General features: G+C 38.3%; 4 protein-coding genes across 14 annotated transcripts in view; 2 read left to right on the plus strand and 2 right to left on the minus strand.

Moving 5' to 3' along the window:
* Nucleotides 1–3,054, minus strand: part of epb41b (erythrocyte membrane protein band 4.1b) — a 20,064-nt gene extending 17,010 nt beyond the window's left edge. For 6 of the 11 annotated variants that reach the window (XM_060861657.1, XM_060861663.1, XM_060861662.1 and 3 more), the window contains exons 1-5: nt 2,915–3,053; nt 1,387–1,459; nt 1,199–1,303; nt 976–1,018; nt 808–883 (exon numbers count right to left, since the gene is read on the minus strand). In XM_060861657.1, the coding sequence (XP_060717640.1) occupies nt 808–883; nt 976–1,018; nt 1,199–1,303; nt 1,387–1,449 (287 nt within the window). In that variant the 5' untranslated portion in view covers nt 1,450–1,459; nt 2,915–3,053. Of the gene's footprint in view, nt 1–807; nt 884–975; nt 1,019–1,198; nt 1,304–1,386; nt 1,460–2,914 lie in introns of all 11 variants that reach the window. The other 5 variants (XM_060861656.1, XM_060861658.1, XM_060861661.1 and 2 more) reach the window with 2 other exon arrangements.
* Nucleotides 3,055–11,238: 8,184 nt separating this feature from the next.
* On the minus strand, nt 11,239–16,188 carry trim35-28 (tripartite motif containing 35-28). The gene is made up of 6 exons (XM_060861852.1): nt 15,375–16,188; nt 13,858–13,953; nt 13,506–13,736; nt 13,321–13,343; nt 13,122–13,243; nt 11,239–11,990 (listed from the first exon to the last, which is right to left on the minus strand). The coding sequence occupies exons 1-6, from the start codon at nt 15,795–15,797 to the stop codon at nt 11,464–11,466; spliced, it is 1,422 nt and encodes a 473-aa protein (XP_060717835.1). The 5' UTR covers nt 15,798–16,188; the 3' UTR covers nt 11,239–11,463.
* Nucleotides 16,189–18,840: 2,652 nt separating this feature from the next.
* Nucleotides 18,841–55,054, plus strand: megf8 (multiple EGF-like-domains 8). The gene is made up of 44 exons (XM_060862061.1): nt 18,841–19,226; nt 21,956–22,130; nt 23,001–23,164; nt 24,602–24,817; nt 25,221–25,401; nt 25,805–25,893; nt 25,998–26,211; nt 26,914–27,094; nt 27,389–27,534; nt 28,825–28,935; nt 29,375–29,526; nt 31,680–31,781; nt 31,899–32,046; nt 32,300–32,463; nt 32,644–32,847; nt 33,070–33,273; nt 33,449–33,691; nt 34,243–34,361; nt 35,131–35,262; nt 35,972–36,085; nt 36,586–36,669; nt 37,624–37,869; nt 40,004–40,188; nt 40,297–40,510; nt 40,645–40,885; nt 41,029–41,161; nt 41,264–41,517; nt 41,761–41,871; nt 42,208–42,326; nt 43,295–43,532; nt 43,628–43,799; nt 43,895–44,058; nt 44,143–44,278; nt 44,477–44,708; nt 44,882–45,008; nt 45,490–45,700; nt 46,571–46,785; nt 48,584–48,779; nt 49,028–49,196; nt 49,312–49,504; nt 49,682–49,852; nt 49,938–50,068; nt 51,362–51,494; nt 51,678–55,054. Exons 1-44 carry the CDS (start codon nt 19,203–19,205, stop codon nt 53,136–53,138), a joined length of 8,619 nt encoding a protein of 2,872 aa, XP_060718044.1. The 5' UTR covers nt 18,841–19,202; the 3' UTR covers nt 53,139–55,054.
* A 3,161-nt stretch (nt 55,055–58,215) lies between these two features.
* LOC132840383 (zinc finger protein 883) lies at nt 58,216–61,830 on the plus strand. Its single transcript, XM_060861971.1, has 3 exons — nt 58,216–58,603; nt 58,729–59,185; nt 59,849–61,830. Exons 2-3 carry the CDS (start codon nt 58,738–58,740, stop codon nt 61,252–61,254), a joined length of 1,854 nt encoding a protein of 617 aa, XP_060717954.1. The 5' UTR covers nt 58,216–58,603; nt 58,729–58,737; the 3' UTR covers nt 61,255–61,830.
* Nucleotides 61,831–72,089: the final 10,259 nt, after the last annotated feature.

Here is a 72,089-nt window from a genome sequence, read left to right on the forward strand (position 1 = left end):
GTACTCCAGCTAACATGGACACCACAACTTTGTGCAAAATCTTTTTATTAATTTTACATCCAATTCATTACCGAGGCGTCAGTGGAAAAGCTATTGGTGTTGAGTGTAGTTTGTGTGTGGGGTGATTATTATAACCGTACATGCTACAAGTATCAGAATATCTGACAATTTTGACTCTTTTTCTTACAAAAACTGCAAAAACTAAAAGAGCCAAAAGCTTTTGGTTATTGAGGGCAAGGTTAAGGTTAGGAGCAGGTGTGTGTGTAGCATTAGATATAGTAATACACTATATGGTCAAAAGTATGACCATCACACCCCATAGTTGGAGGCAGACAATTCTATAACATGTCTTTGTATACTGTAGCAGTAAAATTGTAATGGGGCCTAACGGGCCTAAACCTGTTTTATGACAGTGTCTCTGTATAGAATGTGAGGGCCGTAAAGAAATTGTTTGCCAAGGTCAGAGTGGAAGAACTCAGGTTGACTGCACAAAGCCCTGACCTTAACCACACCGAACACCATTGGGATGAAGTGGAACACTGACTGATCCCCAGGCCTCTTCATGCAACTGTACATGGATGAACCCAAATCCTTTAACCATGCTGAAATCTAGTGGAAAGACTATCCAGAAGAGTGGAGAACTTTATACCAGCCAAGGTGGATTCATGTGGAATGGGAAGTTTAAAAAGCAAACATAAATATGAGGCTCAGGTTTCCTCAAAATGTTGGCCATGCTATATACCTCTGTCAGTAGAAGGAGACAGAGAGCGAGAGAAATAAAGTGAGCGAGAGAGAGATAGATTTTACCTTGTAATGTCCTCAGCCAGTAAAGAGGGGTCAGGTGGGTAAAACTTGACACTGAATGTAAATGTAGCATCATGACCTAAAACGACAATCAGCAGTGAACCTCAGCATAAATGCAAACAAACACATAGATCTAATACTCTTTAAACATAACAGAACAAATGCACTCACTTTTGATCTGCTTGTGAACCGGTTTGGAAAATTTCAACCACACCTGAATAAAGATCATAAAAAATCTGACATTTACTATAGTAAGTGATAAATATGCCTCTAATTGAGCTACTATAGAACCATATTTAAAGCAAATAACTAATTAAATATGAGGCTACGTTGCGTAATTAATACATGATACACACATATTTATATTCATTCTATCTAGAATAAATTCTTTCACCTTATTGTTAGATGAATCCCATGCTGCCAGGCCAAAATAGTCCCTCTCTAGAAGATTGAGATACTCACAGACTTTATTAAACAGAACCTGGCCCACTGCTTTTTTCTAGAAACACAGATACATAAAAATTCTTAACAGCCCATGAAACTGCAGATTGTTGACAGAACGATAAGGAGGTAAATACTGACCTCTAAGTCTCGCTCAATGACAGCGCCGTCCAAAAGAATAACTCGGCAAGGAAACGTTGTCATCTTTACTCTCCTTCAACACATATTTTTATAAACATAACTGAATTAATTGCCAGATTGCCCAATGTTAGCAATAATAAACATGCTTTTTACATGCTATTGAATACATAAGACATTTTACAGCTTTAAGACTTATACATGTATTATATTTAAAAATAATTTCTGGTAAGTCTCTGATTCTGGTGAACTCTACACTATTTATACATTTATGTGTTTATTGTAGAATTATTGACACCCTTCGTAAAACAGAGAAAACAGACTGTAGACTAAACATAACACACAATAACTCAAACTTCCAATCAGTCAGTATGGACTGTTAATCCATGTACAAAAATTTTTGCTTTGAAACTACGTCTTTAAATATGATTGTTTTTCCCTCCAAAATGTGGCAAAACAATTTACAACTTTAAGCAATATATATTAATCAATTCAATATATTATTATTATTATTATTATTATTATTATTATTATGTACATTCATGTTGATCAAGAAACTACAGAGATGGACCTTTACCTCATCCATCTAGTTTCTAGAACAAAACTTCAAAGAACAATCAGCATATCTTTTTTCCCCCAGGATTGTTGAATAAAACCGTAAGAGGACTTAATGTGTTATATTTGGTGAGTGCATTTGTATTGGTATCTACGCATGTGTGAGGGATGGAAAGTTGCCCTGCCCACACTGCACTGTTCTGTTAAAAGATAGGGGCATGGGTGTTTTTTGGAGATAAACAAACCACCCCCCCTAACAAGCCCACACACACGTACATGCAAGAATAAATGCACACATATTCACAAAAAAATTGTGGAATACTGTATAGAAATGCTATAAACAATCCTTTCCATTAATCAAAGTATAAGCAAAGGTGTCTTAAAAAAATAAAATTTGCTCAAGAAATTTTTTTCTTTTCTAATTAATTTTGGCAGATTAATACTTTATAGACATGAATATTTGCTGCTACAAAAAACAAACTGTCTCATTTATCCTGCTATTTTTCTTATAATTAAGCATGTTTTCAAATCTAATTGAATTAACGTAAACTTTTTTTAAATGTCTTCTGGCAAGTTTTAGATGCTGAAGTAAATGAATGTATTCGTTCTTTGCATGTTCAAATGTTTACTAAAATATTTAAATGAGTTTCAAATATTTTACCATTAGTAAAAATTTTAACATCAGATCTATCTCGTGTATCCTTAGTCAAATCCTTCACCTGTAACACTTTAATCACCTATTTAGATTTTTTAAAAGGTAATAATCTTTACATTATCTGCAGAACATCATAGTTTACAATACTTTACAGTGCTACAAAATGAGTTATAATTATTTATATTTACTTCATATTTACTGTATCAGTCATATTATTGGCTGTACTTAGTTCTCTTTACTTACACTTCTTTTATGTTGTTTTTTACCACACAGTTCAGACTATTTTTCTAATCAAAATCACTGAAACTAATAAAAGCTTACCTGATCAAGTGAAATGTTTGTTACAGTAGCTCTCACTTCTTTTGCTCAGTCCAGAAGCAGTGAGGCAGGAAACAACTCAAGCGAAGCTTTCATGACGTTAGAGCTGAGATAAGGGTGAAGAGGAGCTTCAAGAGAAAACTGGACTAGCTTTTAATATGCATACAGTAAATAAAGTGCATTTCTAAAGGCACATTTGGCCCCACTTTTTGTCATCAGGTATCATGTCACATCAGTCTAACAAACATGAAGATAACAATGTCCAAAATGTCAGGACAATTAGTCAATGTTGACACTAAATCTGTCCAATAAATGTGAGGTAAAACTCACATGTACAATTTAAAGTATGGATTAAATACATTTAATTTAAGTGGCTTGTATAACAGGTCAATAACTGAAAGATACTCAATGATAACTCATTAAGTAATTATGGGTTCCATTATTGTATAAAAATATGTCTGTGCTCAATGGACCCAATGGACCCATGAAGCTACACAGTACCCGATACCTTCTTCCGTTAACTGAGACTCACTTACACACAAACTCTAGCATATGTACATGTACACTGGTTTATTTTATAGTTTCTATTATTTATATTTATTATATACTTTATTATTTTATTTGACACTAGATTTAATAAATAGGGGTTTCCTTTATGTGTTAACTTGAATTTAATCTACAGTGCATTAATAAATCTATCTATCTATCTATCTATCTATCTATCTATCTATCTATCTATCTATCTATCTATCTATCTAAGAAAAGTTGCAGCTCATTTGATCATCTGATCTCATCTACAAAAAAGCAGTGGTTTAGCTACAGTAACAGCAGCCTAATTGACAGATATTACTGTATACAACCAAAGACTTGTGTTAAAAAATGTCTATAATACAATCACCAATCAATTTCTTTGCATAGAACTTTTTAATAACTCAAGGATGGATACAATGAATAAAAAGGAAAAAAACACCTTTCTGGAAGAGATTATCAGTTGAGAAAATTTTAAACCTGAGACAACCGGTTTTAATGACTGAAAAAACAACAACATTGTCCTGTTTGCATAAGGTTCAGGAACAGAATACTCTATGGCTTCATTAAATATACCTTCAATTAATGAGCAATTATTATTTAATTAATATTTCAAAAAATAAATCTGCTCTGTGTAATCTATTTGGTAACACTATACAATCACAGTGTATGAATAATCATGTGCCAATACCAGATCTGATTCCTAAATATAAATTAATGTTGAGTTACAGCATGTACTAATCACAAACTAATGAAGAGCTCACATAATGTGATGTGAGTCATGAATGTATGTGTGATTAACGACCACCTCAAGTACATGTTAGTACAGTATTAATTAACATATGGGGTAATCTCGATCAAACATGCTCTGTAAGGAAGAATATGAATTAGACATGCATAATTTAAATGGTTCATCATTGCAGATCATCAGGCCCCGAGCCACCCAGACCATGTACGTCAGTTGGATTTGAAGAGAAATGCATGGAGAATGATGAAAAATGGGTTGAGCTGAAATTATTGGTGTTTGCTAATATTGTGTCTTTCTACATCCATTATGAAGGATCGGACATTTCCTACCTTTTCTTATATAGCTTGTTTGACTGAGTTCACCCCTATGTTTTAATTACTACATTAACTAACACACATGTACTAACATACTTAAGGTCATTATCATCATTATTTAAACATGATACATAGATCTCTTCATTAGTTTGTTATTATGAATTAAATGTGCATAATGTTTCTATATCCAGCTTGCACACAAACATCATTTTGTGGCACTGGATTACTTTCACAGTATATAGTGATCCTTACTACTGAACACAATAATAACAAACACTAGTAATTTCATCTCAACCCAATTTTCTCTATCCCTTTTTCTTTAAATCCCACTGTAATTCTAGTACATTCTCTGGGTTTCTTGGCCCTGGCACTCGCATTTGCCTAGAAAGGTAAACAATATGAAATATTGCACATTTAATGCATATTTTTTCTCATAGTGCATGTTTGACTCTTTTCCCCCAATGTGTAAGTGATTATAATTCACTAACAATCATGTACTAACATGTACTTTATTTGTTATTCAGACATTAATTTATAAGACTCACATCATAACGTTAGCGCTTCACTAGTGTGTGATTAGTACGTGCCTGTATTCATTATTGGATCATATTTACATAAGTATTGATACAGATATTAGTGCATGATTGTTCATATACTGTTAGTGTAAAGTGTTACCGATTTTTCTGCCTCTAAAGGGGTCACTGGCTGTTAAATTTAATCCCTGAGCTAAACAATATGAAACTAATCATGGAAATAAAGTGTGATATGTATAGATATAGCTATTTATGATTTCCAAACACTTCATTTAAATGAACCTTTTAGCAAACAGGCAGGTTACCAGTTTACAAGGTACATAACTAATATATACTAAATTCTAAAATCCCATTGTTAAATAAGGTAATTGTATGCATTTGAACAAAGCTTGCAAAATGAAATGTGCCACCATAGAATGCATAAGGAGACATTAAAAACTGATCATCAATTCAAAAAGAGGAAATATCTTATTGCACATATTTAGATATACAACATAGTTGCATGTACTATAACTTAAAATAGAAATAACTTGGCAGATAATTGGCATCCATGAAGAACAACCTACCATTTCATCTAAGAAAAATCATTGCCATGATAACATTTTTGGTGTCAACACACATAGTTTATGTAAAACTGAGATAATACAGGTCTTAAATTAACTTTTAAAAGATGTTAGTCATGCTACACAGCTGCTAATCACATCCAAGCAGTTCATTGCGTGAACCTGGGATGAAAGGACCGTCCAAAAGATGAAGAAGGTGTCATGAAGAGCCAAGCTGTTAAGTGACTTGTTCTGGTTCTTAACTTAAAGCTGATAACTTAGAGCTGATAATATTGATTGAGTAGCTTAATTTCACAAAAAAAAAAAAAAAAAATCAAACACTCATATAAACTGATCTTAAGTGACATTTATTCTAAGATAATAAATAACTCTTAAAAAAAACCATTTTGCAACAAAACCACATTACCAGTGTGACCAAATCCATTCAATAATGCAATACAATTATACTTAAATTACACTTGAAACCTTAAGTAACCTTAATAAAGTTAACCAACCCTATAAACTGGTATAAAAATGCAGAAATAGTGTACAGAACAGAAATAAAGTACTGAACGGTGTTTCCCAGGCTTCTGGGAATTTTTCAGGGTTTGTGTTACTGTCAGCTTGATGGTGGAGGTTGATGTAATCATAGTAGAGTGGGAAGCTGGTCTTAGTACTGGTCTAGTACAAGTAATTGAACAAATAATTCTGTTATAATAACAATTAAAAAAAAACAGAAATGGAAATATAAAAAGGAAAAGATAATTATTATTATTTTGTAAAAATAACAACACATTATATAATAATAATAATAATAATAATAATAATAATAATAATAATAATCGTCATCATCATCATCATCATCATCATCATCATTTTTAACCACTATTTATTCTAGACCTGCTCTTAAAGCTATTTTATAGTCATGTTAATCATGTTAAGTGGACTTAACACCAGACTCTGACAGCACACTGAGTGGCTGATTAAAATAAAGTAGTGTACTATTATTATTTGTATTATTATTATTATTTAATTGAAAACTACAAACTACTGTATTCATGCTATATTTTTCAGTGTATGTTCATGATCTAAAAGGCACAGGCGATATCTCTGTAGCCTAGAGAATCTTTGTAAAAGTTTTAACTGAAATGAAAAATCTCATTGGATTAACTTTATCTGATCGTATACAAAGGAAATGTACAGAAGTCCTAAGAGGCCATGCATTATTATATTTTTTACTTTCTTGTTTTCTCGTGACTTTTCTCGTTATCTTGACATAACAAGAGTTGTTTATTTTTCTCGTAAAAGCACATGCGATCCTTCAATAAGACAGGAGCTTGAATGGCTTCTCATCACTGTAATGAGTCTGTCTGTCTTTTGCCCTGTTTCTGTCTGCTGTCTGCCTTGCTGTCAATCAGTGTTGTATAAAGTACTAGAAAGCAATACTTGAGTAAAAGTACAAGTATCGTACTAGAAAAAGACTTTGGTAGAAGTGAAAGTTACCTTTTAGAATATTACTCAAGTAAAAGTCTTAAAGTATCTGATATATACTGTACTTAAGTATCAAAAGTAATTTTCTGATATTTAATGTACTTAAGTATTTGAAGTAAAAGTAAAAAGTAATATTTCAGTGATTTTCGGTAGGCATAAGAGGCACTTCATCCGGTAGGAAGAATCTTTCATTCCAATGTACAGAAACATTTCTTGCAAAGGTTTCTTTGCCAGGTTTCATGCGGTTCTTACGTTCACATCGAAGTTTGTGTGTCTTTTTATTGTGCGTGTTCGCTTCGCTTGAGTTCAGTACGGTGTTTTCGTCAAACGCGCATGTGAGTGGGATGAAAATACCTCAAAGTTTCCCAGTAGGAGCAAGATCATTTGAGTAAACAATTTGTGTCAAGTTCGCTCTCAAAATGGAAGGGAAAAAAGGTGATGATCATGTGTGCCCATGTGTATGATGTGGCTCTTTGTGGTAAAACAGTAAAAAAATGTGGCTCTGTTGTGGCTCAGGTTCAGTTGTGCTTCCGCCTCCTTTTGGCAACATTACGCTGAAATAGAGCGTGCGGAGCTGCGTAATGCAATCTAGGAGCAGTGATTCGCCAAACCTCCCTTATTGCAGTCGCAATTTTATTATTTACTTATTTTTTGTTTTTTTTATTTATTTTATTTTGTAGTAACGAGTAACGAAGATGCTTAGTGGAAATATAGCGGAGTAAAAGTATACATTTTATCTAGAAAATGTAGTGGAGTAAAAGTGAAAGTTGACATAAATTTAAATAGCGAAGTAAAGTACAGATACGTGAAATTTCTACTTAAGTATAGTAACGAAGTATTTATACTTCGTTACATTACAACACTGCTGTCAATTGTTTGCTCCACCCACTCATTGGTTACCATGGACACTAATTGCACTCTATCTCCCCCCAGGTGTATCGTGTTAGTCACTGATTGTCTCTGCTTGGTGATTGGTTCCTGCTTGCTATATCTACCCTGTTTGTTCACTTCCCTGGTGTTGGTCGTTGTTGTATGTGGGTGTCGATGTTCCTGTTTCCTGTGCACTCAGTGTTCTGCCCTGTTCTGCCTGCCCGTTTGTTTGCCTGTTTCTTGTTTCTGTCTATTAAAAGTCTAAACTGCACTTGGATCCTCACTAGCCTTTGTCTCGTCACGACAATCACATGCTTTGTTGTGTTTATGTGGGCGGTACTTCGTCTTTACCTGTTTGTTGTTTCCTGCCATTGCACCTTTTCCAAGTTAAACTAAATTTGATGTCCTATATGTGCCTGTTCTGTTGTCTTTGTATTTTATGAGTAATTGTTGCATGTTCACACAGCACGGTTGGATGCGGTTCCATGTTTCTATAGCTTGTCAGGTTAACCGTGCCATATGCGTCTTGTGTTATGTTTACATTTTGGTTATAGTGTAGTGTGTTCATTAAAGCTCTGGTTTCCCTACATTCCTGCATTTGGGTCTGATTCCTGTTCGTAGGTGATAGGGACTGCCGTGGGGATACGGAGTCCCGTCCTCCGCATGTTACCATGATGCTGCTATACTGCTGCCTCTAGAACACGTTCTTATGCAGAGATCAGGAGAAATTAAGTCGTTATCACAAACAAGAAAGAAAAAAATATATTAATGCATAGCCTCTTAGGACTTCCGTAGTATTATGCTTCTACAAATATAATATGACATGCAAAATGTGACCCTGATTAAAATGACATACCAATTGTTTGCTAGCACTTATTTTTTAGAAGGCATGATTCAGTGTTCTTGTGTGCATCAAATCATAATTATAATATAAATAAAATTTAAATTGAGTTTGTTTATAAAATTGAAATAAGTGCTTTCGTCTGTCTCCTGAAAAAGAGCAGAAATAAGTTGTGGAAAACTAAAAAATATGCTGATTATAGTGAATTTCTTCAGTAAAGAAAACTAAACAAACCTACAAGCAGTATACTCTGGTAATAAAATCCTAACTATTATGTGAGTAGATATAGAAAAATGTTTTGACAAATGTTATAATCTAAAGGTAAACAACATAAATTAATTTAGTCTTTCTCTGAGGTTTTGTGACACTATAGATTCTGCATGATTAGGATGATCCTGTTTCACTCCCATGTATATGTGCAATTGATTGTAATTTATAACCACAAAACCGGTTTGAGCTTTATTTACTTCTATAAGCAAAGCATACTTCAAAAGCTGAAAGTGTCCTATAAGCTCTACACATAAGCTGATTCATGAGCTGATGCAATGGCTGACTCAGGTGTGAAGAAGGTTTTGGTCAGAAGGTTTTGATAAATTTTCTACACAAGTAGCTCTGACTTGTGTTATAGCCAAAACTACAAACACAGGGTTAATTTAACATGCTCATTCAAAAGAATAATTGTTAACGTACTAACACCTCATGTTGATGATGTTTTATCCTAAAGTTCACTGATATCCTGAAGCTCAGGAAACTCAGGAAACAAGGCTGAAGACACCCCAGACAGGGTGCCAAACCATCACAGGGCACAATCACACAAACTCATTCACACACTACATTTACAACTTAGGCTAACATGCTAACCCCTTTAAGATGTGCTGTAATACAAGGATTTTACACTTTGTGGTGTCTTCATACCAATCGGTCATTGATATTTCTTCTTTTAACAGTATGCCCTGTGGTGTATTTCTGTCAGGATACAGAATAAGCAGATATAAGATATATATTAGATATAAAACATATATAAGAAACGGGTGTGTCTTATCCCTATCATTTTTTTTTTTTTTTAACATTTTGCACTGTAAAACTCTTCTCATTTTGTATTTGAGAAGACAAATTCCAAACAGGGGGCACGGTGGCTTAGTGGTTAGCACGTTCGCCTCACACCTCCAGGGTAGGGGGTTCGATTCCCGCCTCCACCTTGTGTGTTTGGAGTTTGCATGTTCTCCCCGTGCCTCGGGGGTTTCCTCCGGGTACTCCGGTTTCCTCCCCCGGTCCAAAGACATGCATGGTAGGTTGATTGGCATCTCTGGAAAAATTGTCCGTAGTGTGTGATCGCGTGAGTGAATGAGAGTGTGTGTGTGTGTGTGTGTGCCCTGCGATGGGTTGGCACTCCGTCCAGGGTGTATCCTGCCTTGATGCTCGATGACGCCTAAGATAGGCACAGGCTCCCCGTGACCCAATGTAGTTCGGATAAGCGGTAGAAAATGAACGAACGAACGATGATGAAATTCCAAACACTTGGCTAATTTATGCATTTTGAATGATGAGACAAGACCTGCTGTTTTGGACATGCTCTTACCCAGTTGTATAGCCATTACAACTTGATCACTCTGAACCTTACAGTTGCTCAATTGTCCTGCTTCCAAGAGGTGCCACTGAAATGCGATAACTCTGGTTTTAATGTTATGACTGGTTGTTATATATCTTTGTATATATAAACATATGTATGTATACCTTTGGTTTGGTTTGTGTTACTCAAAAGCATGACACATCAATTCACATAAAGCATCACTGGGCTCACTGGATCTTCGCATCCATTGAAGGTATTTATATTGTATTTATATCGTCTTTTCCATGCCCTGCATAACCTTGGTTTCATGAATTGAGTTTTCAACCCAAGTGTCTAATTAACAAGCTTGGAATGTGTGTATATTAAAATCTCTATTCTTTATTTAAGAGTACTTCCAGAAGAACAACACATTAAGTGCAGCAAAAAACCCAAACAAACAAACAAAAAGAATTGTGTAAACTGGTGCTAGAGGAAAAGCTAGAACACTTACAAACAAGAGAGATGAAGTCCATGGTTTAAGGGATAAGAACTGTTTTGGTGGAAGACCTACATAATGTTAGTCCTTTGTTTATTTTAAAGCTGATTATGCATGATGAATATATTTGTCATTACAAATATATATCCTCATTATTATTATTGTTGTTGTTGTTGCGGCTATTGGATCAGTTAACGTCTGCCACATTGGCTCTGCAGGCCAGACTTTGTACATCCTGTTGTAGATTTCTGTAGATTCTCCTCTGGACTGTAATCAAAACACATGAATCCAAACAAGCAAATAAATGAGAACTGATTTATTTAGCCAGCTCTGCTTTTGGCAGAATAATGAACAATGAGCAAAAACAGAAAATAAATACCGGCCCACCTGAATGATTTTCGACAAAATAAAACTCTTATTAGTGTAGCGCTGTAGTTTATAGATGCAGGCTTCTTGACATGATACATTTTCAATACAGTCAGCATTTACGAGCATTCAAGGATATGAGTCATTAAATCATAAAGGAATAGCATTAAAACTAAAAGTATAATTTGACTCAAAACATATAAAACATGACTAGTTGTATTGTCTATACATTTACATGTCACACTGTATTGTTACATCCCTCTGCATATCGCTGCTATTTTGTGAGTTTTTCAGGCTGGATAGTCAGGGGAGTTTTGTGGAGCCCAGGGCCAAAGAGAGGGAAGAGCTTTGCAGGGAATTCATCATTGTAGGTGATGAGGTGTGCTCCACTGTCAGCATCCCAGAAAGACACCTCTCCTTTATTCATGTTGAGTTTCACCCTGATTTTCTCAGGCCTCTTTTCCACATTTAGTTGGGTGCGAGGAGAAGTCAGACCGTTGTACACTCCTTTACTTAGGCCGATGCTCCATACACCTCCTGATGTAGTCACTGTGAACTTCCTCTTGCGAGCCACATTCTCCTTACATACTCCGAGGACCCACTTCGGGCTATCACCTACAAAGACCTCCCAACGATGGCGTCCTGTCGTAAAACCCTCCGAGCCCAGGACAAAGACGCAGGGGTCAAAACGTTCAGGGTTGTCTGGGACAGATTGCCTCTCTGTGTTCTCTTTTACACTTGCGTAGTCAGGGGACATGGATAGCCATGGAGAAATGGTGTTTGGATCCATGAGCACTGGAACTGTAGAGAAGACAGAGATTTAGATGTTAATTTAAGTCTGTAGCCAAATTCAAACATTTTGCACTTAAGTCAGTGCATTTGTTTCTTATTATATACGAGACATTTAAGGCAAATGAGAGGAAAGGTTCACAGTCAAAAGCAGGCTACCACATGCTGTATTCAGGATTCTGATTGGGGGTTAATGTCTATGAGATATTTCAGATTATCCTTCTATGATCTCTCCATCTCTCTTCTCAGGATGATTCACGTAAGTTCTAGACAGCTGACTTCTTTTCTGCAAAGATGTTAGCCACTAATCGCAGAATTGATAACAGTATAATTGGATAAAAAGTTATAGGAATGTCTATATGGCATGTATACATTAACTGGCATATGCTTGTGCCTACAAAATCATAAATACAATATCAATAAACAGTGAAGAACCTGCATCTTGAAACCCATTAACTATGTTCATATTTGTTTATACTGGAATTCACTATATGGCCAAAAGTCTATGGAGACTTGAACAATACACCAATATGTGATTGATAAACAAATCCAATTTATCCCCCTTTCATTTTTTAATAACCTTCACCCCGGGAAGGCTTTTCACACTAGATTTTGGAGAATAGCTCTATAGGGATTTGGTCATTCAACCATTCACAAGAGCATTAGTGAGGTCATGCACTGATGTTAGTGGTAGATGTCAGTATTCCAGTTCATCCCAACAGGTGCTCATTGGAGGCCACTTGGCAAATATCATGCTAGAACAGGTTTGAACCTCTTAAGAAAAGCTTAATGCTTCAGCATACAAATCCATTCTAAATAATTGTGAGCTTCCAGCTTTGTGGCACACGTATGACTTACATGATGGTGTGATGGTCAGTTGTCCACATACGTTAGGCCATATGGTGTATGTGTGTTGTGCTTAGCAACCTTGCAACCCTGGTGCTAATCTATTGGTTGGTGTTGGGCTTTTTTTTCCCACTCCTGTAAGGTTTCTTCAATCAATAATTTCTGGTGACATTATATTAATTAATAAAATACAGTGTAGAAGTATGGAGACTGAAATCTGGACTCAAAGTTCCAGAATGCAGTACAACTATACAATTCGTTCAGGGTCATGTTTTCTGAATAAAAAAGCACACTTACAAAATTTGACCTTTGAACGCATGCTGTCCCAGACTTTATAATCCAGTGCTCCGACATGTGAGGCCATGTTGATGAGAGCTCCAGAAGGAAACTTTTGGGATTCTTCTTCTGTCCACTGGGCCCTAGGACACATCAGCATAAATAAATGTTGCATGTTCAAATTATCATCTGAAACAAGATGGATAAGCACAAAACTTACCTAAGTTTAAGACTCTGGTAATTCTGGAAGAAAAAAAATTACTATTAACAAGTTTATTATTAACACGCTTTGCCTATTAACAGACATATTATTCCTAATACTTCCTAGTAATAAAAAGTCAGATCAGATGGCATGCACTCTTTTTAACTAATATAAATTTCCATTTTAAAAGACAAATTTCATACTTGTAAGATAACTAAATCATCTGCACCCATCTCCCTACTCAGTGACTGAACCAGCTCAGTGAGATGGTTGATATCAGAGCTGATGCTTTCAATCTTCTTCTTCATCATCTGTTTCTTCTGAGTCTCTTCTTTCTTTAGGGCTAAAATTCTGGAATCTTCTTCTTCTTTTAGAATCTGACGAAGCCTCTCAAACTCCTGTCTAATTTGCTTCTCCGCTTCCTCTGACTGGCTCTGTGAAGTGAGAAGTATTTAGATTAAAAAAAGTCTACCCATAAACCATGAGCAGCATTAGGTATAAAAGCGGGTAAGAGGGTGGCAAAGAGGGTAAAAGTTGGCAGCGAATATAAATTACCTGAATAAAACTGACTGTCTCATTATATCGTTTCTTCATCTTCTTAAATGACTCCAGTTTATCAGCAAGTATCTTGATTTTGAGGTTGAGCAGCTCCTAGAACAAAACAAATTGCCTACTATTTAGTCTTTTACTTTTATCATATCCATCATAATGTATCAATAGTAGTTTTTTGGAATATATTAGTCATAAATGAGAAGGTAGATCTCTGGGATTTTAGTCCCATGTGATTCTGACATTCCAGTCAAATTGTATGTACTGCATGTGCATAGTGTATTTTACCTTATATAGTGATACAGAGATCACTGTATTTTACAGTATATCCCATCTAAATTGACATGTTGGTAAATAATTACTCTTGTCCTGTTCTCTAAAGTATTGAGAAAGCATGCTCTTCTGTTGTCTGTTGAAACCAATTATTTAACAAGATAGACAAGGTTAAATAAACCCTGAAACATTTGTAGACTTCAGGTAAGTATAAGTATAGTCAACCTACTGTACATTATATGATCAGGCAGTTGACTATTGATCAACATATACATATATACACACACATATATATGTGTGTTTACTGTTTGTTTTACTTCTCTGCTAAATCCTAAATTTTTTGCACAATGAACTGTATAATATACAGTATGCACGATGGTCATTGCTATTTTGTGTATTCTTTCTGTACTGTTTTGTATTGTTTGTTTGCACTGTCTTTTACCTTGCATGTTTTGGACTAGATTGCACAAATGCACTTTATGTGGCTTGGACAGCTTTGTGTTATTCTATGTAGCACCAGGGTCCTGGAGAAACAGTTTCATTTCACTGTGTACTGCCTCAGCTATATATATGGTTGAAATGTCTTTTTTGTCCCGCGCTGCCTTCTTTGTCTTTTTTGTCCTGCACTGTTTGCACCAGGTTGCACAGATGCACTTTACGTATCTAGGACTAACTTTTTTTTTTTTTACCTTTATTTTTTCAGGCAAGTCATTAAGAACAGGTTCTTATTTACAATGGCGGCCTGACAGGCACTTACTAAGTCCTTATAGCTCTGTCTTTGTTCTATGTAGCACCAAGTCCTGGAGAAACGTTGTTTCATTTCACTGTGTACTGCAACAGCTATATATGGTTGAAATGACAATAAAAGCTTCTTGACTTGACTTGACCCTTGATACACAGCACACTCATCCCCTGATTTGTGTATATGCACAAACAGTTTATGGCTCCATTATTAAAGACAACATCAGTCTATATAAAAAATACAAACAGCTGCAACACACTGTAAGGAACACGATATCAACCCTCTTCAGCATACAGGAGCTCACAGGCGTCAGTGATTGGCTAGTGTCACTATCATATGCTATTACTGCTTGCACAGACAAAAACAAATCTCCAAGACTTAAAATCATGATTAGCTGTAACTTCAATCATATGAGATAATAATAATAATAATAATAATAATAATAATAATAATAATAAATAATAATAATAATACACTGGTCAGTGTAAATAAAAGGCAGATGACCAACCTGGCAATACTTGACTCCATAGTCTACAGGTTTGACATCATGATAAGAATGAAGTGTAACACACTCAGCACATATGGGCTCTTCATCCTGAACGCAGAACAGATGCAGATCGCGTTGGTGTAAGCCGCAGATCACTTGTGGAGCTTTGGTAATTTGCCATCTTCTCTCTTTCTGAAAAGATTCAGTCGAGTTCTTCAGGCCTCGGTTCGGAATCGGAGTCTCTCCGTCGCAGTTCTTACGACACACAGGACACGTCTTCGTGCTTTTGGGCTTCCAGCTGCGTTCCAGACACTCGCTACAAAAGCTGTGTCCGCATGAGAGCACTAAGGGGTCTTGGTAAAGCTCCCTACACACCGGACAGCTCAGATCAGACTCCAGAAGAGACGGTCGGTCTGTAATATCCTCCTCCATCGCAGACGCCATTTTGAAAAGATCCTCGTACTTTCACTTTCAGCTATAAGTTTAGACCTTTAAACGTAAACGTTTAGGGGTTTTACCCTCATATACACCTACTCACCCAGTACGTGAATCCCAAAAGCGAATTATTACTAAATTGTTCTCGGTAACTTTAGCTTTAAACGGTTCTTTCAAACCTTGCTGAACTTCCTTGTTTTCCAGAACGAGTCCTTTAGCTGTAGTGCTAACACCCAATCAGCATCCTCTACTCGAGCATGCGCAGATATGTTTATATAATATTCGTTTTTTACGACATTACAAAACGTTTTGTGACCAAATAATGACTTCGATAATGTATTAAAGTAGCACGTGAAATCATTCATTCATCTTCTACCGCTTATCCGAACTACCTCGGGTCACGGGGAGCGTGTGCCTATCTCAGGCGTCATCGGGCATCAAGGCAGGACACACCCTGGACAGAGTGCCAACCCATCACAGGGCGCGCACGCACACACACACACACTCTCACGCAATCACACACTACGGACAATTTTCCAGAAATGCCAATCAACCTACCACTTTGGACCGGGGGAGGAAACCGGAGTACCCGGAGGAAACCCCCGAGGCACGGGGAGAACATGCAAACTCCACACACACACACACACACACACACACACACACACACACACACACACACAAGGCGGAGGTGGGAATCGAACCCCAACCCTGGAGGTGTGAGGCGAACGTGCTAACCACTAAGCCACCGTGCCCCCACGTGAAATCATATTATTATAAATAAATTTTCCAATCTTACTAGGTTGCCTTAGAAGAAAATTCACAGCTCCCTTAAGCATCTTGATGTGGTTTGGGTCCTAATTTTTTTTCCCAAAACCTTTAGACTTTCAAATAGAATAAATATCTAATATTAATCTTGAATTTTTGTATTACATTAATCTTTATATTATTCTTTATAATAACCTTTTGTTCTGTGTTTATGTTCTGTAAAGCCGCTTTGAGACGACGTCAATTGTAAAAAGCGCAATACAAATAAATTCGAATTGAATTGAATTGTGTGCAGAAGATCATTTTCATTAGATTTCAGCCCAGTTTAAGATGCTGGGAAGAAGCTTCTGGCAAGATTTGCAGGTCCTGTAGCTGCAGAAAAAAGCCCTCCATCTCCAACCCACCATCACCACCACCATGCTTGATGTAAATAAAATATGTACTATGTAAGAAAATCTGGGAGATTAGCACATACAGCTACTCAAATACAGCCTAATATGTTTGCTTTAAAACTGTTAGCAAACTTTACTTCAAGACAAAATACACAAATATGACAAAGGCAGGACTACAACGATGACTTAATGACTAGCAATATAATTAGGGCATGTAGTAGCCTAGTGGTTAAGGGGTTGGGCTACTAAATGGAAGGTTGTGAGTTCAATCCCAGATCCACCAAGCTGCCACTGTTGGGCCCCTAAGCAAGGCCCTTAACCATCAATTACTCAGCTGTTGTATAAAAATGAGATAATGTAAGTTGCTTTGGATAAGGGTGTCTGTCAAATGCAGGAAATGTAATTAAAGTAGCGAAGTTTCTTTATGCTTTTTCGAAAAATGTGTAATTTCCCCTAGTCTTCAGGTGTTCAAGAGAGACCTTTCCAAGCTTGTGTACCATAAAAGCAAGCTTGAGTGCCAAATACAAATGTTCTTCTGAAACAAAAATAAATAAGCATTTCATGTATGTTGTACATGTTCGTTTGGTGTTAACACTAACAAGAATTAACATCTGATTTAAATTATAGTTTAGCCTTAAAACAAACTTCAAATGTTAAACATATTGTGTAAATCACGTGATAGAAACTTCAATTAATTCCAATTCCTAAATCTTTATTAGTACAAATGTGGAAAAGTTCAAGGGAGGAAAAATGTATTAAAATTTTCTATAATTATTCATTTAACATTGTCAGCGATTAAAGCCAGAACTTTCAATGACATTGAAGGTTCAAAGTGTGCACTTTATCCTATTCAGTTTACTCACTCTCATTCACTCATTTTCTACCGCTTATCCGAACTACCTCGGGTCACGGGGAGCCTGTGCCTATCTCAGGCGTCATTGGGCATCAAGGCAGGATACACCCTGGACGGAGTGCCAACCCATCACAGGGCACACACACACTCTCATTCACTCACGCAATCACACACTACGGACAATTTTCCAGAGATGCCAATCAACCTACCATGCATGTCTTTGGACTGGGGGAGGAAACCGGAGTACCCGGAGGAAACCCCCGAGGCACGGGGAGAACATACAAACTTGACACACACAAGGCGGAGGCGGGAATTGAACCCCCAACCCTGAAGGTGTGAGGCGAATGTGCTAACCACTAAGCCACCGTGCCCCCATTCAGTTTAATTGCTGCATATTTTATCTTTTAACTTGTAACAATCAGTTTTTGACTGTATTTGCTTGTAATGTTTTCTAACATGTTTTTTCCCCCAAAAGCTACTAGTGAACTACCAGAATTAAACAGATAAATGTATTAGTTGCATCACTCAGACCTTCATGAGCATCCTGTACATTCCCATGTTACCAAACACAGCCTTCATTTGTCCCACAAGCTTCATATCTGACTGCCTGTATTAAAGAGCATTTTTGTACAGATGCAAAACTGTCTGGTCGGATGAGCTGAATAAGTGCTGATTCGATTGCAACAAAAATACATTTGAATTGAATTGAATTGAATTTAACTATACATTTGTACTTCATAAAAAATTAGGTGGCATTTATTGTGGTTTCTTTTTAAAAATCTTTTTAAAATCTATTTATTGTGAAATCAGTTGTATACTGAATATATATGAATTTATTTGGAGCTAGGGGACTTTTTTCTGTGTATAATAATGAAAGATTTTGAAACTAACTGGACCTGCCAAATATCTCCAAATGCGTTTTAGTATCTTATTTAATTCATATATTTATTTTTTTAATTATATGGTAGAAGCAGTAAGCAGTGCAGGGACTTTTATCATGTAATGGAACCAGTGATGCTGTGGTTGGGGTCTCTGAAAACGCAAACAAGGCTAACGTTGCTAATGTCGGTTTCAAGCCTTGAACGGTTTATGAGGTCTTCGAGCTGCAAGTAGATGTGCTGAAAACCGTGATAATATTTTTGTGAATACGGCGACAACGATTATTATTATTATTAACACTCGATTTTCTCGCCGTGAATCATCAAAAGTTTAGAGATTGCTCGGCTGCTAAGCTAAGCTAAGCTAAACTTCAAGGTTTTTTTTTTTTTTGCTGTTCGCTTAGCTTCTCTGGAGCTACACACACAGCCACAACAACAACAGCACAGTTCCTGGAGTAATTCTGTGGATGTTTGGTACTAATATTTCTCCAAAATGTAACCATCAGCATATGTGTACTTATGAAAGATGGAGATAAAGCCCCGGGCTCTGGTAAGTTGACCGGAACAACAATGTTTCTGTTGTTACAGCAGATGTGGCTAGCTGGCTAAATAATAATAAAATAATAATAATAATATTGTTACAGAGTTAACGGATTGTGTTGTTTTGCTAATTCTTAGCGGCGATCTGGGTGTATTTAATAATAATAATAATAATAATAATAATAATAATAATAATAATAAAAACCCTTAGTTTATGTAGTTAGGTTAATGAATCTGACTGAAACAGGACGATGACGGTTTATTATTTGTCTTGTGTTAGCGAGGTAGCTATAGCAATAAACTGACCTCCTGTGCAACTGTTAACTCTATTTTTGTGCTCACTCGTAGAATTTGTCGGTTTAATTCAAGAGGTATTAAATTATCCCGTTTACTGACAACAAAGGCCCAAATATTGAATACATTTTTGAGTTAATGAGTTAAAATTTGGTTTATTGGAGAGATGGCGAACAACCTAAGATAAGCAACTGATACTGCATTTGTAAATGTATCATCTACACACACACACACACACACATACACACACACAACAGTGTAAATAAATGTAACATCTACACACACACAACAGTGTAAATAAATGTAACATCTACACACACACACACACACAACAGTGTAAATAAATGTAACATCTACACACACACAACAGTGTAAATAAATGTAACATCTACACACACACACACACACAACAGTGTAAATAAATGTAACATCTACACACACACAACAGTGTAAATAAATGTAACATCTACACACACACACACAACAGTGTAAATAAATGTAACATCTACACACACAACAGTGTAAATAAATGTAACATCTGCACACACACACAAAACAGTGTAAATAAATGTAACATCTGCACACACACACACAACAGTGTAAATAAATGTAACATCTGCACACACACACAAAACAGTGTACATAAATGCAACATCTGCACACACACACACAACAGTGTATATAAATGTAACATCTGCACACACACCAGTGTATATTAATGCAACATCTACACACACACACACAACAGTGTAAATAAATGTAACATCTGCACACACACACACACACTCAACAGTGTAAATAATTGTAACATCTACACACACACACACACACACACACATACACACAAAACAGTGTAAATAAATGTAACATCTACACACACACACAAAACAGTGTAAATAAATGTAACATCTACACACATACAACACTAAATAAATGTAACATCTGCACACACACACACACACACACACACACACACAAAACAGTGTATATAAATGCAACATCTGCACACACACACACAACAGTGTATATAAATGTAACATCTGTACACACACCAGTGTATATTAATGCAATATCTACACACACACAACAGTGTATATTAATGCAACATCTGCACGCACACACAACAGTGTATATTAATGTAACATCTGCGCGCGCACACACACAGTGTATATAAATGTAACATCTACACACACACACACACACACACACACAACAGTGTATATTTATGTAACATCTGCGCACACCCACACAACAGTGTATATAAATGTAACATCTGCACGCACACACACAACAGTGTAAATAAATATAACATCTGCACACACACAACAGTGTTTATAAATGCAACATCTGCACACACACAACAGTGTATATAAATGCAACATCTGCACACACACACACCAGTGTATATAAATGTAACATCTGCACACACACCAGTGTATATTAATCCAACATCTACACACACAACAGTGTATATTAATGCAACATCTGCACACACACACAGACACACACAACAATGTATATAAATGCAACATGCAATGAAAATTCACTATACAAATTATTTAACAGTTTGTGGATACAAATGTAAATCAAGATGAATCCAAAGAGAACAAGATGTAAACGTATGTTTTAAAAAACAGATAAAAGTATGGTACACCGATGGTACAAATTCAAAGCTTTACTCTTAAAGCTAAATAAAGGAACATCACAAGATACATACTATAAGAAAAGACGCTCTCTGCTTGATGTCATGGCAGTGAAAAAGTAAAGTCTGAACATGTGTAAACTATCACTTCATCAGCTTAATAAATCATAATCCATAGCTTCAGAATTTTAAAATGTGTTTTTTTTTTTGTTTGTTTGTTTTTTTGGCAGATTATGTAAACTTAAGACAATTCTAAACTCTGTGCTGCATTTCCAATTTTGTTCTGATTTGAAGATGTTATATCATCAGTTTTGTAGCCTGTAATTTACTCAGAGGAAGTGGCGAGGAATGAGGCAGTCAGAGGCTTGGCACTAATTTCTTCCATGATAAATGATTAAATGAAAGACTTCCAAAGTGCTTACGCAAGTGTTGTGTGAGAATGTCTGCCCTATTTCTGTGTAATTCTTTATGCAGAACAGTGAAATACTTCGGCATAATATTTTCAACAAAACTAAACTATGTGTATGATCTGGTTATGATGCATTACTTTCTGTGAATACATTCTCACTGCATGTTATGTTTGTTAAGTAAAAAATGTTAGGTTTGTAACTGGTATAACTGTTGCACTATTTCTGTCACTGTTTTACATATATTTAACAGTACAAAATGTGGTTATAGGGTTATTAATATACATACAGTTTTGATCCTGCATCTTATTGTAGAGCATATGATTTTTAATTGCTTGTTGTCTATCAAAGAAAGAAAGACCTCCATTTCCTACTGTTTACCTTTGTCACATGCAGGAGGAAAAGATGGGTTCCTGGCCTGGCCTTTTCCTGTTGCTGCTCTTTCTGGCACCTGGATGTTGGGCAGGAGATTGTAAAGGTCATAGGCAGATTCTGCGAGGGCCACCAGGCTACGTTACAGACGGCCCAGGAAATTACTCTGTGAACGGCAACTGCGAATGGCTCATCACAGGTGAGCGTCAAAACAAAATGAACCGAATCCACGGGGTTTTTTTCACCAGAGGTGCAACTGGAGCAATTGGCATAATTGTAAAACAATAGAAATGGCATAGTATGGATTGACTTATTTAACACTGATGACATGAAAGACATGCAGAAAACAATTGAGAAAGAAAAGTGTAAAAAGAATGAAGTAAAGGGAAGATTTTTTTTCCCCGCTAGACTGACTGGGATAACAAACGAAATCATTAAACATCAAATAGAATTCAAAGAAATAATGTGTTTTAAGGGGTGCATTGTTTTAAACTATAGAGACATAACTTTATACGCCCTCTTTGTTATGGTATTAACACCTATGAGTTATGTAATACTGCATTGTTTGTTTGGGTATGATGCAGGAATAAATTACATCACATATATCACCTCTCAACAGTTCTTACAGTGCTTTATTTATAGCTTCAGAGAGCCATTAGGGTGTTTTCTTGGACTGTTTAGAATCATCATTGGAAGCATGTTGATTTGTTATATACAGTTGAGTCCATGGAAAGTGGCACAATTTTTGTAGCTTTGACTTCAGCTTTAAATCAAGAGATTTAACAAAAACATTGCTTTAACCATTTAAAAAGTACAACCCATTTTACATAGTCATTAAACAGTTGTTAAACCCCTTGAATTAAGGCTGAATATCTACACTTCAGTTTCACGTTGATTACTTCATTTCATATGAATGTGGTGGTGTACGGAGGCAAAAAACGGTGTCTATATTCATATGCATTCGTGTACATATATCTAAAGTGCTCACCTTTGAGTTGTTAAAAGGTGTCTCATCATTTTTTTTCATATGGCCCAAAATAATTGAAACCAGTACAAATTCTCTTTTCAGCTCCTGGCAGCAATTATCGCATTGTGCTGAACTTCACATTCATGGAGACAGAGTGCACCTATGATTACCTGTTTGTGTATGATGGAGACTCCTATCAGAGTCCCCTCCTTGCAAGTCTAAGTGGCAAGACCCTACCACAACCAATCGAGGCAAAGTCTGGCAAGGTGAGTGTAAAATAACTGGTGTTTTTGGTATTGTAAGTTGAAGCTTTTGTTAAGATTTACAGCTGGCTTTTTGACCTCTGTCTCACTGTCTCCCTGCATGTCGTAAACAAAGTCATTAAAAAACTCTGCAGAGGTTTTGTAGATTACAGAATTGGGGCTGAATAAACAGATGAAGCTTTGGATTGGTGGTCAGTCTTATTGAAGACTGTGAACTCAGTCTTGAGTCTTATCGATAACAAAAATTCAGTCTTATGCCATTGGAGCAGTTTTGTTCTACATCGGATAGCAACTTAGAATGACTTTTTGCTGAAACTATAGTTCCTCTTAAAGGAAGATTCCATGATGAAATAAGCAGCAGATATGCAGTGCAGTTGTGCTGAGTTATTGGGGTGTGTTCAACAAGCAGCTTGGCTAGTTGGTGATTTATGAGTTGACCAGCATGCTGGCTGTGATGGAAGACTGTAGTTTTATTATGAAAGTTGGAGCTTTAAAGCTGTAGAATTTAGGAGTTTATTATAAAATAATTGTTGGATGCCATTGAGAATTAATTTAAAATCTTGACATGAAAATCATGCAGAATGTATTTTAAACACTGTATAAGAAAAGTAATGGACAACAAATCCAGACAGGGCTGGTCACTGCCTGTATATTGTGTCCCTAGGGTTAAGCACAAGGTGTTTTGTCTGGATTTGCTATATAGATATTGTGCATTGGTCCTTCATACCCTACTCTGGAAACCTCGGTAGTTTTATTAGCATGGGTTTCTTATTTTGTACACCTTCCCAGTTGCTAAATGTTTCAGATATGTGTTTTTTTTATTGTATTTATTTATTTTTGTTTTATTGTATTTTTTTTTTTTTAATCTCAAAATTCAAATGTTAAATAGTTATTTTGGTGCTTTTTATGGTGCTTTTTTATGACTCAAAAGCAGCAGCATGAAGCACGAGTAAATGGCTCATCTCCTAGTCTTCAATACATGATTTATTGAAAAATATGAACATAAGATGGTATGTTAAAATACAGAGAGTAGATTTTTTCTGAAATTCATCATCTTTCATGTAACGAAAAGCTATATTTTAAACATAGCTTGGTAGCTTGGTATATATCCTATGCATTTTATTGTCCTTACTGTATTATTAATGTATGTTAAGTATGTAATGTATGTAATGTATGTTTCTAAATCTAATTCCCTAAAAATTCCTTAATACGTATGAAAAATAGCCATACTTGTATTTTAATGCTAATATAAATATATAAATATATATATATATTTTTAAATAAAAAAAAGCTTTTTTTTTATTATTCTTTCATTATTCGTTTGGTGCATACAAATCATATATAAATTTAAAACAAGCCACATCAATAGAAAACAAAGGAATAAACTGTAATATTTTCTACTCTTCCTTCTGCTCCTTGCCTTTAATCATCTTCTTTCAGATGCTACTTCACCTCTTCAGTGATGCCAACTACAACTTGCTAGGCTTCAATGCTACTTATACATTCTCGCTGTGCCCCTGGGACTGTGGAGGTCATGGGCGCTGTGATGCAGTCTCCTCTCGCTGTCAATGCCATCAGGGTTGGGGCGGGACAGACTGTTCCTTGCCTGTCTGCTCCACAGACTGCACACAACATGGACATGGGCGATGTGATGAGGTCAGTTTTTTTTTGTTTTTTCTTTTGCGATTAAGGCAGTGTTATTTTCCATTTCCAGTTTTGATGAAAGGCTTTTAATTTATTATATTACATTTTATGTTCTTCAACAGCAAGTGAAAATGAAATATTGTTACATGTGTCCCATGTAACTTTCCTCCTAATGAGATCTTTCCATTACGTAAAATCTCCTAAAATTGTGTTACGTTTTCAGACTGTAATCTAGGCTTTGTAAGATATAAAAAGCAAATATTACAGTATATGTTTATTAAAAATATGACATTTATTAATTTTTTATATTTGTCACTTGGTTTTATGGATATAAAATGAAATCAAAGGGAGACATTCTGAATTTCTTTGTTTTCTAATAACATGTAATATGTGCTTTGTCTCACTGTGCTCTCAGAGCGGAGACCACTGCTTATGCAGTACTGACTTTGTGGGGCAGAGCTGTCAGCTTGGCCTGCGTGATAACAGTGGTGTGGGTCAGTGGTGGGACATGAGCAATAGGGATGAGAGTTTTTCTCCACGGACTGCATCAGGTGGTGTCTACCTGTCCTCCACCAGAACCTTCTACCTGTTTGGAGGTAAGTAGAAGTAAGCAGGGATGTTTGTTTTTGTATGTTAAGTTCACTTCACTTCAGGTTGCAACCGTATAATATTCTTATCCATGAGATGGATTTTGTGTAACTGAAGACATATTTTCTAATATTAGGCTACTGTTATGGAATTGGAAAAATGATGTCAGTATCTTTTTGCTGGATATTCTGTCTCTTAATCTAGCAATTTATAAGCAATGAGAAATTCTTTCAAATGTTAACAATTACATGTGTCTTTATTATCAGTCGTGTGTATGTGTATATTTATGGGCTCTAGAGGCTGTTGTGTGTGACTAGCAGTTTCTAAAGTCCTCAAATCAGCACTCCTGTAACCAAAAACCAGAATTCTTTTTTTTTTTTTTTCATTTTTTTTCATTTTTCTGACTTTCAGGTTTTGACTTAAACAAAGCATTGGGAGACGTTGTGGAATACAACTTTTTAACCAATCAGTGGGAGAAGAAGCTGCACTCAGTCGCTCCTGTAAGACACTCTGTTACCTGAGCATCTTTTCAGTTGCATTGATTTTTATCCGTTTATTTATTTACCTATTTTTTTTCCCATTTGTCTATCCTTGTTCCACCAAGGCCCCAAGGCACTCTCATACAGCAGTGGAATGGCAGGGTAACATGGTCATATATGGGGGTGAGCTTTCTAACCACTCACTGGCTAGCGATGTTTGGTTGTACCGCCCAAAGCACAACGATTGGCAACAGCTTGGCCAGTCAGAAGCTGTAGGTGCTCCCAAGCTAGCAAATCATGCAGCAGCTCTGGTGGACAATGATCTGTATGTTTTTGGGGGTAAGTATCAGCCTTCAAAACCTGAGAGTTGATGTCTGTCTAACATCTGTGAGAGAGCAGACTACTTCATTGCATGTCGCTTTTTAAAGATCATAATAAGTCTTTAAAAAAGCATAGACTTCTTCATTGTTTAATATACATTATTATATACACATGTGATATACATACAGGGGTTGGACAAAATAATGTGAAGATGCATAAATATGTATTATCTCTTTATTAAAAAGATGTTGGACCACTATGTTCATTTACTACAGATTCCAACCTTCTTGGAATAGATTCATACATCTTTTGAATGTATTCTAGTGGGATTTGTGTACCATTCATAGCAGAATATCTTCTAGTTGCTTAAGAGAGGTTGAAACAGGGAACCATTTTCTTGGTCTTCTCTCAGAAATGTCCTACATTTACTCTATGATATTCAAGTCAGGTGATTGAGATGGTCAGGGCAGATGTTGTGGTTCATACTGGTGCTTGTCAAACCAAGATTGACAACATTTGGACCATCTGATGCACCTGATCAAATATTTACTTGAAGTAACAAAACTTGTAGGCTAATGGGAGTTTCATCAACTAATTATGTTACAAATTATGCATTATGCACTCTGAAGATCTTGGCTCCTGAAGCTATAATTGTATCTATTAGGGTTTTTTGCCTGCAACTCTGTCATTTCTCTTGTTCCTGTGTGTCTCTGTCCTTAGGGCGCACAGAGAAGGACATGTTCTCTTCCACTCTGTATCGCTTTCGACTGGGAGAAAAGGTTTGGGAGGAAGTACAGCCTCATGGGGGAAAGCCCCCGGCCACTGCAGGTCACAGCATGGTCTTCCACTCTCCATCCAGGACTCTGCTGGTATATGGAGGACACAGACCGACTACAGCTAGGTACAGGGAGATGTTTCTATTAAACCAGGTTTTCACATAATTTTTGCTTGAGCTGTAGACAGCTGACCTCAGAAAGCTGCTCTGACCATTTTGTATCAGTGAACCTAATTACCTCTATAACAACAGTAAGATTATGCCTCACCTGATCCAGATGAGTCAGAAGCAATGGATAGATGGATGAATGGAAGGAAGAATGAAAGAATGAATTTTTGTTCTGAAAAGCATTATGAGTTGTGTAAGATGCCCAAGTGCAGATTTAATGCTGTGCTTCTTTCTCCCTTATCTCTTATACAGGTTCAGTGTGAGGGTCAACTCCACAGACATGTTCCATGTGGACAAGCGTTTCTGGACTTCCCTTCGCTCACGTTACCCTGCTAACGGACCTCGAGAGAGAGCCTTTCATTCAGCAACCATAATTGGCAATTACATGGTGGTATACGGTGAGTCTTGGTTTTATTATTTTGAAGCTACTTGACAAGAAGTTATATAAGTTGGCATATATAGTGATTGGTGTGTGATTTTGATTCTGTTAAGTTTAGTATTGTATAGGGCTGGGCGATATGGCTGAAAACTGTATCACAATATCAGTGTTTCATATCGGTCGATATCGATAATTATTGATATTTTTTATGACCCATTTAAAATATGGACCAGGAGAAAAATATTACATTTAAACATTTTTAAATTAAACTTAACCTTCCTCTGACCATAAACCCCTCAGTTATTAAGACAGAAATGTCAACAACCAGGAAAACTCAAATAATTATAATGTAAACATAAGTGTAAGTGTCACAATGAACACTTATCAATTATCTCTTAACATTTAAGGTGCAAAATGAAATAAAATGTAAGAAATGCTTAATAAAGTGTAATTAAATAGTGCAAAGTGTTAAATATAAACAGAGAAACCTGAGAATTTAGTGCAAGTTTAGTGCTAGGAAGTTCACTAGCTGTTCAAGTTCTGGTGTTTTAAAATATGTGCAGTGTTTTGTAAACATAAATAAAACTGAGGTAGACTGAGATACAATAATATAAAAAACAAACCTGATACAGTACAGTAACATTGTTAGAAATATAAAACCTGCAGAAATATGAACAAGTAACTGACTTTTCCTCTTTTATTTACAATTTCCTTGCTCGCTGCGGCTCATTTTCTTTTATCGAACACATTTTTTATTGATATCGATCACGTGTCTATTGCAATACATATCGTTATCGTTTTATCGCCCAGCCCTAGTATTGTATGTATAGCACTTTTAACTATTGACATTTTTGAAAATCCAGACGTAGGCGTGAATCTCAAATTCTCAATCCATTGTCACATTGCAAGGAATTCTATCTTAAATAACATGAGGAAGAAACCTTGTGAGGAACCAGACACCAGATTTACTGTTTACTATAAAGACAGTCCCCTCTAAGGCTGTTGAAAGGATGTTTGTTTTAGTCTTTTTGATTTCTAGTCTTATGTACAAGTGTACAGTATCCATGGGGAGAACTGGGCAGAAGCTGACTTTGGGAAGTGTAGTCTTTTGGAAATCCATATGGGCTCCTCTACAGCAGTAGAGAATGAATAACAATATGTGAAACTCCAAACAGAAGTATCTGGATGGTGAGATTAGCCACAGGAGTTGCAGTGCTTCATGATTAGACACCAGCATTACATCGAACAGAAAGAGTCTAAAGATCTCGTGTATGTTTTGTTAGCTTCATTTAATTCTTTTCTCCTAAAGGTGGAAATGTACACATCCATTACCTGGAGGAGAAATGTTACGATGAGGAGATCTTTTTCTACCACCTGGGCTGCCACCAGTGGGTGTCTGCTGGGGAAAGTCTCATACACCGTAAGTAGTTTACATTTAGTTTATCCTGAGCAACGTATAAAAGTGCTTTTAAGTCTCAATGAATACATTAACACTGGTTCACTAAACATCCAAAGTGCCATAAGGGTCCGTTTCTGACCATAGGACATTATGTCCATTAGGAATGCTGTTGCATCTAATACCTTAATAACACATTACTATGTTATTGTTGCTGCTATGTTGGGGATAAAATATATAAAGGAGTAGAATGCAGTCTTGGCCTCACTTGACTTATAAATTGAAATCTTAATTATTTTTTACTGATCTGAAAAGTTTGCCAGTAGCAGTGATAGTTGTGTTTAGTGAATGAGTTTCTAGACTAGTTGCATAACAGATTATCCTTACGGTCTTGTATAAATTGACTATTGGTGGAAACATTGTATGTGTGGGTGCTCAGACCCCTTCATATATTCTCTAATAGGAAGCCGATCTGTGAGAGGCCGGTACTCTCATGTTGCGGCTGTCATGGATGGTCGTGTGTTGCTCATCGCTGGCGGCTACAGTGGTGTTGCCCTCGGGGACCTGGTGGCATACAAAGTCCCACTGTTTGTCAGCAGTGACCCTGGTGACAGAGTGAGTTGATTTAGAAAATAAGTATTTCGTGCGTTTTTTATATACACACACACATACATACACATACACAGTATCTCACAGAAGTGAGTACACCCCTCACATTTTTTTTGGGCCCAAAGTGTAAATATTTTGTGTGGCCACCAATATTTTCCAGCACTGCTTTAACGCTCTTGGGCATGGAGTTCACCAGAGCGTCACAGGTTGCCACTGGAGTCCTCTTCCACTCCTCCATGAGAACATCACAGATCTGGTGGATGTTCGAGACCTTGCGCTCCTCCACCTTCCGTTTGAGGATGACCCACAGATGCTCAATAGGGTTTAGGTCTGGAGACATGCTTGGCCAGTCCATAACCTTTAACCTCAGCTTCTTCATCAAGGCAGTGGTCATCTTGGAGGTGTGTTTGTGGTCGTTATGTTGGAATACTGCCCTGTGGCCCAGTCTCCAGAGGGAGGGAATCACGCTCTGCTTCAGTATGTCACAGTACATGTTGGCATTCATGGTTCCCTCAATGAACTGTAGCTCCCCAGTGCCGAAGGCACTCATGTAGCCCAAGACCATGACACTCCCACCACCATGCTTGACTGTAGGCAAGACGCACCTGTCTTTGTACTTCTCACCTGGTTGCCACCACACACACTTGACACCATCTGAACCACAATAAGTTTATCTTGGACTATTCAGACCACAGAACATGGTTCCAGTAATCCATGCCCTTAGACTGCTTGTCTTCAGGAAAGACAGTCTTTCTTGTGCATCATCTTTAAGCTTCCTTCTGGAACGACAGCCGTGCAGACCAATTTGATGCAGTGTGTGATGTGTGGTCTGAGCACTGACAGGCTGACCACCCCACTCCTTCAACCTCTGCAGCAATGCTGGCAGCATTCATACATCTATTTCCTAAACAAAACCTCTGGATATGATGCCGACCACGTGCACTCTTTGGCGAGGCCTGTTCTGAGTGGAACCTGTTCTGTTAAACCGCTGCATCGTCTTGGCCACCGTGCTGCAGCTCAGTTTCAAGGTCTTGGGAATCTTCTTATAGCGTACACCATCTTTACGTAGAGCAACATACCTTTTTTTCAGATCCTCAGAGAGTTCTTTGCCATGAGGTGCCATGTTGAACTTCCAGTGACCAGCATGAGAGAGAGAGAACACCAAATTTAACACACAATTTAAAACAATTCACACCTGAGACCTTGTAATACTAATGAGTCACATGACACCGGGGAGAGAAAATGGCTAACTGGGCCCAATTTAGACATTTCCGCTTGGGGTGTACTCACTTTTGTGGCCAGCAGTTTAGATATTAATGGCTGTTTGTTGAGTTGTTTTAAGGGGAAAGCAAATTTACACTGTTATACAAGCTGTACACTCACTAATTTACACTTTAGCAAAGTGTCATTTATTCAATGTTGTATATATAAGAATACACACACACGCATATAATATTCTTCTCCCCATTTCTCCTCAACATTATCAACTGTCTAATTTCTGTGAGCCTGTGCCAATGATGGCCTCAGACTACTGTTCTTGGCTTGTAGGAGTGAAACCCAATGAGGTCATCTGTCCATCTACCTCACTATAGCATGCTTTGTGCATTCTGAGATGCTGCAGATTGCATTCTGAGATGATTTGCTTTATTCATTTTGACAGCTTAAACCAATCTGTCCATTGTCCTCAGACCTCTCTGTTTTCTCCCAGATACGTTTTGTTCACTCACTGTTTTTTTTTGTTGTTGTTTGTTTTTTGTTTTTTGACGCCGTGTCATTCCGTAGAGACTCTTGTGTATGTGAAATATCATAGGAGTTCAGCAGTTTCTGAAATTAAACTAGCCTGTCTGGCACCATGCTAATTCCCCTCATGTACTGAATAAAGCTAAATCTTATGTGCTGTCAAATTATTGCAACAGTTTTATGCCTGAATTATTGGTTAAATACTTTTGTTTAAAAAAATTGCTTGAAGTTCTGGTCCAGTCTGATTGAAGTTGTAACTGTGGTGCACTTGGAGGCTACAGCCCTCCTGTAGAACAGGAATGAAACGTTTGTGGTTTGACCAGCATAAATATACACAAGTACATCTGAAACAGCACTCGGTGGTTCCACCTACACAGTCAGGGAAATGAGGACTTCTTGTATATGTTCTTTTTGGACAGGATGCAGTGTGTGCTGAGGCCCCAGATGAAAGAATGTGTCTAAAAAACCCAGAATGCAGTTGGTGTGAAGGTCGCTGCAGGGAATACCAGCCAACTAACCCGGTAACACATTAAATACCCACATGCTTCTTTTTCTCTTCTTTCACTTCTCTTTTGTTTTTTATCAGTCTATTATATCTTATTAACTAATGCCATTATTGTAATTGTGTGTACCCACAGTGTGGCAGCACTGGCTGTTTAGGTCTGGCTCGATTCCTTTCCGACTGCCAGTCATGTCTAGTATTCAGTGGCGTGCCCAACTCTCTCCCTCGTGCCCCCGGTGATTTTGGATGGTGTGTCCAGAATGATTCCTGTTTACCGGTCTCAGGTATGAACAGCAGAGAAGAGAGCAGCATGAAAGAGTGATTACTGTACAATGTGCAACCACAGTTTTTGTAGCAAATCAGTATCTCATGACACTCCTATTTTCCTGTGTCTGTGGTATACTGACTTGTTTAATTGTTCTGTGGTTGTAGCTTGGTTCTCATGATCTTTTTTTGTGTATAGCCCACTGTCTCAGCTGTGTCAGGAATATAACAATGATACAGTCCTGTGTAACAATAAATTCTAACCCCTCACAGAGCACAGTGCATGCCGCGTGGACCAGATCTCGGGGGCGTACGGCTGGTGGGGGGAGCGGACGAGTTTCCTGACTTCCCTCCCCTCCTGTCGCACCGAGAACTATGTCCCAGGACTGCACCTGCTCACCTTTCAGCACCCACGCAACGACTCTCAGCCTGACAAGGTATGACTTCCCTGCAGGCGACGTTGAACAGTCACACTGGACCCATGACTTTCTACAATTGTTTAATTGTAAATTCCTGAGGATAAATGTATTTATATTTATAACTATATATAAAAACTTTATGTATAGTTGTTTCAGATTGATTTCACATACTTGTTTACTTTCATGTCTCCTTTCCAGGTGTCTATTCTGAGGAGTACCTCTATAATACTCAACCCCTCCACCGAGATGGACGTCACTCTGCAGTTTCGTGGTTTTATTCACCCTCTTTTAGGGGCTCCATCGCCTGCATCTCCTCCCCAAGATTCTGTGGCCATGTGGGCCAGGATTCAGAAGTTTCACTTCACAGTGAAGATGGCAGCAGGGCCCAACTCTGTCCACTTGGTAAGAGGACAGTCCATTATGATGTTTGCACTGCTTTTGATTTTAAGTCCATTATCACCTATGCTATACTATACTATTACTGTCAGCATTTGATATAATGAAATTTAAATGAATGCTAAACATTATGCTGTTAGACATTAGTATGGGAAAAGATGAAGGAATAAGTGTCAAAACTATGAAACACTGTTTTAAATTATATGTACCACTCTTTTGTGTACACAGACTGATGTTCTTGGGCGCTGGTCAGCTCAGGAGGAAAAGGAGAGCCGGTTGCTGTCCCGTCCAGATGGTTCTCGTCTGTTTCAGAATCTTACCCGGGGGAATCGTTATTTGGTGCAGGCAGAGGGTTACCTGAACAGTTCTGCCTCAGGCCAGACCAGCGAGATGGCCCTTACCTGGAACCGAACTGCCATTCCTGGAGGAAGTGTAAGGGCTTGTTCATAACTCTGGAAGTAGTGTCTTAAGTGAATTTCTAAGTATTATCATCTATCAGTAGGGAACACTAGGGACACCATGTGTAAATCAAGTAAAATCATTCATCATTGCTGTAGTACTGCAAGTCTAGTTGCCTTGACTCATGGCCCCTTTTATTGTTCAACAGGAGATCTCATTTCTGTTCCTGGAGCCATATCGTTCAGGCTCATGTTCAGGTTACTACTCCTGTTTGGCCTGTCTATCTGATCAGTCTTGCGGCTGGTGCCCTACTACAAATGCGTGTATGCTGCGCTCCAATATCAGCCTCGAGCGCTGCCTAGAGCCACAGGGAGAAGAGCACCACCTGTTGCTCAACCCCCTGCACTGCACACTGTGTGAAGAGTACAGAGACTGCAGGGCTTGCACTCAGGTACAGAAAAGGTGGCATGATGGAGCCCATGATGCAAGAGTATACTTGTGATTTATCAGAAGAGATATTTAGTTGCTTGTTTGTAAATTTAGGCCACAGGAACTACAATATATGGCTATATTATTATTATAATGATAATAATTTAAGATTGTGAACACAAAGGATTATCACACCCATATGTGCTTGTTAAGTATCCCATTTTGCTGTTTTAAGAATCTCGATTTTAAGGCTTTCTTCTAGATTTTGCAGTGTGGCTGTGAGGATTTGCATGTTTAGCCACAAGAGCATTAGTGATATCAGGCATGTTGAAGAATCTTGCCATCCAGAATCCACTCTAGTTCTTCCAACCCATGGTAAATCATGCCTTCACAGAGCTTGCTTTGTGCACAGTGGCATTGTCATGCTGAAAGACGTTTGAGCACCTTAGTGACCGGATGTTTTAATTCTACAACATATAAATGGTGTGATGGTCTCATGTCATATACACAAATGTTGGCTATATGGTGTATAATGACACTGAAATAAATTATAATTTTGTTGTTTCCCCACAGGACCCTTACTGCGAGTGGCAAATCAACTCCAGTAAGAAGGGGGATTACTTATGCAGTCGTCGTGGGAGACTGGAAGGCTCTATTCGGGATCCGGTGGCGTGTCCTAAAGTCTGTAACCAGTGAGTGTAAATTTATAATTTATCACCTGAATTAATTAGGGCTGTGATGCCACTCTGCAAGTTACCACCTTGTCAAGAGCATTTTGTGATGAGAAAAGTTGAAGAAAATCTCAGCACAGAAGTTCAGCACAGTTGGCTAAATTATTAGAAAGTCACACTGGGGTGAGTGTTTGGCGTGACACGGCGTACAATGCAGTGGAGTAGCATGCATGGCTGTCGTCCATGGAGGAAGCCACTGCTGAAGCCCATGCACGAAAAAAGCCAGTCTAGAATTTGCCAGGACTCATGTTGACAAGGGCGAAGACTTCTGGGACTTCTGTTTTAAAGATGTTTTTGGCTCTGATGGGTTCCAAATTGTATGGCATCGCAAGAGTGAGAAGTACAATGAAAAATGCATGGTATCAACAATAAAGCATGGGCTGGCATTGTTCTTGTGTGGGGTTGCATGAGTGCTGCAGGTATCGGGGTGTTGAATTTCATAGATGGAATCATGAATTCACAGACATACTATGAAATACTGAAAGAGAAGATGCTACCATCACTTCGTGCCCCTGGTCAATGGGCAGTCTTTCAACATGATAATGACCCAAAAGATACATCTAAGATCACTGGTTTATTTCTGAGGAGGACCAGGGTAAAAGTGATTCAGTGGCTAGTGGCAAAATCTATTGTAAACCATTTTAAAACTATTACCATGAAGTTCTGTTATTGTAATAATAAACTTTGATCAAATATTTTTATCATTACTCTTCTTTCTTGCTTTTAAAAGGAGGACGACATGTGCCGAGTGTCTGTCAAACTCTAGCCAGTGTGCATGGTGTGAGTCTGCTCAGACCTGCTTTTACTTTGCTGCTTATCTCACCAAGTTCCCCTATGGGGAGTGCAGAGACTGGTATGACAGGTAACAAGATGCATCTCCACATTAATATTTTTTAAAAGAAATGCATTTATTATATTTTTTAAATATTCATTTGGTCCAATTTGCCAAGATAAGCCTTTTAAATGTTGATTTACACATGTGCTGTGAACTGGAAGAAAATAAACAATGGATACATGTAAAAAAGTTTTTAATTGAGTTATTTCTATATAATCATCTAGTGATGTATTAAGCGTCGGTTCTGTGCTCGGTAGTTGCTAGTTGTGATTTGGTAGATTTTAAGTCCTGTTCATCTCTTAAGCTACATAAATGAGGAGTATTCAGATGGAACAGGAATAAAATCTGCCTTGGACTACAAGTGAATTCAAATGAATGAAAGAGGAGAATAAAAAGTCTATGAGTAATGAGTTGATATTCTTTGTGTATTCTGCATGACAGCAAAAAGTTTATTTTAAGTTAAGTTTAAAAGTATATTCATTTTAAAATAATAGAGCTGGTGAATGTAAATAAAACCCTAGTTTCCATGTGAGTAAGACAGTAGCTAGTTTAAGTCTTGGTCCCATTGCACATTCCAGACTAGGATGCTTTAATCTGAACAAAACAGCTACCCAGTTTAGTTAGTGATTAGTGTTTGTACAAAAATGTGAACAATTCCACCAAATGTGGTGAGAAACAATACATTTTAGCTTTGTAATGATGTAAGATGTATATACAGTTCTTTGTTTCTATTTAGTGTGCACTCGGTCCCTCAGTGTAAGCAGTGTTCTGCTTCAGCCACATGTACAGAGTGTCTGCAGACCTTTCAGTGTGGCTGGTGTGGGGATTACAGCAACCCTACCTTTGGCAGGTGAGAAAATATCTCGTTGCACTTGATAAGGGTTTAAAATTTGAAATAGGAGACACCTGGAATATTTCAAATGGTTTTGATAGTTGGCATAGAAAAACAAGCAAAAATATTAGTTCTGTTGGTGATGAAGTGTTCAACTGTGTCATCCTTCCATCATGTCACATAAAAATAATATTTCCGATCCATAAATGTTAAAGAAGAACGGTTTGATTAATTTTCTAGTTTTGTTATAATATGGGTGTTTTAAATATTGTATATACATCATTGACTTATACTGTATAAACAGAAATGTGATTGCTACCATGCTAAACCTGGCATTTGACCTGTTTCTTGTATATTTATAATTGGCACACAGAAACAATGTTTTTTCCACATATAATATATAAATATATAGTAACGTATACATTATACAGCAAGTAAATAGCTAATTGTATAATGTTTCCCTTTAAGTCTAAATCTTTCCATTTGTTTTATTTCTTTCAAATCCTGTTTTACGGCAGGTGTCTAAAAGGAGACTGGGGAGGAATAATCGACTCGTCCGTGACTAACTGCACTGTTGCTGTTGCTGAAGTGAAGGCCTCAAGGTAAAGCTACAACACATCTGTGTTCCTGCCCGGGTTTGTAATAGTCAGTCATGCTGATGTCACAGGGGAATTGCTATGTCAGATACACTGGCTTTTAATGGAAAAAAAAAACTGTTCTAACAATTTCTAACATAAGTGCTAGTGTCAGGTTTCACTGTGAACACCTAAGAACGTGAGTTTCATTTCTCACCATTTCCAGCCATGATCAATATCGTATTAATGAGAAATCTAGCGTTAAGGTGTATGAGTTGAGACGGCAAAGGTACTTCCAGAATTCGATGAAGAATGCAGCATGATGCAATTGTGCTGAGTTACAGGAAGACACACTTGTCTACTTGGTAATCTGTGCAATGATGAGCAGCCATCAGTTTGAGCAAAGTGAGAGAGCTGGACAGACTTAAAGGCATTATCAGCTCTGCTGCATTGCTCTCTTTAGGTTGAGATGAAACAAGAGCTATATTCGATTGAGCACCGCTATCAGCTGGTACTGGAACGGCAATGCGAGTAATGGTGGCAATTGTTAGCTAAAGTGAAAATTAACAAACTTTTCCAAGAAATAAGGTTGACCTAAAAAGCCGTCTCAGAATTAGATGCCACTAAAGATCCGATATAAGCCTTATTATCAGAATACAAAGTAAATCTCTCCAGGTATCAAGTATAGTTCACATATATGGGATAAATTTTATTGTACAAGTGAATTTCTTGTGGACTGAGTAATGCACAGTGATTAATAATTCAATATTATTTGTATAGCTCTTGTAACCATGGATATTGTTAAAAAGCAGCTTTAGATTTACAGTTTACAGCACAGTGCAAGTGCTAATACAATAGCATGAGTATAATCATAAAGAACACTAAACTACACTAATAAATGTGTAAGCTGTATGTCAATATATGAGTCGACTTCTTTAAATATAGCAGTAAAACATCCTTACTTTATCTTTTCACTGTTAGCCCTGAACCACGCACCCTTTCCCCACCACGGCCGATGGAAATGGAGTTGGAGATGGAGCTGCTGGAGGGGGTGGAAGTTGATGGAGAGGCTGTGTGGTCCTATGCATCATGCCCTGATGTGGAGGAGTGCAGGCTGGGCCTTCATACATGCCATCCCTCCGCCACCTGCGTGAACACGCCCACCTCGTACGAGTGCCACTGTGAGAGGGGTTTTACTGGAGATGGAGAGCATTACTGCAATCAGACGTGAGTCATTATCACAATACACACTGTCTGTTTGTTGATGCTCAGTTTCTAATTTATGTGGATTATGTTTTTTCTTCAGTCTGACATTTTCCTGGCTGGTTAACATAATCCTGCTCAATCAGTACAGTCAGATCTGTGCAAAGCCAGACATTAAGGTATAACCATGATAGTGGTTGTTGTGTTCATGCATAATCTCAGGTCAAAAATGGTTTTTATAGTGGGTCAAAAAATGCACACATAATGATTTAAAGGTTGGGTCTCCGTTGTTTGAGAAATACTTCTGAAAACTGAGTCAGGCCGACAAACAAATCAAACGTGTAGCCACTGAGCAGAAAGGGGCGTGTCTTGTCAATATGGGTGGAGAGAGTGTTCAGTGTGCATGTGTGACATTAGCAGAAAGCAGTTTTAACATTGACATGGAGGATAAAAACAAAGAAAGGAAGCGACGAAAAGCTTACGATAAGGCCAGAAGTAGGACCCGTGTTAATATAGGATCAGCTTTCCAGCGCTGGAGAGAACTGAAGGAGCAGGAAGTTGGCACATATTCACAGATTCAAGTTTCCCGAGTCAATAACTCCTGAGCTAAACGCTGTTACTCCATAATTAACACCTCTTTTCTATTGTAGTAATATAGAGAGGCAGCTACAACCACGTTTTGCTAGTAACAGCGTTTAGCTCAGGAGTTCTATGTTATTGACTCGGGAAACTCGAATCTGTGAATATGCGGCCAACTTTACTTAAGACGCCGAGGCGCTTTTTTCCTTCTCGATAGGTGAGTAAAGTTGGTTTTGCTTTGTTTCACAGAACTAATATATGGCGTCCTTTGTATGATTATGCTTGTGTGTCATTTTTGCTTGTTTGTTTATCTGCAACCGTATTGTTCTTCCCTTCAGCTATGATAAAGACACATTTCTTTCCATTTTTTGCCTGGATTACGTATATGTGTGGGTGGAGCTATCAATACCGGGGTGGGACCCATTTGGGTTAGGGGCGTGTTTGTTTTGGTGATTTCAAATGTCAACATTGGCTTTCAAAAAATGGAGACCCTGCCTTTTAATTACTTAATAAGGTGTAGATAATGCATATTTTTTGAACAGACTTGGAGGGATGAGTACCATTCTCCAGCCAGCATTTGAATTTAATAATGAGTTAATAATATACAATGTAAGATCACTATTTTAAAAAAACCCCAACAACCTCAAAATCTCATGTAAACCATTGTTTGAAGCAGATGTATTCTGTGGGTGATTACTACAATTAGATATTATTTTTTTAAATTAAAATCCAGATGTTTTTATCTCATGTAGTTTACATTGGGTATAACATCATTGTCTAGTCCTTCTACATGTAGTGCATAGCATTTGATATTCAGTAACAGAAAAAATAGTAGAAGCACAAAGCCAAATGGAACAAGGTTCATAATTTACTCATTTAAAAATTAAAAAAATATTCTGGGATCAAAGTCATTGTATCACCAGCTGGTAGTGCAGACCAGGAGATTTAAAATGAATTTTGTGCTTACGACATTTAGGTACATCACATCACCATAAAGAGCATTAAGCGTTAAACGTCACTGGCCAGAATCCCATAGAAAGCATGGTGGATTATTTGTAAAAATAGGAAATGTTATTTTTATTTGACTAAAATAAATTTTTTTGCAGTTGTTATTAAAGGAAGAAAGGTAAATGACAAATGTACATTATGTTAGGTTTGACTGTCTAGCTCAGAAATGGATGTGAGCTGTTCTGATGGCTGTTTCTGTATCTCAAGTGGAGGATCACCATCTATTGGGTCGACCATGTCAATTTTATTTCCCTGCTCTGCTTTTTTTTTTTTTATATTTTATTGGTTCCGCTTCATAATCTTTTCACTCTTCCACATCCATTGATTTTACTTGTCTTTTGCCACTCTCAAGGTACTAAACTGTTGTTAAGAGGCTTTTAGCCCTTGAGTGATGCCCTTAACCTTAAACTGCTCAGTTGTATAAACGAGATAAATGTAAGTTGCTCTAGAGTGGGGGCGTCTGCCAAATGCCGTAAATGTAAATGGTGTTTGTATCCCAGATCTATGGTGTGTTGTCACAATGTTTCTCTGTGTGTTCATGGCTATGTTTGGTTGCCTTCTTTCTTCTTAGATGTTATAATGAATGTCGTGAGGGCAAGTGTAGTGGCAGTCCGTTGTTTGAGTGCGAATGCTCTTTGGGTTGGACTTCAGACCCAGCCACTCTGGTGTTGAGTGGTGTGGAGTGCGACGTTGACTGCGGCTGTAACTTCCACAGCACCTGCATCACGGCACCAGGAATCTGCGATCAATGCCAGGGTGAATACCTCATATGTTCTGTTATCAGCCTTATCTTATGGCATGTACACCTTTATGCACCTTAGTTGAGCATCACTGTATTTCTTTATTTATTTATATTTTTGACAGATTGGACTACAGGACCACACTGTGAGCACTGCCGTCCCGGTAGCTTCGGTTCAGCGGTAGCTGGTGGTGGAGGCTGCGTGCCGTGTGAGTGTAATGGACATGGTGATCCACTGCAGGGCTTCTGCCACAATCAAACGGGACAGTGCTACTGTACACACCATACCCATGGAGAACACTGCGAGCTCTGCTTGCCTGACTACTACGGAGACCCTCGGTGAGATACAATTACAATTAGACCAATAAGCAGAGGAATTTTTTTTCTTGGGGTTTCCTGCATAGTAAATTAAATACAAATAAATTTAAAGCCTTGTTTAAAATCTCATATTTAATTAATCTTTTTTTTTTCAGGAACAACGGCACATGTTTCCGCCAGTGTCAAGGTCGCTCCGTTGCCCTTTCTTCATTGTCACACTCTTCATTGCCCCTTTCATCCTCTCTTGGCTGGCATGGATCAGCAGGAGGCCAGGATGGTCTGTCACACTGCTTGTGGGTTTTGTCTGTCTCTCCAGATCTGGCACCATGCATGCCAGGCCAGACGTGCCCACCCGTGGCACTGACCCTGCATCCAGACTCGTATACACATTGCACAGTAAGTGCAAAGACCTGTGTCAGAGCAACACGTGAATTACATGCTGCATGACCATAGATATAGCATTACATCATATATATGTTATTGAAGATTTGGGTTCAATTTTTTATTGAGTTTTTATTTTATTTATTTTTATCATGTAGGAATCGTATGTGTATGTATTTGATGGCCTGCCACGTTTTCTCAACAATGGTGTGATGCACTCGGATCAAAACCTGATTGGAGTCTTTTGTGGGACAACTCGTAATCAACCAATCACAGTAGAAGCCACATCTGGTAATAGACTGCTACATATAAGTTGCATTGAAAGTGTTTTTGTCCTGAAAGGCCCTATTATATAATTTACTCAGTAAAATAATAATATCTGTATCATTTCAGGTGTGATCTCCATCTACTTTGAGGCGAATGTATCTTCGGCTCATCCTCAGGGTTTTAACGCCTCCTTCTGGGTGCGGCGTTGCGCTGACGGAGGATCTGAAGGGGCTCTTGATGGCTCATCAGAATGCCAGGGCTTTGCACAGTGCCGTGACGGAGTCTGCCAGTGTGCCAGTGGTTATGGAGGGCCGCTTTGTGATTGGCCCATCTGCCCCGGGGACTGTGGCACTCGAGAGGGCCGAGGCATTTGCAATACGGTGATTGAATAGATTGAATTTTCCTCTTTCACAATAGATGAACAACTACTGCAGGATTTTGCAGGATAATAAACTGTTGCATTTAGATTTTTACTTCCTGTGATAACTGTTTTTGTTTAATGTTACCATGATAGATAGAATAAAACTTTCTTGTTAGGATCAATCCTGACAGTTCTGTGTCAGGCCGTCACTAATCATTTTTGTTGACTATATCCTGACTCCTGTATTGTTATGTTATTGCAGACTCTAGGAGTGTGTGTGTGCGCTCTCGGCTGGGCCGGACCTGACTGCTCCTCCATTGCAGATGCAAACAGCCTGGTGTGGGAGAATCTACTGGATACACAACTCACAGTGGTGAAACATCTCATTCAAACTCTTTCTGTAAAGAATTGACATGAACCCTGATATATTTCCTCAAATGTTCTATGACTCCAGCATAAGTGCATTACCATATTGATGATGATCCACATACCTGTTCCTGAGCATTAGCCAAACACAGATAATGTGCACTTGTATACTGTGTTGCTTATTGAGTAGAATGGAGAAACAAGCACTAAAACTGTGATTTCATTCATTTACTCATTTAAGTTTCTAGAGTGAGGTGATTTTTGAACAGTACTAAAAGCTATATAGTCTTAAACATCATTTATTCCATTTCCTGAAGTTTTTTTTTCTCCTTCATCCCCACAGAATCCATCTTACAGGTTTCTCCAGAGAATGGGGCACTCGCTAGTTTCGGGCCCCCATGGCACACTCTGGTTATATGGTGGCCTCTCTCTCTCAGAGGGAATTCTGGGAAATGTTTACAGGTATAAACAATTTATATGTTATAAGATAGATGGCAATATGATTTAAATAATGAATACAACATCACAAAGGGTGTGATGTAGGGAAGTATTCAGCAGGATGGTATGATGTGACCTGTTGTGAAATGAACTTATTCTCCAACTACATCACAAAATTGATTTAATTATGAAAACAAAATCGTAGTTGTAACCATTAGAATTAATGTTCTGCTATGCCTATGAAATATGCTATTTTTTGCTATTACAATCATTTGCCCACTTTGCTCTTTTTTTCTTACTTGATGTAATGACAAAAAAGAATGAAAATGAATATGAACAACTTCTGATAACTCAAAATGAGAAATTTAGTAACACTGTGGTCTAACACTGATTAGTCATTGGTTTATTCTCTGTTTTCATGTACAGTTGTGTTCAAAATTATTCAACCCCCAATGCTGTAAATGGTTTTAGGGAATTTAGTGTACATTTGTAATTGTATTCAGAATGAAATCCTACAAGGACTTCTTAAAGAACCATATGCAACTAAAATGACATCAATTAGTTTTGTAATACAGTAGTAAATGTTTCTTTTGTGAATTCTTCATTGACATAATTATTCAACCCCTTAAAGACTACCACTCTGAAGAACAGAGGTTCAATGAAGTGTTTTCAATCAGGTATTGAAAACACCTGTGGATATCAGGGAGCAGCAATAAAGCCTAATAAGCACCAATTAGGCAGCTTTAAAATGACTGTGATACTCAGCTCCTTCTAGACATTTACTGGTGTGGTTACAAACATGGTGAGGTCAAGAGAATGGTCCAGGAAGACAAGAGAACAGGTGATTACTCTTCACAGGAAGGGCAATGGCTATAAGAAGATTGCAAAGATGTTAAACATACCAAGAGACACCATAGGAAGCATCATCAAGCATTGTAAACTGACATGTGGCTCATATATTGACATGTGGCTTATATATTGTAAACTGACAGGTATTTTGTGCAAGAGCACCGCTGGACTCAGATGCTTACCAGTTCATCGGAGGAAGGATCAAACCCCTTACCCCGCTACCATCATGCCTCTGTTGTAGTAGCCATTCATGACCATATGTCTAATACTCCAACAGACACTCACCACTTAATGCTTGTGGTGGGTGGGGTAACTCCAAACAGTGTTTTGAATGATACATGGAGCCTCAATTTAAGTAGTCTGGTGTGGACAGAGTACAAGGTATGGAACACTAGATGTGTTTTAAATGGTTTCCAGCTTTTAAATATAACAACAAAATGAATCTGTTTTTAATTGACAACTACTTATGTTTTCAGAGTTTGGTGCTGCCTTCTGTTGCTGGTCACACTCTGACAGTGCGCAGAGTCTCCTCTGTGCTACTGATTGGAGGATACTCTCAAGAGAATGGTTTCAATCACCACCTACTCGAGTTTAATCCACAGTCTGGAAACTGGACTGTATTGCCACACACTGGTACACCACCTACAGGTAAAATGTGGACACTGAAAGAGAGAGATTTTTTTTCTAAATTTAAAACTAGTGTAGATCTTGTCTTGAATAAATATATATTTTTTGTACCACAGGTCTTTATGGACATTCTGCAGTCTATCATGAGCAGACTGATGCTGTGTATGTGTTTGGAGGTTACCGTTTCCATGTGGAGGCTGTAGAGCCTTCTGGAGAACTCTATACCCTTTATTACCCCAACCTCACCTGGTCTTTACTGGTCCCTTCCCGGGGAAACAAGGTGATTGAACAAGTTCAAAGAACTCAGACATTAGCAGTGTTTGAGAATAAAGTCATCTGATCAGTATGCTTTTCTGCCAAACAGCCTCTGTCGCATTTCTTCCATGCGGCAGCTCTACTGAAAGACACCATGGTGATTGTTGGAGGGCGGACAGGAGCAGAAGATTATAGCAACACTGTGTACCTCTATCAGATCAATTGCAACACCTGGATACAACCAGGTATCCCTATCACAGACATGTAACACAATCACTTTATCTCGCTCCACTTTTTCACAAATATTTATTAAGGAGCCCATAAGTTACTAAAGCTGCCTTGCTTTTGAAGTGCATCAGTTGTCCTATTCACTACCAGCAGACAAATGCGAATGATTTTTCACACTCTAATTTTTTTTTAAACTTGCTTTATTCTTACTGCAGTATCTTCAGTCGGTGAACCTGTTAATCAATCCATATCCTTGGCCATGGCAAGTTCAGGGAATCGTCTGTTCATATCAGGTGGATTTAATGGTATCATGCTGGGACGTTTGATCACTCTCTCGGTGCCATCTGACCCCTGTGTTATACTGCCTACACTGGAGGCCTGTAACAACAGCACAGGCAGCTGTGTGTGGTGCAGGGGTGCCTGTACCTCCTCAGACACAGCAGAGAGGTACACTTTAAGATTTACAGAAGTTGAAAACTTTAAATAGTTCTTGATTAAGTACATTTTTAAAGCCTCATTGGGAGTTAAATCGTTTAATATATATTCCAATGTAGATGTTTTCTTTTTTGCAGTTTCATCAGTTTAACTTTTTAACATTTTATTTAACTTCTTTTTTTCAGAATCGGCTGTCCTGTAATCCATTCTCCATGCTTTCCTACTCCGCGTGTCCCTGATCAGTGTCGAAGGCTGAAAACATGCAGTGAATGTTTGGCCCGACATCCCAAAACATTTTCCAGCTCAGGACAGGTAACAGGGATGTGTTCCAGCAGTTCTCTAGTTTTATTCATACCGGCATACCCTCTGAACATTTTTCAACAGCCAGGCCAATTCTTTTATTTTTTGTATTTCATTATTTGATATTGACATAAATATGTTTGGTGTCAAACCACCCAATGTCTTTGGTGAGCAAGACCGATTTATCATTTTTGGAAAAAGATACAAGTACGCAGTAATCTATTGGAAAATATAGTTCCATATGATTGAAAAAAATAAATGCCGCTAAATGGTCACATATACCACGCTTGCAATAACTGCATCAAGATGGTGAACCAGATGTGTTCAATAAATAGTAAAGACAAAAGTATATAGTAAAAACAAAATTAGCCTTGCCAATCCAATACTTTCAGAGGGGGCTGTACCTAAAGTGTTAAGTGTACTGAGTACAAAGTCTTTTTTCTGTGTGTCTAGTGGTTGTTACATTATTTCTCTCGTTCTTTTATATACATAGAGCACTCTACAGTGTAAATGGTGCACTAACTGTCCTGAAGGAGCATGTATTAGCAGCTCTGTGACCTGCGCATCGGAACATGACTGCAGGATAAACCAAAGGGAGATTTTCCTCTCCAGCAACTGCACTGAAACAAGCTGTGAGGCGTCTGACTGCCCAAAGTGCACAGCATCAGGGAAGTGTATGTGGACCCGTCAGTTTAAACGCACAGGTACATATGAACATGAACTGATTGTATTAGACTGTCTAACACAGGGGTGTCAAACATACTGGTCTAAACTGGCCCACCAAGTTCATTTATTATTTGACTTCTAAATGAAAATCTACCTTTGTACTCTAATTCAGTGGGAGCAGTGGGTGCAGTTTAAACATTTGTACCCATTTATACTACTTTCCTGATCCTTATGGCACAAAATATAACTTAAATAACTGTACCAAATGTTTTTAAAGGTGGGGTGCACGATGTTTGAATGCCAATGTTGACATTTGAAATCACCAAAACAAACACGCCCCTAACCCAAATGGGTGTCACCCCGTTTTGATAGCTCCGCACCACACATACATGCGTAACCCAGGGAACTATTATGGCAGAACCTGCTGGGGCAGCTGACCGAGGGGAAATTTTTACCAATAAATGAACTCAATGAGTAATACTATGGTAATACAGGTCTACTATGTATAATACTATGGTAATACAAATGTGTTTTTGTAGTACTGTGTGTTGTACCGTGAAAGGTTTAGCTCCGTTTCACGTGGAAGACGACGTTCAACACCTAGTACCCGAGGCAGAGGTAACGGCAGGTATCCGCCATGTCAATGTTTCAATCGCTTTCAGCTAATGTCAGATATGCGCACTGAACACTCTCTCCGCCGCATATTGATAAGACACGCCCCTTTCTGCTCATTGGCTACACGTTTGTTTCGTTTGCCGGCCTGACTCAGTTTTCTGAAGCATTTTTCAAACATCGTGCTCACCACCTTTAACCTATTTAAAAAATGACTATCTTTTTTCCTCTTGATTTTATGTACCGCAATGTTTTATTATTTGTTGATTTATTTAAAAAAAACCAATTCTTCTCAGGGGAGACCAGACGAATTCTGAGTGTCAATCCGACATACGACTGGACATGTTTTAGCTATGCGCTACTGAATGTGTCACCCATGCAAGTGGAATCGTCTCCCCCTATGGCCTGCCCTACGCCCTGTCACCAAATCCAGAACTGCAGCGATTGTCTCAGCTCCCATGGTTCAGATGGGGGTTGGCAGCATTGTGTCTGGAGCATGGCTCTGCAGCAGGTGAGAGGCTACCCACACTTACCACTAACCAGACCTACTACATCAGCTGCTTTCCCAAGCGGTTACAGTCAGTGTTTCAATAGTTGACTAAATAGAAATGATTTTATTTCACGTTATAACTCAACTCATGTAAAATTTCATGTTACCATACATTTTTAAGTCAATTATAGGTTATCTACTGTCATTCTATAATGAATATTTTTTAAAATAATAGCTAAGAGTCTGATTTTTCATGTTTATTTACTATATCAAATTTGCAGTGGATCAAAAGTTGACGTATACCGTGGTTGTATTCTGTGACGTTGGCTTTTCATTGTTCCACTGATTGGAAAGTTGTGAGTTGGAATCCCAGGTCCACCAGTGATGGGCCCATGAGCAAGGCCCTCAACCCTGATGAGAGAAATGAGAGAAAATTTAAGTCGCTTTGGATAAGAGCATCTTGCACTTAAATTAATTGATCATTGTAACAAATGGGTAGAATATGTAACCTTCCTATTAACCATTCCTCTTTACTGTAACTTAGTCAGATTTGTGGGTCTCATTTCTCATTTCGATCAGTTCGCAGATTTACTAAGGGACTTGGGTCATAGCTTTGTGATGATCACTCCAATACTTTCACTTTGTTGTCTTTTAAGTTATTTTGATAAAACTTTGGAGGTGTGTTCAGGAACATTTGTCTTGCTGTCCGACCCAGTTGTGACTAATTCTTGTTGATATCTTGAAGTGTTGCATAGTATTTACAATATTTCTTGATAACTCATCTTCCTCATGAAACCATCTATTTTCTGAAGTGCACCAGTATTTCTTTTCCAGTACAGATGTTTCACAGTTTGGATGGTGCTAGTATAGGATTGACTTGTACCCCTTTTCCACCGGAAAGAACCGGGTGCTGGTTCAGAGCTAGTGCTGGTGCTGGTTCAAAGTTGGTTCCACTGGCGAACCTTCTAAGAACCGGTTTGCCCTTCCATTGGTCAGAGAGCCATCACAGAGGGGGGAATTTGTGACCTAATGGTTAGAGAGTTTGACTCCTAACCCTAAGGTTGTGGGTTCGAGTCTCGGGCCGGCCACGACTGAGGTGCCCTTGAGCAAGGCACCGAACCCCCCAGGCTACTTAAGGTGCTACTTAAGAACCACTTTTCCTGGTTCAGAGCCAGTGCTTTGGGTGTCGAAAAAAAGAAAGAACTGGTTCTAAATTAGGCGCTGGCGCCGAACCAGCACTCAAACTGCCTCGGTGGAAAAGGGGCATAAATGGTGTATTTAAATAGTCCATAGGTCCATAATACATCCAACTCCTCCACCATTTCATTTGTTATTATTTTGGGTTAACAAAGTTAACAAACCCTTTTAATTAAGTTCTGTTTTGTTTCTAAATGATGCGGTATTTGTGTGATCTCAATTTTTTTATTTGCATACACTTGTTTGTACTTATGCATGTGGTTTATCTGTTTGGAAAGTGCTCCTAATGAGGAAGCAGACTTGTGGAGGGTCACAATTTTTTCTGCAGTCTTGGTTGAGTTGCTTTTTTATTCCTACTCTATCAAGGGCAAAAAGACAATGTCTATAAATTTTAATTATATATTCCCAATTTAACCCTAATGTTTACAGTTCAAAAGCTTCTGTCATTGCATCAGTTTCTGGAATCTGCCAGACTTTTTTAAGGATCCAGTCAATTTGGTGCAAGTAAGCTTTTAAGCCACTAGGATTCTGATCTAGAAATAAATAGTCTGTAATCAGTTGTATGAAAATGAACTTTTATATGAAGATGATCTTCACAACATCTTCCGTCTCTGTGTGACAGTGTATGAGTCCTTCATTTGTTCCGTTGCGCTGTGAAGCTGGTCAGTGTGGTCGTCTGCTGTCTGGGGGAGACTCTTGCTCTCCTCAGTGCTCCCAGCTTACCCAGTGCTCCCAGTGCATTGCCAGGCCGCAGTGTGGCTGGTGTGCCACCCGTGGAGCTAATGGTGCAGGACACTGCCTACAGGGAGGTCTGGATGGTAAGTATTCTTCACTAGAACCCCAGCTCTAATATTCATGTAATTTATGTTCAAACTGTATACACTGAATAAAATTGTAACTTAAAATATAGTCTTTTTGGAAATTTCGATTTGTGAAGTTTCAAGGTGCTACATAAAACAAGGATTTAAATTTTGTACACTTTTCTGCATGTTTCAGTGTTTCAAATGTTTCTTGACACAACATACTAGTCACCCACCGAGTTTTTCACTGTGTTGTCATTTTGTAGGTGTTAGCAAATCTCTCTGTCACCACTGGAACAGCAGCTGGTCCTTCCTGCACTGTCCGGAAGAGGATGAGTGTGCCAACGGCCATCATCGTTGCAATGTTACCCAGGACTGCCATGACCTACATGATGGTTACCACTGCACCTGCAGAAAGGGCTACATACTCAGCAGGTACATTCAAATGCATAGACACGTTGTTTTTAATGGTAACAAACCTAGCAAGACTCAATTCATGCTTATTCATGTATGCTTATAAATAAATCCTCTTTCTTTCTTTCTTTCCCAGTGTATCCGGGCAGTGTGAGCCAGTATGTCTGCAGGGCTGCGTTAATGGCACCTGTGTGTCACCGGGAGTGTGCCAGTGTCACTTTGGCTTTGTCGGGGAGAACTGCTCAAGTCAGTGCCGTTGCAACAAGCACAGCAACTGTATGGGCGTCACTCAACTGGATACATGTCTGGAGTGCCATAACCACACTAAGGTATTGCAGGTCTTCTCATATATTGCCAGTTCCTTAGTTGGGTAATGTTGATTGGTTTTATAGATCCTATGTTTATATAATAATATATATATTTTTTTATTTTTCTTGAGACATATGAGCTGGTTTACTCAAGTGTAATTCATTAATTCATTCAATAATTTTATTCATTTCACTCAGGGTCAGCACTGTGAAAAGTGTAAGCCATTGTATGTAGGCTCTGCAGTAGGTGGTGGTGTGTGTCGTCCATGTCGGGAGTTTTGTAGAGGAAACAGTGATGTATGTTTGTCCAAAGATGAGCTCAAGTTGGCACTGGATTACCCAAGTGACCACCCACTAGATCCTGAGGGTGTAAGTCTGCTTTGTCTGTTTCACTTTTTGATTTCTTTTTCTTCTGGATATTCTGTAACTCTCTTACATGTTGTTTTTCCCGCAGATTGTTCATTGGGTAGCAGAGGGCCCCACTGAGGATAATGCTGTGTGTGTGAACTGTCAGAACAACAGTGTTGGGGACAAGTGTGAGAGCTGCCTTAGCGGCTACTTTCTGCTGCAGGGGAAGTGTGAAAAGTGAGTGAGCTGCAGTGACAAGCGCTAAAAAAAGTTACAATTTGCAACCGCTGCAACCAAATAACACACAGAGATGACAGAATATTTAGTGGGGAAAAAACATTTGGATTGGCTAGTGGAAGTAGCTCGAAATATCAATAACAAAAAAATTATTATAATTATTGATTGATTCATTGATGATATAGCCTTTGTGATATAGTCAGTAACAATATTCTTATGACTTCATATCTTCCTGCTGTTAAAAATAATTTAGATCATGTAGACATCTGCATAGAGAAAAATGTTTCTCAAGCCTCTGCATCCTGCCCAGGCACCCAGTAAAGCATAAAAGGCTGAAGGAATTTATACAGATTGTGAAAATAAGTCAGGAGGAAGATTTTCCCTAGATGGACCTAGACCTATTTCACTACGTCTTTCTGTACCTTTATCTTAATGTTGATTTAAAATATCGGTCTGAATCTGAACCACACAACACATGCTTGTACTGTGTTTATACATACACACTTTTTATTATATCTACAATAAACGATTTGAAAAATTACAATTATGCTCCTTTATTACAACAGTGCTGTTGGCAGCTGCCACATCATTGCCTTAGTGCTGTTTAAAGTTAAATGGCTACAGTAAGGTGTTATGAGCTGATAGAACACACTAATGAGAGTGTATTGCTTCTAAATAATTACAGTTATACCATGACAGAAAAAAAAACAAATTCTCTCCATGTAATAAGTAACTTTTTTACTTGCACAAGTGAATGACAGATTTACTTATCTGAAGGACAACAATATGACAGTCAAGATGTCAAGCCCTGAATGTGTACTTTTTTCTTTCATACTGTTTTTCATACTGCATACCACTGACGATGCAAATTAAAATGTAAAACATCGGGATGAAGATTCACTTTTAGTCATTTTCCTCCTTTGATATTAGAACAAAGCAAGCAGCACTCTGTACATCGTCTGTACATTGAGATGTCATTCGTTATTTTGGCACCATCTTTGTAGACAGGTATAGGAAAAGAATACATCCCATAAAAAGGAGCCTAGTGGTTAAGGTGTTGGTCTACCAACACCTTAGGGAGGTTGTGAGTTCAAATCCCTACGTCCACCAAGCTGCCACTGCTGGCAAGCCCTGAGCTGAGCAAGGCCCTTAACCATCAATTGCTCAGTTGTATAAAAAAAAACATGTCGCTCTGGATAAGAGCATCTGCTAAATGCTGTAAAATGTAAATGTACATAAAAAGCAAACATCGGTAGTTTTGTTGCAATGCAGGTTTTTATTTGTGTCTTTTAGGTGTCAGTGTAATGGCCACGCAGACACTTGCAATGAGCACGACGGAACAGGCTGCCCCTGCCAAAACAACACGGAAACATCATCTTGTCTCAGCAGCTCACAGAATGATCGCAAGGAGTGTTACAGACAACAGGTATTATTAGATATATTGGTTCGTTTTATTAATGATGCTTACAATTTATTTTATTGCCACAGTCTAGCCTGTGGTTTTTGGGAATCCTACATTTTTTGAGATAATTTCCAAGTGTCTAAAATGTTCAAAATTATATTCAAAGGCTTATACTTTCCTTACTCTGCAATGCTTTTGTTTTCCCAGTGTGCAAAGTGTAAGGACGCCTTCAATGGCACACCAATCAATGGCCGTCAGTGCTACCGGCAGTTCAACGTGGACAACGAGTGCTGCTTTGACCCGACATCACAGGTCAACTGTTTCCATGAGCCTAATATCCGAAATCTGCCAATGGGACGTACAGTGTTTTTTGCGGCCCAGCCCAAGTTCACTAATGTAGACATCCGCGTCACTATTGATGTTACATTTGGTGAGGTGGAAGTGTATGTGTCTAATTCCCATGACACTTTCATTGTGGATGTTGACCGCCAGACGGGTGTACACAGCATTAAAATCGCAGACGATATTGCCTCCGTTCCCATGACTCGAGGAGACAAAGAGGTCCCTTTAGCGCTGTCACCGTTAAAAGTGAATGCAAATTCATCTTCCTCTGCCATCCTTGGTTTACATGCCAAACCCCACAGTGCTGAACGGGAAGTGCGTGAAGAGCGAGCAGAGGGCCTCATCACTTACATCACAGTGTGGAAGCCGCAGACCGTGCTGATTGTGCGTGTTGTGCGTGATCGTGTCGTCATCACCTTCCCACATGAAGTGCACTCGCTTAAATCCAGCCGCTTCTTCATCGCTCTGCGAGGTGTTGGTACAGAAGCCCATGGTGGAGAGTCACAAGGTTTGCTGTTCCTACGCCAAGACCAGGCACACATAGACCTGTTTGTTTTTTTCTCTGTCTTCTTTTCCTGCTTCTTCCTCTTCCTGTCTGTGTGTGTGCTGCTCTGGAAGGTCAAACAGTTCCTGGACTTCAGGCGTGAACAGCGGCGTCACATTCAAGAGATGACAAAGATGGCATCACGCCCCTTTGCCAAACTCGCTGTCTATTTGGAGCCTGATGAGCCGCAACTCATCTATTTGCCCTCAGCTGGAGGAGGAAGCTCTGTCTCACTGGCACATGTTAGGACAGGCAAAATAGGCGGCATGGTCAGTCGAGGAAGACCTGGAGCTCCATCCTACAAGCATGATCCTGGTGTGACTCGCCACCATCACCACCACCCTGCCCTTGGAGGAGGCAACAGTGGGCAGCACCTTTCCTTGCACTACCTGAATATGCATCAGTACGTTCCCAGTTCTGCCACTAATCCAACATCACACAACCATCATCACCATCCAGCTTCACATGGCAGCTACCAGCAGTTCTGCCGTTCTGACCCCTTCCTCTCACAGCTCCTGGGCTTCTCCTACTCCTCCTTTAAAGTGGGACCTATCACCCTAGAGCCCACTGATGATGGCATGGCAGGAGTTGCCACTGTCCTATTCCAGCTACCTGGCGGTATCTTGGCACCTAACCGAGCATGTCTAGGCTCTGCCCTGGTCACCCTGAGACAGAACCTGCAGGAGTACTGTGGGCATGGTGGAGCTGGCACGCATCCAGGGGTTGGCATAGGCCGAAAGGGCATCCTGGGTCACCAACATCTTACCACAATGGCCATGTGAGGTGCAGGAGGACAGGAGTAAGGGGATGGACAGATGGGAATTTCAAGTTGAGAATGCATAAATTAATACCATGTATAAGAGACGGACAACTTGAAAACTTTAAAGTGAATGTTCTTGAAAGGGCCAAGCTATGTGAGGAACATGTGAGGGTGTTTTATAAGGGATGTATTTATTGAAGCAGTGGAACAAATTATGTGGAATAGATGTGATTATTCTTGTACATAGACACAGTTAAGTATTAAGCAACTTTCATTGATTTGTCTTCTGCCCTTTGTGGAAAGCTTTCTGTGAGCTTGGCAGCAACATTTAGGAAACGCACTACATGTCTCGTTGCTGTAGCCTCCTTTTGTCCTATACACCACAGAAGTTGAAGTGACACGCTGTCCCAAAGAAAGACTTTGGGCCGCATTTTACGGTGTGTTTCCGATCATGAATGTTGGCCTGCTTACAGAACCAAAATGTGCTTTAAGACTCTAATGACAATCGGAACTGCTCTCTACAAGATCGTTGCAGCTGGTTTAAAAAAAAAAACTCGATCGTCTACTAAAATGGGGCAGTTGTGGCTGAAAATATTTGGAATATGTTCTTCAACAGGCAATGTATTTAATCATACTAAAATGAACAAAACATTGGCTTGAGGCTATAGCTCTTCTGAATGGTGGACCATGTGGTTAGATTTACACATATTTAGCCTGGGAAAAATTGCATTTTAGTGTTTCTGGAGTTTCCCCCACTCACTGTATTTAAATGGTTTGTTCCTATAGTCATTTTGCTTGGTATCTATAGCAGATTTTGACTTTTAATTGCAATTGTATTTATGTTGACTGCTGTGTTATATTGTTAAGTCATGGCCTACAAATGAAGGAATCACCTGCTGTCTGGTTATTGTTACAGTGGGTCAAGGTTAAAGTGTACAGTAATGGATATGCTTTAATATTTAATGTTATTTAAGAAATGGGTGATGCAATCATGCATTTTAATCCAGCTACTTTTTTTTTTGACTGAACAGTATTTATTTATAATGGTTTAATAATTGTCAGAAACGGACTTATTGGTAGGAAGTATTCGATTAAATAAAAAAATGTATTCTCCATCTGAATAGAATGAACAACGCTATGAAAAAATTTCAAGAGTGGAAAAAGTGTTATATTTTATTAAGATTTTAGTTAATAAGGTAACATGGAAAAACAAGACCTCGACCCCTTTGTAAGTTTTTCCTTTTTTTGAAGATAGTGTTGTTGTTGTTTTTTTTTTAAATGGTCAGAATTGTCTTGCCGTAAAGTGGCTATTTTGAGTCTAAAGGTTTAGAAATTTTACAGGGCAGCATGGTAACACTTTCATGGCCATGGGTTCAAACCTGAGATCAGGTTACTCTCTGTAGATTTACATATTCTACCCATGTCCACATGCCTTCTCTGTCACTGTTCAAAGAGATTGGCGAAACTACCTTTTGCCCTAGCTGTACATTCACAATTGTGTATGATGACCTGGGATGGACTGGCATCCCATCCAGTGTTTATCCCTGAAATGTATAGTGTTCCAGAGCCCCTGGCTGGAGTAATGCAGTTGCTTGTAAATGAATGAAAAAAATAAATGGATGAATAGATGAACAATGAAAAGTTGTAGACTCCTAACCGTATTACACCATGTAAAAATTCCACAGAAACCTCAAACAGTATCAGCTTGGGTTGACAATTCAATTCCATTCTGTCCTGGATCAATTTTGTTGCTGTTATAAAACAAATCAAGTATTTAGGAGTTGAAAGACCAAAATATGTACAGATTTCTTGAAATATATGGATGCTATGTATTCTGTTCAGTCCTGCACACAATTCTTTTATATTATGTGATTCATGCTCATGCATTCTGTGTATATACTACTTTGGCCCTATTAAAATTCAACTAATAGTGGTTAATACTGTGATGTGTTTGTTTCATTTTTCATTTTACGGAATCTTGGCATGAATTTTCATGTTCAAACATCTAACACTATGTAACACTACTTTTCTTAGTCAGAACCTTTTCTTCCAGCAACAGCAGAATGAAAAGAAAACAAGACCTAGACATGCCTAATGCTTGAGGGATTGCAGTCATTGTCATAATAACAAGCAGAGTTATAAGGAATTACGAATATGGGCTTATTACGAAAACAATTGCACATGTGCATACTTCTGTTTGACAGATGATATATGATCATTTTGTGCCCTCATAGCCAACACCAAGACATGAATGTAAAGTTCTGCATTATAGACCTTTCACGGGACAAACTGTGCTAAGTATGATATCCGTGTTATCGTGTTCGTATACTCGCTAAGAACTCGCTAAGAGCTCGCAAAATGTTTGAAACCTTTATTTGAGATTCTTGTTCCCAGGATTGTATATCACATCAATTCTGCAGATTTTTATGTGCACTTTTAGGTCACAAATCTCCTGTTCTCTGACATCCAAAAAGTATTTTACTGGATTCAGATATGGTGACACTGAATTAATGGTCATGTCTATGAAACCATGTTGAGGCAGCCTTTGCTTTGTGACATGGTGCATTGTCATGCTGGAAGTAGCCATTAGAATATGGCTAAATTGTGGCCATGAAGGGATCCGCATATTTAGCAACAATACTAATGGCTACAATAGCAACAAAAATAGTGTGTGCCAAAAAAGCATTCCCCACATCACTGACACAAGACTGGTTGGGTCCATGGATTCATGATTTTGGCTCCAAATTCTGACCCCATCATCTGTGTACCTCAGCAGAAATATAGATTCATCAGACCAGGCTACGCATGTCCAGTCTTTAACTGTCCAGTTTTGGTGAGTCGTCCACCGCAGCCTCAGTTAACAAGGTGTTTCTGCCCTCAGAAGTTCTAAATTTACATTTACATTTCTGTTATTTAGCAGACACCCTTATCCAGAGTGACTTACAATTTATTTCAATTTATACAACTGTGCAATTGAAGGTTAAGGGCCTTGCTCAAGGGCCCAGCAACGGCAGCATGGTGGACCTGGCATTCAAACTCATGACCTTCCAATCAGTAGTCCAATGCCTTAACCACTAGGATACCACATCCCCATAATATTTACTTAAATTTGAAATTATTTACTGTACTATTCTAAATAAACTCTAGTTTCAGGGTATACAATCTTATCCTGAAAGGGCCAGTGTGCAGGTTATCCTTTCAATCAAGCAGAAGCCACATGCCGAGTCTAGTGAAAGCCAAAATTAACCGATTAACAGGTGGAATCAGGTGTGGCTTCTTTTTGAAAGAAATCCTGCACCCACACCAGCCCTTTAGGGGTAAGATTGGACATTACTATTTAGTCCTGTTCTATACCCATGTTTGATTATAGAAACACACATACCAGCCTGCCTGGTCCTAACAATCATTTCAATCAAAATCACACCCCCATCATTCTGGTGATTCTTGTGAACATTAACTTTAATCTGCAGACCCTTATTTGCATGATTTTATGCCTAAAGTGCTTGGTGAGTTTTTACGCTCATGATATCTTGCTTTGTCTGACTGTCAAGTGTAAAAGGGCTTGTTGAATTCCCTCAATGCATTTTATTTTCAAAATAAAAGCTTGAAATTAGTGGCAAAGAAGGTCATGCTAAGACCCAAAAGAGGCAAACTAGTAACAGCAACAGTTTCAGAATTAATACTGCTAATGCAGCATCATAGACAATGTTTTTATTTAATAATAGTAAGACAATTAGAAGATATAAAATGATTACTGGTCAGCTTAATCAACTAATAACCATGCTGGAAACATTTTGCATCTGTTTTTATGCCATTATGTCACTTTTTGAAATTCGTGCATGCTTTATGAACACCACACACAGATTTAGTTCCACTTTGCAGTTATAATAACCCCCACTCTTCTAGGAAGACTTTTCTCTAGTGTGTGGCTGTGGGGAATTGCTCATTCAGCCACAAGAGCATTTATCGTGTCAGATACTGCAAATACCTACAAATAAGATAAGTTGGTTTGAGGTCTTCCCAAACAACAGTGGCAAAATGTCTTTAGGAACTTTGCTTTGTGCACAGAGGAACTGTCATGCTGAAACATGTTTGCTTCCATTAGTTCCAGTGAAGATATTCAATGGGGGGCACGGTGGCTTAGTGGTTAGCACGTTCGCCTCACACCTCCAGGGTCAGGGTTCGATTCCCGCCTCCACCTTGTGTGTGTGGAGTTTGCATGTTCTCCCTGTGCCTTGGGGGTTTCCTCCGGGTACTCTGGTTTCCTCCCCCGGTCCAAAGACATGCATGGTAGGTTGATTGGCATCTCTGGAAAATTGTCCCTAGTTTGTGATTGCGCGAGTGAATGAGAGTGTGTGTGTGCCCTGCGATGGGTTGGCACTCCGTCCAGGGTGTATCCTGCCTTGATGCCCAATGACGCCTGAGATAGGCACAGGCTCCCCGTGACCCGAGGTAGTTCGGATAAGCGGTAGAAGATGAATGAATGAATGAAAGATATTCAATGCTAATAGTGATAGAGAGGACAGCTGAGAAGATCATTGGAGTCTCTCTTCCCTCTTTAACGGACATTTACACCACATGCTGCATCCGCAAAGCCAACAGCATTGTAGATGACTGCATTGTGGATGACTGTCTTTTGTCCAGCACTGTCTTTTCTTTTGTCCTGCACTGTCTTTTTGTCCTTTGTCCTGCACTGTGTACACCAGGTTGCAGAGGTTGCACGTTATGTGTCTAGGACTAACTTACTAAGTCCTTAGTTCTGTCTTTGTTCTATGTAGCACCAGGGTCTGACAAAAAAGACAAAAAAAAGTCATCATATACAATTGTGGGCTTCCAACTTTTGGGGAAGTGAGTGGGATGATCAGGTTTCCACAAACCTTTGGGTATGTATGTAGTGTATATAAAGAATGTACAATGCACTGGCTATTATGCCTTTTTATGACCTCACTAACTAATTGAACACTATTATGCGGAAACACTAATTGAAGTGTTTATTCATGAGCAATATATAGTCAGGGAAACTTGCAGCAAACATTGAAGTGCAACTTTTAATTTGAAAAATAAAATCAAATAAATAAATTAAAACGGGTCAAATTCGGCCATAATAACCCAGGCTTCATTACAACTCTGTGGTTTTTACCTTGTATTGTCGAAACAAGCCGTTTATTAGCTATAATATAGTAACCGTTGCCTGAGGAAAGCTGAAACAAACGATTGTTTGAATCTAACGGCTCAGATTTGCTCGTGAAGTTACCTTAAAGTTGAGCTAATAGCTAACAGCTAACTGAATTACATGTCCTTTGCTCGCTGACAGCTTTTTAGTCTTGTTTGTAATTATTTTCTACGGTTTAATCCTTCGCATGATGACGATTTATGTGAGAGAGAGATTGTGAAGAGGTTCATATTATTATCTATTGGGGAATAAAATAAGTAATGTTACAGCTATTGTTTTCCCATTTAGCCACGTAATGCTAATGCTATTCTGAGGTAAATGCCCTTCCGTCGCTACTGTATATTGTGTACGAGCTAATGCTTTAGCCTTGTGATATAAATTTACTAGAAAATCTTTTATCCGATATAAAATAATCGTCAATGTTTTGATACTGGTGCAGTTTGACGCCATGGTGAAAATTAGCTCAAGGTGTTCAAGCTCATCCAACAACACGTCCAAGACTCCAGCAGTCACACACATCAAAACAGAGCCTTGTGCTATAGAAGTGACTCTAAACAACGTGGACCCACACCAACAGCTAGTTTATTCCTGTGATGGAGCTCTAAACCTGGTTTCTGATAACATCTCTGCAGAACCTCATCAGATAAAACAAGAACCAGGTCACTCTGAAACAGACTTCATGCAACCAGGGAATGGAAATGTACAGCCTCAATCCATAGACTCCAGAGTATCTACAGAGACAAAGACAGAGCCGGATTGTGCTCAGGGACATTCGAGTTGTGGTGTTAAAACTGAGCCTGAAATCCATGATGTGGGAAATTTCCCCTTGAAAGACGAGAAAGATGATGTGGAGATCAAGCTTGAGACCGGAGAAGAGGAGTGTGATGAAGGAACAGGTAATTCAAATACTTTTAAACCGTTCAGGGGTCAAAGTGACCGTGCACATCACTTACATGGAACAGATTTGCCATTTTTAACTTTTTAATTCTTGTACATTTACAATGTTAGGGAAACCTGTGGGAAGGGAAGGTTTTTAAAGAAAAATAGTCCATGACGGTGTATTTTTCTATAAACTCTTATCTGCAGTGTTCTATATCTCTTACACTGCACCAGTTTGTCAAATATTTCTCTATGATATTATTTAATGTTCTGGAACATCTGTGAGACAAGTTTATTCCCGTTATCACTTTTTAAAGACGATGACAGTTTTTACTTGTTCGATAAATAATACTCTTATGATCCTGTTATTTAATGTATACAAACATAACTTTTTAAAACGTAAAAAAAATGACACCTTTTAATAAATCACTACAATTGTTATGGTTGAAAAATGTGTGATTGGTGTAAATTTGTAATTTTTTTTTTTTTTTAATCCCATGGGGTTCTAATCTGTTCTATTATTATAATCTAATGATATATTTTAGCAATGCAGGAACTTATATATATATATATATATATATCTCCATTTATCATTAAATGTCTGTTTACCTATTGCCTATTACCTATTACATGGGTCCTAAAATATAACATTTTTGTATTTCATTTCTCTCCATCCCCAGACCGGGAGTCTTTCTTTTCCTGCCCTTACTGTGCTGTGTCCTTCACTGACTATTCGTACCTTGAAAAGCATCTCAAATGGACCCATCGAAGTAATTACCTTGTTTGGCTAAAAACTCAGAAAGCACCAAAGTGCATCAAAATATCCTCCAAGATGCTCAGCTGCTCCTCTTGCAACCATCACTTCTTTACCCAGGAGCAGCTGAAGGTGCATATGCGGCGCGCCCATCTTCCGACGCCTGCACCAACCCGGAAACGCTACACGTGTCCTCAGTGTGACCGTAGCTTTGATTACATCGGCAATCTGCAGAACCACTGTCGTCGATGCCACAGTTTGTCCACCGTGTGTACTGACGGAGAGCTGAGCTGTGCTTCATGTGGCAAAAACTTTGCAGGAATGTGGGGCCTCGGACCACATCAGTGCCAGAAATTAGAAGAAGAACACAAACCGCAAATAGTTGGTGATGTAACACTTTGTACAGACCGTGGTTATCTATGTCAACACTGTGGAAAGAGTTGTGCTACGTTGCAGTGTTTAACCATACACACGCGCACACATACGGGGGAGAAGCCGTATATCTGCAATGACTGTGGGAGTGGCTTTAAAGAGATGGGCAGCTTGCGCAAGCACATGGTCATCCACACTGGTGTCAAGCCGTATTCGTGCCCTGAGTGTGAGAAGAGCTTTGCTCGAATGAGCCACCTAAGCACACACCTGCGCACACACACCGGCGAGAGGCCGTACCCATGTCCTCAGTGTGGTATGAGGTTCAGTCACAGGTCCACACTGCGTCTACATTGCCGCGTCCACTCCGGAGAAAAGCCGTTCTCTTGTGTGGATTGCGAGAAAACGTTTGCGACATTGAGCAACCTGAAAGTGCACCTCCTGACACACAACCAGGAGAAGATCCACAAGTGTAACGAGTGCAGGAAGACATTTTCCAGACCCGACGTGCTGAAGAAACACCTCAGAATTCACAACGGCGAGAGGCCGTACGTGTGCACTGTCTGCAGCAAGAGGTTCAATCGCGTCCAGCACCTCACCAACCACCAGCGCACACATACAGGCGAAAGGCCGTACCGCTGTGAAGAGTGCGGCGCAAGCTTCGCACAGTCTGGCGATCTAACCAAACATGTGCGTGGGCACACGGGGGAAAAACCTTATGCATGTCCCGAGTGCAACCGGTGCTACAGTAATTCTGGAGATCTGGGAAAGCACAGACGCACTCACAGTGGCCACAGGCCTTACAGGTGTCAGCAGTGTGACAAGGCGTTCCTAATGCCACAACATTTAAAAACACATATTCTCACACACACTGGCGAGAGGCCGCATATCTGCCCAAAGTGTCAGCGCACATTTATACGCTCGCACCACCTCACTCAGCACCTCAATACACATCATATTTAGTGTCTTATATTTAAAATAACTCAGTTAAGGGGTTGATTGCGTTTTTTTTTTTTTTAAAAAGAACTGACTTTTTAAACATGGGTCATGACTATTTGCACATGATCCATGGTTCTGTCTTTTGAAATACAAAGTCAAAGTAAAATCCAAGTTTGTAGTAAAAAATGATATTTAATTGTCATTATTACTGCATCACTGATCCATAGGATTTATAGCTTCTCATAAAGCCAACTGTTAAAATTTAAGCTTTTATTTTTCAGTGGCCAGTTCCTGTCTCATATAATCAAATAATATGAATGCAGATTATTACAGCTGATGAGATTCTTAGGCAAATTATCTGTTTTATTTGGAGCATGTGACCCAGTCCAAAGTGTGTGTATTCTGTGTTTAAGGCAATAAAGGGATTTTAAGGTGTTATTTGCGCTGTAACTCAAAATGGATAATGTCACTGTAGATAAAATATGAAACATGCCATCGTGTAATGTGGAATAGGGAGAATAATAATGGTAGTGCAGTTATATTGTAACCCCTAATGAGACCTGTTATTTACAAACAATTAATAAAACATTTCTTTTCAAACCGCTCTCAATTTCTTGCTTATTATTCTTTCTAATTAACATGCAGTAAAAAATCAAAATTAACTTAATAATGAAATAAAATTCTTTATAGGACCACCCAGGGCTCGTACACACTTTTGTACACAATTACAAAAGGTACAAAGGTTCACTGATGCTCAAGAAGATGACATGTTACATGAAGAGCCAGGGTGTGTAAACTTTTGAACAGGGTGATCAGTGTAAATTGTATTGTTTAAAGATCTTGTTTTTCAAGTCGAACTGCCATTCTGTAGCTACATAAGATATTTACATGTTTCTCAGAAGACAAAATAACAAGTTTAGAAGTTTCTCACTTTCAGAACCATGTTTCATTGAGGATGTTTGTCTAAGTTCATCAAATGTCATTAGCCTTCTATGTATTATTCTATACTATAAGTCAATCATAGTGCTAATTAATTGAGAATCCATATGGCTAATTATAATTAAGAACCATCCATCAAAAGGATAAATGAACGTTAGCATGCTTCTGTGAGGCAATTGCAACACAACAGCTTCTATTAAATCAAAAATACACAATAGGTTTTGCTTATGAAACAACAAATTTGTTTGTAAATCTTTTTTATTGGCATTTCCTCTGACATGACGGCCTTCAATAAAACCTTTAAATGCCTTCTCTTAACCAAATTTGCGCAGAATTATCGTTCCCCAATGAAGATCCACGTCACGTTGAGTCCACAAATGCAGACTTATTGCAGAATGCTGCATATTAGACATGAATGATCCGTTTTACTTCTATAAATATATACTTATAACTCTGAGATTGACTGTGAGATATGTTACTGCTTTCTGTAGATATGCCACGTCGGTGCAGAGAATGGCTTATGACTGCATTTTCTGAATTTAAATATCAATCAAAATGAGGTTAGAACAGGAAAGGTTTTTCAAACAGATAAGACTTTAAACCAGACACATTGAACAAAGCGTATTTTATTTTGTAGCTGCGTAGAAGAACTAAAGTACTTCTTCATATTGGGTTTCATATTTTATTAATGAGATTCAATATCTCGAAACAGAATATGCTTGTGGAAAAGTTTGTGTGATGGTAGTTCAAAGCAGTTACTTTATCTAAACAGCCCCACTTCCCTTTTTAAACCTTTCCGCAGGGGCAAAAAGAGAAAGCTTTTCCATACTGCACTTAACCAAAGGTTACTGGCATTTTAAAACTGGCTTTTAACTCTGTGTAAGGAATGTTACACACTGGTAATATTGACAATGGGGTAGTTTTTGCTTTTGTGGTGTTAACCCTGCATTGTGGTGTAGAGTGTGAAATAATACAGTGTTAAAAAATGGAAGTGGTATTAAGATATAGGACAACTGTTGCCTTTGGGTACGTTGTTGACCCAAACAGACATTGGAGGATTTCTGTGTTTTACTTTTTTTCACACTGATGCAAAAGCAAGAGACAAGCGAATTAAGAACCTACATTTAGGAATGTACAGTGTGTAATGCCACATTATGATGAGCCAGGATTAACATGTCAAATAGCAACAGTGTGAAACTTCAAGCGAACCCTAACCCAGGTTTCTGTTTCCCTGGGATTTACAATGGTTAACTATTTCTATTAACTATAGTTACAGGTGTGAAAAGGCCTATAATGAGTCTGTCTATCTCTCTGTCTGTCTGTCTGTCTGTCTGTCTGTCTGTCTGTCTGTCTATCTCTGTCTGTCTGTCTGTCTGTCTGTCTTTATGTCTGTATGTCTATCTGTCTGTCTGTCTGTCTGTCTGTCTGTCTGTCTGTCTATCTCTGTCTGTCTGTCTGTCTGTCTTTATGTCTGTATGTCTATCTATCTATCTGTCTGTCTGTCTGTCTGTCTGTCTGTCTGTCTGTCTGTCTGTCCGTCCGTCCGTCCGTCCGTCAGTCTGTCTGTCAGATTTGAGTAATCCTCAACTCCAGGAATAAGAAGTGCTAGTAAAAGGATTCCAATGCAAAATAAAGCAGTTTTTTTCTTCTTACTGAGACTGAAGCTACATTTCTGTCTCATTTTTTAATATCTATTCAGTAAGGCGACATGATCTGCAATTCTGTCTCATAGACACACTGCCTTAAAGGAAATCTATGTCAGGCAAGTTGCCCTCTGTTCCTCCTTAGGAGAGTCAGCGAGGGTGTATTAAAATGATATTGAAATGCACAACCAGCATGAGTGGCTGAGAAAACATTGATCTGAGGGCCTTCCAAAGCCATGTTAAGTAAATAAGTAACTCATTATGCATGGAGTTTGATTAACAAGTTGAAGCTCATTTCAAACACATGCTCAAATAACACCCTGAGTTACCCCTGGCATCAGGTAAGGCTATTTTCCAAGATTATTAAAACTTAGTTATCACTTTAAAATACTGCTAATGCAGGTTTTGCTAAGTTAGAAACACAACCCCTTTTTACTGATTTATTCTTGTTGTTAGTTGTCGTCTTTAAGTAGCTTCGGTTAAATTTAATTTTAGATAAAATCCATTATTTCGGCATTCAGTTGATTCAATACTGGACTTCTGTTTTTATGCTGAAGGTCAGTCAAATTTTTAAAATTCTGCATTTGTATTGTTTTGCTCATTTGGAAATATTTATTTTCTAATTAAAATAGTGAAGGTAGTAAGATGACTACTTTATCTCAATGTATCTTATAAATACTAATAAATGACCGATTTTGCTTAATCCATTTTATCTTTATAGATTTTGAATTTCTTTCTGTTTAATAACGTATACTTGAACCAAGGTGTACTTACAAGCATTTGGATTAAACCGACACTTAGAGACAACAGATGGATCACTCGGTTGGTCAAGGCCTGCAGAACAGGTCTGCTTCAGTCAATGTTGGGGGGATTGCTCTATTATTTTTATGTCTACAATTACTAGGACAGCAGTGTAACTGGCGCAGCAACACAGATAACAAAGATGTATTTAGGGCTAAATAATATTGAGTGTACCTCTGTTTAAAGCTGGAATCAATACTTCTTTAAGCATGTCCATTTTTCATTTAGCAAGTGGCTCTGTCTGTTAGAGGAGGGGCATGGAGATGAATGGATGTGGTGAGATTCTTGCTGTTGCCATAGCAATAATAGCCATAGAGGAAAAACTTTAGAATTAAAAGGAATAGTTTGGCCAAAAATAACTTTCCCACGTCAGAGATTTTCCTAAACCAAAACATGTTTGTGATCTGAAATGTATTTTTCTTTAACCTTGTGTTAAGGAAAGTAAGGAAATTTTCAGGATACTAGATCAGCGTTGTGCAAACTTTGTAAATAAACAGGTTACAGAAAATAGCAGAAATTCACAGTAATAAATACATTTACAGGGGGGACACGGTGGCTTAGTGGTTAGCACGTTCGCCTCACACCTCCAGGGTCGGGGTTCGATTCCCGCCTCCGCCTTGTGTGTGTGGAGTTTGCATGTTCTCCCCGTGCCTCGGGGGTTTCCTCCGGGTACTCCGGTTTCCTCCCCCGGTCCAAAGACATGCATGGTAGGTTGATTGGCATCTCTGGAAAATTGTGTGTGTGTGTGTGTGTGTGTGAGTGAATGAGAATGTGTGTGCCCTGCGATGGGTTGGCACTCTGTCCAGGGTGTATACTGCCTCTGGGGTGGGTGCTTCGAATAAATGCTCAAACTGTGTTGAAAAGAGTAAAAGCTGGTGAAAGAACAACTGTAATTGTTTCATAGATATACCACAACAATTGTAAATGCATAAAAAGAATTACTCTTAATTCTTAATTATTAATAAGTTGCTGTCATGAACAAATCACTGTGAAATAATAGGAATAAAACACTTTGGGACATGCTATTATTGGAAAGTAGTGTGAAATCAAACCAAAGACTCATCTAGTACCATAAAAAATTATTTGATTCTTTCCATAAAACATACAAAACAAATGTAAAATATATTACCATTTGAGCCACTGTTGCTACATCACAATGTCTATATTTTATAATATTATAATCTTATGTTTATGAATTTAGAATCTTGCTTACATTGTTTTTAAGATTATTTAAAAATATGTGTAAAGTTTTATGCATTGCTAAACCAGCATGTATATGATACCAACATGAGCCTTATAGCCTTAAATGACTCTTTACAAAAATGCCTTTAGATATGTAACAGTGGCCAAGCTAATGTCATACTGATGCTGATGTTGTAGCAGTTCCTCTTCTGAAGCACCAGGGGGAAACAGATAGCTGTCAATAGGTGCTTTGGGAATTCTAGTGTTGAAGCATGTGTGTGTGCATAATTCCTGTCATTATTCCCTTTCTCTAAGTATTAGGTTGGGTGTCATTCTCTTAATCTTGGATCTAACTTGGATTTGCTTTAGTTGCATTTAAATTAAAAAAAGCAATAATTTAAATACATTTTGCATTTTCACCAGAAATGACAGAACCCATTTGAACTGGAGTAGAGATGATACTGGTTTCCATTTTTCCACACTTTTTTAATTACTTGTACTACCCAGAGTTGTGGGGAACGAGGAGCTTATGCCAGAGGATACAAAGCACAAGATGTGGGGCACCCTGGATGACACACCAACCCATAGCACATACTGTATACTCACATACACTTTCACACACTATGGACAATTTAGAGCTATAGGGACAATCAGTCTTTGGACTAAGGAGGAAACCAGAGTACCCAGAGGAAACCCCTGAGAAACAGGGTGACCATGTATACTCTTCACACAACTCTGAGGTAGGAATCAAAACCCCCAACCCCAGAGGTGAGATACAAACATGCTATGCAACGGTGCTGCCTACCATGCTATCTAACATAGACTAAAACAGATTTTTTTCTAAGTGAACACATACCTCATTTAGTTAATTATCAGTACTTGAATGTAGAAATATAAATGCTGTAAAGGTAAATAACACTATAGGATGAATATTATTTGAAGAGTCCCCATGCAGGTGTCTGTAGAGTAAGCATATTATACCCTATTATTATTTAAAGGGGAATTGTATGGGGAATTTAATTTTTTTTTTTACATTTTTTAATTAATTTTTTTTTTTTTTAGTATACCATCTATGTAGTAATTTGGCTGTTCCCTAAGTAAGGGAGCCTCACATGATCCAGTGTGAAACATATCTGCTGTTGTGTGAAAAGTTAAAAAACTATGGTTTAAGTGGAACAAATAATTTTTACATGTGAAATAATGTTCCTGTCTTCTTTCCATAATTCCGGTAATTTTTTAAAAATAGATTTTCATGGTGTCGTTCTATATGTGACGGATAAAGAATTTTTTTTATCATTCTTACACCGTAATTGTAAAAAATCAACCCACAGCCTATAGCAGTGATATGTCTACACTGAAATTCTATTGCCATTTTTGAAACCATTTTCTGAACTGCCATCTGAAAGACCTTTGTCTACTGTCTAAAAAATTAAATTACACTCATGTTGGACCCAGTAACTGTCCACTTGTAGTTTTTTCTACCTTGGGTTTACTCCCAGTGTTATTTGAGCAGCTCAATTTGGAGCATATTTACTGTCTATATGTTTGTCAATTTAATGGAGGAACACATTGTTGGCTTTGGTGTTTTGGTGTCATGGTGTCGTCACACTGCAGTGGTTTTGCTGCTCATTGGCCCGGGAGGTCAGTGTGTGGGAAGAGCTGGCGGCTCTTGGGGTCTTTACAAGGCTTTGGGGTGTCTTCACCCGTGTCCCTTTGGGCTCAGCCAAGCCTGGATCCACTTCTCTCATTCATGAAGAGGTCAGAACGTGGGTCAAATCACCGCTTTTCTGCTCCCTCGAATAACCCACACCGTGCGTGTGAGGGAGGGTTTGTGTGGGTGTAGATGAAACTGTGTATTTTTAGATGGACGTGTTTTTGGGCTTGTCGTAGTGTTTTCTTGGCATGTATGGCTTTCTAAAATGCCTTAAACCACAGACAGGCACAAAGAAACGTTGTGTGTTTTGTTGAGTAGAGCTTCAGGGATGCTGCTTAGTGCTGTTAGTGAATGGGGTTGGTGCTGTCAAAGTAAAAATGAGGAGCTTCTCATATTCCATTAGCTTCACTGCATCTGCAGTTGTTGTCAGCTCGCTTTCATCAACAGTATGACTCTTTGCACTCAGCCTTGCTGCTGGAATGCCTCTGCTCTTACTTTCCTCTGTAACTGCTGACCAGCTGCAGCCAGTGCTTTTTACTCTGGTGACAGTCCCCACATCTCTTCTCTCTTTTTTCTCCTCTACTCCCTTTCCTTCCTCTGCTGGCCCGTGGCCTAACCTTTGGCTTTGAATGTCTGTTTAGTGTGGGGATAGAGATATCAAGGGAGAGCGAGACTGACACTCAGCGCTCGCCTGCTCGGTAAATATGAACTGCACCCAAACGGACAGCCTCATTTATCACAGGAGGAAGAGAGAGCCAGAGGGAGGGAGTGAGGGAATGAGTAGCTGTGAAGAACAACATGGCTTTAGGATGCTGGAAAGACATTAAGCTGGGTAAGAACATTAGTGTCCAGGTTAACGTCCAAGACAATAGAAGGACTTTAGAAAAGAGCTGGATCAGTTCTTGCTGGTATTATCAGGAAGGCTCAAGTCAAACTGTGTTGAATGTAGATCAAAACATGTAATCTGCTCCTGATTGTACTCTGGTAGGTGATAAGGCTAATCCTCACTGCTGAACACAGCCACTCGGACCACACATAACTGAGCTCTAAAAGGATGAAGTCGTTAAAGCCAGCATTCAGTCAGGCTCTAACCAGCTACAGGGCTGCTAAATGCATTGATTCATTACAAATAAATAAATACATACATACATACATACATAAATAAATAAATATAATCTTTGTTTATGTGTAAGCTGTGCAAAAGACAATGTCTAAAATATTTTACATGCCAGAAAATAATTCACGGAATGAAATCATTACATGTGGCTGAAATAGTTGAAGAAGTTTATTAAAGGAATTGGGCTGTTGGGATTATTCGGATAATGTTTATGCAGGATAATTTAAAAAATCCCTTTTAACAGAGATGTAAGGATATAACGAAAAACACAAGTCTGTTGGTTCTCTGTTGAACTAATTTGTTGGTGGATTGGCTACTCTAAATTGCCCCTAGGTGTAAATGTGTGTCCATGTGTGTAAGGAGTCTAATAAAATCCCCCTAGATGAATTGTTGTGTTGATTATTATTACCTCAAAATGTAAAAAAAAAAAAAACAAAAAAAAAAAACAAAAAAAAACAAACATTTTTGTTTAAAGGAAGTTCTACTTAACTTTCATGTAAAGTTCATTTTTTCTTAAAAACATTTCATGTAATATTGTGCAAATTTTTATCAATTTTTTTTTTATCAAACTTTTGTGTCACTTGTATTTACATTTGTATGTATTTTCAATATGCCACTGGATGACAGGTGATGTTTTTGTTAAACGTTGGATAAAACATTCCTTTATGTATGAAGTGTCTTGTGAAAAATGGTCTATGGATCAAGTAAGATTGTAATATTGTGAAGAAAATTTAGAAAAAAAGTTCGATTGAAGGATATGGAATTAGAGGAAGTATTTCACAAGTATTTCACAAATATGTGAAAGATTATGTAGTGGGACTGTGGGGTCTGGTTTTAGGGTTTTACTCTCTCATGAGATATGTAATGTGCAGAAGACAGCAAACTAATAAAACTGTGTTTGAAAGTGGAATTACGGAACAGGAAAATGATTTCAGCTAGGTGTTGGCATCACAGACTATTAATTGTATGTTATGAAGTATTTTCAAAGTAAACTTAAGATAATTTAAGGGCACTATACATTAACAAGATTTGTTAATCCATAGGAAAGGCATTTGCATTTACAAAATGTAAATATCAATTAAATCCTGCTAATTACATTATAAAGATTTATAATTATGGATCCTAGTAGTTTACAGGCCCTTATGGACTAATATCCTCTAATTAACACTAATAACTGCAACATCAGTGCTAATTGTCTGTCAATAGGCACTAAGTACAGTCTCTTTAATCCTCAGTCTTGCTCATGTGACCTCAACATTCCCTGAGGACTAATTGGCAGATTTATGACACATGGATTAGCATCATCTGAAGTGTTCCAACAGCATAAATAGGGCCCTTTAGAGACTTCAGCCCTGAAGAATCATTTGTTTACCTTGTGTTTTCAATGCTAGTGTGAATTATGGCAATGGAAAAACATGTTATCTATTAAAAACCTTTTTTTTACCCAATGTAGCCTCTGTGTCTGCCATGGATAGCCACATCACAATAAGAGCTGAAATACTTGAGCAGGTCTATAAATTAAATAAATGCAACTGTGGTGGCCCAATGAAAGCAATTGTATGCTCATAAAATCATCTCTGCTGGGTCCTCCATATCTATTTCACTGCCTGCCATTTGATTGCTCTTCTTTTCTTCCTTAACCCCTTTCCTTTTCTCTCATAGTCTCTCTTCCTTATTAACTTTTCCTATGCTATTTTCCATTTGCAAATGAAGCCCATTTCCACAGTGTCCATATCTGACCAAGGCCTCTCTCTGTTTCTCTCTGCCTCTCACTCGTTCTATATTTCCCAATTTCAGAAAGAGACAACTGAGAGGGAAGATGATGTGTGACAGTTGCCATATTTCGATCTTCTGTCAGTAAGATTAATATTGACACAATGAGTATTTTACCAGGGGCTATTTGACTGTGTGTGATGTGTATTTATTTCATTACTTGGGGTTGGGGCATTTTTCTTAAGAATCAGATGGTAACTGATGTGTAGCCTGAAATTGATAGAGTGTATTGTGGCCTCAGACAATATAGTCAATATAGTCACACCAAAAGATGTATTTACCATTGCATTTTTGTCTAGAAAGATATGACCCTCACTTTACTTTATTTCAGTTAAGCTAAATAAATAGAAGGAACCACAGCTGGAAAATAGCAAAAATACTTTTTTAAGATAGTATAGATAGTGTAGACAACAAACATTTCTGTAAATTTTAATTTAATTGAAACACAAAACTTTTTTCCACTTACAATATTTTTCAATGTGCACCATCCACAAATAAAGTTTTACTAATGCAGATGTGCCCAACTCCAGTATGGGAGAAATAATCATACATTTTAATGGCCCAATGTAAAAAAAAAAAGGAACCCATCAAGAATCCATACAATGAGAACAAAGTTGGTGATAAGTGGCTATGTGTTGTCAAGGGTCTTCAAAAGACATCGAACTGAATATGCAACATAACATAATTGTAACATATGCAAATCTCACCCCACAATAGGTCTATGCAAAAAACTGAGATGCAGACCCATCCCTAGTAATAAAATAATTGCATTTTGTTGGATTTAAGATATATTAATATACATACATACTTAGATACTGTTTCATTTTAGTGAGCCAGTGCCTTTTGTATGTTGCTCTTGATAAGGGCATCTGTCAAATGCTGTAAAAGATTGTGCACATTAAAATAAAGTTGATACTTCATTCATTCATCGTTGGTTAATGCTTTATCCTGATCAGACTTGCAATAGATCCAGAGCCTATCTTGGGAACACTGGGCATGAGACAAGAATACACACTGAATTGGATGTGAGTCTATTGCAGGGCAACATGCACACAGACACATTCACACCAATCTCAGTCTCCCATTCACCCAGTGACATAATTTTAGGAGGTGGGAGGAAACCAGAGAAGCTCAATGAAACACTGATAATAGAGAAATAGGAAGCTCAGGATTGAACCAGTGACCACTGTGACACCAAATTAAATAATACATATAGGTATATTGCAAATTGTCAGACATGTTTAATTATCACTCAAACATCATGAAATTAAAACTAAAAAAATGTAAAATTTTACATAAATTACTTAAGAAACAACAAGGCAATATATATCCTTGAGTGACTGGACTTGATATGCAGTCATGACGATTTCTCCACTGATGAAACAATTCCTTCAGTTTTAACTGGTAATGATGATAAGACAATCCCTACTATTTAATACTATGTGAGTCACACCTGAGGCATGGGACTAACAAGGGTCCCAGAGATTTCATTACAGTATTTGTCTGTGCATACTCCCCCAAACACCATTAATATTTCATAATCTGTAATCCAATTGTACTGTCTACACCTTCTTATCATGACCCATCACTAGCACAGCAAAAAAACAAGCATGCTAAGCAAGCAACAATTCATTCACACACACACACACACATGCTGGCATTTCCACTCACCACACTGTTTGTGATCTTACTATAGTGAGAATATAAAAGCAGCTGCCATCAATGAAATTCTGCACACTAGTCTATCTCA

This window comes from Tachysurus vachellii, chromosome 25 (assembly GCF_030014155.1).
Source record: "Tachysurus vachellii isolate PV-2020 chromosome 25, HZAU_Pvac_v1, whole genome shotgun sequence".
NCBI lineage: Eukaryota > Metazoa > Chordata > Actinopteri > Siluriformes > Bagridae > Tachysurus > Tachysurus vachellii.

Excerpts from the sequence above, each read along its gene's own strand:
- trim35-28 (XM_060861852.1), bottom strand. The coding sequence starts at position 15,797 with ATGGCGTCTGCGATGGAGGAGGATATTACAGACCGACCGTCTCTTCTG. Across the intron at positions 13,954-15,374 it reads ATGGAGTCAAGTATTGCCAG|GAGCTGCTCAACCTCAAAAT; the intron begins GTTGGTCATCTG and ends GTTTTGTTCTAG. Across the intron at positions 11,991-13,121 it reads GCGTTCAAAGGTCAAATTTT|TTCCAGTGCTCATGGATCCA; the intron begins GTAAGTGTGCTT and ends TCTTCTCTACAG.
- megf8 (XM_060862061.1), top strand. The coding sequence starts at position 19,203 with ATGGAGATAAAGCCCCGGGCTCTG. Across the intron at positions 32,848-33,069 it reads GGCCCAACTCTGTCCACTTG|ACTGATGTTCTTGGGCGCTG; the intron begins GTAAGAGGACAG and ends TTGTGTACACAG. Across the intron at positions 33,274-33,448 it reads CTGCCATTCCTGGAGGAAGT|GAGATCTCATTTCTGTTCCT; the intron begins GTAAGGGCTTGT and ends ATTGTTCAACAG.
- LOC132840383 (XM_060861971.1), top strand. The coding sequence starts at position 58,738 with ATGGTGAAAATTAGCTCAAGGTGTTCAAGCTCATCCAACAACACGTCC. Across the intron at positions 59,186-59,848 it reads GGAGTGTGATGAAGGAACAG|ACCGGGAGTCTTTCTTTTCC; the intron begins GTAATTCAAATA and ends CTCCATCCCCAG.